Source organism: Ambystoma mexicanum, chromosome 10 (assembly GCF_040938575.1).
Source record: "Ambystoma mexicanum isolate Mex_15411 chromosome 10, UKY_AmexF1_1, whole genome shotgun sequence".
Lineage (NCBI taxonomy): Eukaryota > Metazoa > Chordata > Amphibia > Caudata > Ambystomatidae > Ambystoma > Ambystoma mexicanum.
The window spans coordinates 1,585,255,467-1,585,327,555 of NC_090932.1; positions in this window are offsets into that span (position 1 = coordinate 1,585,255,467).

Sequence of the window (72,089 nt, forward strand, 5' to 3'; positions counted from 1 at the left end):
TGTAGCCTGAACTATTGGGCACACGGCCCCAGAGAGCATAGGGATGGACACTTTCAGTTAGGGGTAATCTCTGTGGACATGTTTGTGCATAATACTATTCTAACCTTTCCTTTGCAGGAGTTTTGGATGTGTATTACCAAGTGAATGTATATATGTATTTAGTTTGATAGTGTTGTGTGATTTGTCTACCTGCTTGTAGTCAATTTTCTATTGTGTGTTTTGGCCATAAATAAATAACTGTACTTTTATACATCCTGTCTAAGCGTAATCTGTGATTCTAATTGTGTGACCTCATTGTGGTACCCTTTACAAGCTCAGCCAGTCTGAAGAACCTAGCCTAGACGGCCAGTCGCTGTACCTAAACTGGTTTGGCTACAGCTTCCCAGAGTTGTTCCTGTCAGAATATAGGTTGTCCTTCTATGCATCTGACAACCAGGCCAGAGTATAGAATATCAGTCCTAACGATATTCATTATAAAAATCATGGAAATATGAATGGACCGGATTATGCAGTGGGTCGATGAGGCCCAGCCCAAAGGGATCCACAGAATGACGTCTTCACTAGAGTGGGGCAAGTGCCTGTTTCTCCACTGACCTCTCTGGAAGTTCACCTACTGCATTGTTGCCAACATGATTAATTCCAGTCTGTAGAACCATATTCAGTTCTGTTATGTTCTTTGCATTCTGAGAATTGTAGTTCCGCTTTTCCCATTAGAAAAGTCAACCTACAATCCCCCATGCAAGTAAAGTAAATAGGACTAGATAAGTAGCTGCAGAAGGGAATGGATCAGGTTGGCCACTGTTCAGATGGGTTTCTAGAATCTGGCCTGGTGGGCAGATTTTAGGTGGCCACCCTAGTTATAGTGAACAGGGGAACTCTGAGAGGTTAGCCAAACCCAATCAAGGTAAGCGTGGAGAGTGGTCAAGGCTTAGTCTCATGAGAAAGTGAGTGGGGTCAGGGGTCCACAATGAGCACATAATAGTTCAATTTAGACCAGTAACTACACAAAAACTAAATTATAGGCCCAAAACTACAAACTAAGAAATTAAATAAGCAGGTAGTAATATCACACAAAACTCAATTATCAAATATATATCCAGTCACCTTTAGGTTTGTAGGAATGTATATGGTAACTTAGACAACTAAAAGAAGGTAAGTAGTGATGCAGTAGAAAGAAATCAATTCACAAAAATGATGCCCTAACTCTAAGTCCAATCACAATGATGTAGGGTGCCTTGTGCCTAAAAGTTACAAAGCTTCCTCTCAGGAGAGGGGACTGATGTAAGAAGAGTTCTTGTGGTGGTGCAATTTTTGAGATAATATTCAAAAACATTAGAGGTCAATACCATTATATCCCCATCTTTTAGATATAAGCTTTTAGATCTGATGATCAAAAAGTGATGGAATGGAATAACCACAGTTTATTCTAAGGTTTATTCTAAGAAGAATACGGGGAGGTAAATGCCTTGCAATTAATTATCCCCCAGACTCCCCATTTCCCAGATGATTAAGTGGGTCGCTGAAGGTAGATTTTCCTGCCGTTGGTTCCAGTGTGTGGCCCCCAGGAGCTGCGGGTGCAAGGAGTCTAGGAGAAGAGTGCTCTTTGCAAAGAAGACATGCTTAAGGCACTGATGCAGACCTCTTCGGGACACTTCACCAGATGGGGGAAGGTGAGTAACAGCAATGATTACCACACACGGGTGACAGCAGGTGTCTGTCCAGTTGCGGTTGAAGAAGACCTTCCAGAGTAGGATCCTTTAATGCTAGGATGCTGAACTTTGGTAGGAAGGTGACTTACCCCACAAGCTGGTGACCACCGGAGGTCTGGCGATGAACATGGAATGGCGATGATTCTATCAAGGTAGCTCACTGGATAGCTGGTCAGGGACACTTCTGACGGCTCAGGGTGGCTGGATCCTTGGGATTTACTTGAGCCAGGTTGGTCCAACCAGTCAATGGGTTGAAGCACTGCTCAGGGGCTTTCCAATTCATGTAGTCCAACAAGGCTTCACTGGGCCAATCACAGGAAAGGATGCTGGGGCTCTTTGGGATTCGTCCACTGAACATCAGACATCTGTTCTTCTACACAGGATACTTGAATCCAATGCTGATCTGAAGAAATGGCTGCAGAAGTCATCCTCTTCTTATCCTAAATCCCGACTGGAAGCAAGTCCACACCCACCAATGATTAGGATCTGCACCATTCAAACAGCCAACAGTGGTCCAATCAGGGACCACTTTGGGTTTCAATCATTCCACACACCCAGACTCTCTGTCATAAGAGATTTTGAGTGGGACCAGACAGTCCCACCCACTTCCTGAGCAACACACACACAAAGGCATCACTAGTCTGCAAATAAAATAGCTTTCCCGTGCATAACCCTATATGGGATTTCTTAACCTGAGAAGGAAGGAAGAAGGCCAATCAACAATTTGGCCAAAGAACAAGCGAAAACCTTGTGGCACAGTAATTTCCGGGCACTAGCCATGCTTGTTAGCCAAACGCAGCAAACATGAATGTGCACATTAAAAATACAGCACAACTGGTATAAAGGTAATTGCTGCCACCAGCTTGTCTTTAGGCACATATAAAAATGAAGAAAAAATCCCAAGTGTAAAAGACTAGGGTGAGATAAAAATATCTGCAATGCACTGTAAGATGCTGTGTGCACTGTTACAAAGTTACCAAAAAGGTAAAAAGGTTAATAGATGAAAGGAAAACGTAGTTTCCCAGTACTGATAGTCAGAAGGGCTGATCAGTTTCCCCATAAGAAAATGAGCGAAAGGCCAGAGGAGTGAAGCTAAAAACTCCACCTTCCTGTGAAAAGTGTCAGAACAGATTCAAAAGCAAAACGTTTGGGGTCCAAAGAATGTGGGAGGAAAGTTGCATAAAGAGAAATGTTTCCTAAAAGCAACTATATCACTGTAGCATCTCCAGATTATAAAATATACGCCATGAGCTTTAAATAATGCTTGTTATTAAAAGCACTCTACAGAGTAACCTGTATAGAAACGTATAGAGAAAAGTCTATTGATACGCCAAAGATAGCGATACAGGAATACAACAGGGGCATACAGGCAGGTAGGAGCTCAAGCCTAATGTAATGATAACGTTTCTTCTGGAGGGCTTCAGAAGACTGCCAGTAGTGATTTTGTTTGTTGTGATTTCTCTAATAACCGGCAGGGGGAGCTGTGGGCTCACTTAAATTGTATGAAAACATTAAGGAGAAAAGTCTTAAAGGAGAAGTCAAAAATTATAAAAGAGATATCCATGCATCACTTTCTCTTTTAAAACAATAAAGTATTCACCAGTGCCCACTGATAGGACACTAGATAAGAAATATGTTTTTTGACCCTGAATTGCTGCAAATGGACTAGCGGAGAAAGTAATGGTGTTCAATGGGCTTTTGAAGGAATTACCATGAATTAACCGAATTAGAAATTTTCAAGGGATAAATAAACAAAAGTCATTTGAATGAAAATGACGTTCAGTTGTCAATCTCCTGAACATTTCTGATTTCCCACACCCCCCGAAGACCCTTACTTACCTTTTGGCGGCACACTTCACCGTGTGCCGCCGACTCCTGCATCCCTCTGCAACGCTGGTTCCCTTCACTTACGTGCATTCGACTGGCACTGCAGGGTCCACCGTTTTTAATTTGTCTGTTTTTAAATTAAACTTCAGTTAATTGGGAGTGGTGGACACCCCTGCAACCCCCTGATGTCATTACAGTGAACAATGTTGTAGGGGACACCCCTGCACCACCCCCTCCCCTTGTTCACTATAATGACACAGAATGGTGTCGGGGTGAAATTCTCCCGGGGCCGGCTGGGCCGTCCGCGGACCTCCGGGCAGGGAGGCCCCAACTCCTCCCGTATATCCCAAAGAGATAGAGTATGAGACACACGCAAGAAGCAAGGTGATTCTGCTGTTTATTAAAAAAAAAATGGCAGGGATGGCCAAGGATCGTACGCGTCCGTCCTGACACTCTCTCAGCAGCATGGGGCTCGCAGGCCCTTTTTACCTTAGCGTGACGCGCTACTTGCGTCACCTTAGCAAAATTAGCAAAAAACCTATCGCCACTCTGGATTGGTTCCCCGAGTGGTAGGGTTAGTATAGCATACATATAGAGGACTTGGTTATTGGTTAAGGGTCAGTCAGGTGGTATACTTGGGTTGTCCCTTCAGTTTGATACATAAGAATTGTTACATGAAGACCCCTGAGGATTGGTCAATGTTAATGGCGTCAGTAATAAGGGTCCCATGTTCTGATTGGTTCACCCGTGAGCCCCCCAGTCTGGGACCGTCGCTGTTCCCAGCTCGCGGTGCACCTGTCATTTGCAACAATGTTTCACTATGGGTATGTGCAGACAATGTGAGGATTTATTCATAAGCAGGGAGGCCGACTACTCCCACCGTCGCAGATGTCCGTTGAGTCGCTTAATTGTATCTGCCTGTGTCTTGAGACGGGGTGATCCAGACGCCTTCTTCCTCCTGGGCTTGGCACCCTATCAAGTTCGGCTTGGTCACGTGAGGTGGGGACCGTGGTTGAGGCAGAATTCTGCACAATTAATATTGCATTTCTCACTGTGTGCCTGGCTTATCTTGCAGGTGCGACCTTGGCGTCGACTTGCGGGATGAGAGTTTGCAACGTTGTGCCCTTGACTGTCTGCTTTCGCTTGGCTCATTCTGCAGGGTCAGCAACCGAACCCTTGCTCATTTAATGTTCATGGAGGCTTTTGCTTGCGGCCTACTTGGGCCTGGTGCATAGGTGGAACCATTTGATGCAGAGCGCTTTAGGTTATGGTATCATATTGCTCTATCCCCCTTATCGTGTCTTTGTTATATTTCTCATTATGGTACATGGTTTTAGAAGAAGCGTGAGCAAGCCTTTTTAGATAAGTTCATTATGCGTCTTGCGTTTCTGCATTTGAGAAGCCTATGTTAAAAATAATAAAGATGCACGTCCGTGGGTGTGTCCGTCGCCTACGTCATAGCACTGAGTATGTTCTTCGTGTGGATTGATGTGGGAGTGTCCGGTGTGTATGTTGCACGAGTGTGCTGACCGTTAGCTAGGTCGTCATGGCATCTCTAACGATGTGTTGATTTGGTGCTAGATGGTTTAGTCGAGTTCATCCATGCCGCAGGTGTCGGCATGTGCAGGGCAGGCTGGTGGGCATGCGGGTGGGCATGCGAGTGGGCACATCCGTATGTTCTTGTACCAGGGTATTTGGTCGTCTGGGAGATGGGAAAACTCCTCTCGTGGCGGGTGTTTGGGCCGTGATCCTCTAGGCCATGGTTGAGAGGGGATTGGAGGGAGCCTTTTATTCGCTTTTCCCACTTCAGTCCCCCCTCTGGTCGACTTGTCGACCACAAACATATCCTTTTCCTTATCTCCTCTCACTCTCCATATTTTAGTTACTCCTCCCAAATGTCCATAGGGGTTGACATGGTCTTCAAATGACCAGTACATATATACACAGGTTCCTCCAGGAGTGCAGTATACCCATTTCCCTATGTAGCTCCGTGGGTTTCTTGGGTTTTCGAGCTTCACAGATGGTGGGTCCAGGTGATTAGTGATGATCTGGTTGCGCAACCTCTCTCTCTCTTTTATTATGGTGCCTGCGTGTTGGCCGTCATCTGCTGGCATCAAGGGGTGCATACCGACCATTTCGATCATCTCATCTGTGGTGCGTGCCTTCCTGGCCTTCCAAAACCTTATTATGATAAGTGCAGCTCCAGCCAAAATAATGCATCCAACTATGATCTTCAGCCCATCTGACAGCCAAGATGGCATCCATGACCATAGCGTCGAAAACCAGCTCTCGTCCTTTTTTACACCTTTACTTTCATCCATCATTTTGGAGTGCATCTGGGCCAATTGTGATACTGCTTCTGTCAGTGTACCATTGTCAGCATCGTTAGCAGGAATGAATGTGCAGCATGATTGTCCTATCTTTGCGCAAACTCCTCCTTCCATTGCTGTGAGGAGGTCCAGTACATATCTGTTCTGTAGTGCAACCATTCTCACTGCTCGCAATTCCTCTTTTATTGCGTTGAATCCATTTACTGTAGAGTTAATTGTCATCATTAGTTCCCACCTAGTTATCTGGAGCCATTTTGCGTTTGCGTAGGCCTGCAGCCCAGGATGTATTATTGAAGAGAAGAACATAGCTGCTCTGCTGAATAGTCTGTGTTCTGGCGGGATTGAGGTGAGTGCTGTTTCCGACTTTCCCCACAGGTAATTTCCTGTCAGAGGTTCACCTTGTCTTTTCCTTCTGTTCAGGACAGTGTTGTTGCTGTTGTGTCGGCTCTCTGGCCCTTTCTGAAGCTGTGCAGATCTCTTCTTCCTTTTGTTTCCTTCATCCATTTTGGGGAAGTTCGCCACATTCACATGTTTCTGGGGCACCACTAGTGATGGTACATTAACGTGTACTATTGTGCATACACCATTCCACAGAGGGGGCAGTGTGTGGTATGCCTTGTCTCCACAGGCCCAGTAATGGTCCATTACTACTGCTGTTCCTGCTCCCCCCTCAGGTAGCTCTGTCACACTTGCACAGTTGGTGTTGTATCCTACGTCCACTTCTCCTTTGTGTTGGTAGCATATCTTAGGTGCAGTCATCGGCAGTATCGTTATTGGGTCCTCATCCTTCTCTATCCATGTTAGCATGGGTACGTACTTGACCCAAGTCATCCAACATCTGTTGTTGTGCTCTGCAATAGTTGTAGTATCTTCTCTAGTTATCATGTTGCTGCCAACCACTCCCATGTCCCATTTTTCACCCAGGTACACCTTTCCTGTTATTATTATCAGTGGTCTTTCCCAACATCCTTGTTTACCAGCAGCTTCAGTGGCGTACCAACCACATGGTAGGTACTGTAGTGTAACTTTCTTCGTTTCTCCTTTTTCAGGGCCGCTTGTTATGTATCTGAATGCTTCGGCATGTAAACTGGTCTTGTGGTAGCTCAAATAACTCTTAAGGAAGTTATTTTCGTACGGGTATGTGTCTCGTGATTTCCATACCAGGTGTACCGTGTTCCCTTGAAATCTCCCTTTTGTTTGGAATAGTGCCAGGCATATTATACATCGTGCTGTTTTCTCATCTATTTCCGTGGCAACAAAAGTTCGGGAAGCACTCATGGCGTATGGGATCAATGAGCAGACGTAGCAGCCGTCTTCTGTTGTTTGTTTATCTATTTTGGTCATGTGTTGGTACCACATGTTGTTAGAGACGTGTGCTGAATTTAGTATGTAGTTGTCAATATCTTTATTCTCTGAGTATGTGCTGCGTTTAACTCTATTACCCTTGTGTGGAATTTCGCTAGTACCACCTGACGTAACACCTGTTGCAGCTGGGGGTGGGGGTACATTAGGTTTGGGAACGGCAAATATATTGATAGCATAATTGTACCGCCATAGAGAGGCAGCCACAAACCCGGTGATCATCAAAATCCCTATCATCTTTATTACAGAGGCTAGTTTCACCGGCATTTTGCTCTTACCTTGCTGCAGTCCGGCAGATAATTCTTGCGACGTTAAAGTTGCCCGCCTGAAAATTCTCAATATGCTTGTTATTAGTGTTAGTTGTTGTTTTCAAGCTCTCCCTATCAAGTAGTCGTTCAGTGCCCAGGCGAAGAGCTGTTCCCACGCCAATCTAAGCGATCTATCTCTTAGGACAGGCAAGTATGGTTGGATGTGGGGCATTGATTGCTCTATGGCCAAGAGAAGTGCTGTGTAGTAGACACGTACCCTCCTCCTTTTCAGGTGCTTTGGCCTTTTTATGTAATAGACAAATTGGTGCGATAATTCTTCAGGGTAGTTATTGTCTGAGGGTATCATCTACTCCTCCTGGGCAGTGAACTTTGTTAGTTATCTGCTTTCTTAACAGTACAATAATATGCCGTACCTGCATGTGCGAGAGAAAAAAAAGAACATTCACGTGTTTACATGTGTATGTGCAAAACAATGTCCTTCAGTTGGGTTATTATTGCAGTGGGTAGGGGGTCAATGGGCAGAGGGTTTGGGGTTCAACTGGTAGAGGTTTCTTTACTCTTTGAACGTGTGACCATGGGGTGGGCGGTATGGTAGTTACCCCTCTTTATTTCGGTAGTTGTCTCTGGGCAATCAGGGGGGTGGCAGGGTATGGGGACACTTTGGCCGGTAGTTGCGGTAGAAGTCCCTTCCTCCGTTGGCGATTCTGTTGCTGCTCTTCCAATGGCCCTGTCGGTGACGCTAGGGCGGGTCTGGAGTTTGCAGATCTTTACGTCGTGTAGGTGATTCCAAGCACGTTTGTCCTGTAGCTTTACTGCTCTCGTTGATACCTCCTCTACCAGGTGGGGGCCAGTGAAGTGTGGGCTGTTCCACTTTCTATTGAAATTGCGGAGTAGTACGTGGTCGCCTTTGGCAATTTTGCACAGTTTTCCCTTTTCCGATTCTTCATCCGCGTCTTCTTGTTGTTCACTCTTAGACCCGCCCCGCGTGCGCTCGAGCTGTTGAGACACAAACACCACACTAGTAATCAAAGAAGACACATATTGGTACATTTCATCACCAAGGACATCTGCAGTACTCTCGTGGTCGGTAAATGCTCTTGATGATAGCGTCAGAGGAAGGCGCATTTGGCGTCCGGTCACCACCTCGTGAGGGGTGAGGTGGTGGTCGGAGCCGGGTCTATTCCTTAACTCAAATTGGGCTAGCGGAAGGCAATACAGCCAACTCTTCTTTGTTGTTTGTTGTATTTTTGCAATTGTCTCTTTTAATAGGCCATTCAGGCGTTCGCATACACCGTTGGCCTGCGGGTGATACGCACATGCAAATTTATGCTTGATGTTCAGTAAGGACGTGATATGCTGGAACATTTCATTGGCGAAATGCGGCCCATTGTCTGACCGCAATATTTCGCACACTCCCCACCTGGGAAAGACCTCCCTCACTAAGAATTTAGCTGCTCGGAATGCATCTGGGTGTGAGCAGGGCCCTGCCTCGATCCACCTCGAGAATGGGCACACAACTACAATCATATACCTATTTTCTTGACATACATTGATCATATCAACATAGTCAATATGGATGTGTCGGAAGGGTCCCTCTGGCCGGGGTATAGTACCTTTTATCACCTTCAGCGTGTGACCGGCCGTGAACTGTTGACATGTGAGACAATTGCTGACAAAATTTGACACATGGGAATTTAACTCGGGGCAGAACCAATCTTCCCTAATTCGTGCTGCGATTACTTCCTTGCCTGTGTGGGCTGGGTGGTGTAGTTGGCTCAGGGCGATGTTCAATAGTGCCAGTGGCATTACCATCTTTCCAGTGCTACCCTGGTGCCATAGTGCGTCAGTTGGTGACATTGTACATCCTCTTTTTACCCATATTTCTTTTTCTGCCATTGGTGCAGCCGCTTGTAGCTCCATTATCTGTGTGGCTGGGAGATGGGTGTACCCTTCTCTTATTAACAGCTCCTTAGCTATTCCCCTCCCTCTCCCTCTCTCTGACTCTGGGGGGTTCCATACCTCGCCAAAATATGCAGCATACTTCGCGTGTGCGTCTGCTGCTGCATTCCCTTTTGAAATATGATCTTCTCCATTAGTGTGTGCGGTGCATTTTACCAAGGCTAATTCTTGGGGATCATTTATTACTTCAATTAGTTCAGCTAATAAGAGGGCATGTTGCACTGGGGTGCCGTCAGCTCTCCTAAACCCTCTTCTCCTCCACTTGGACAACCCGGAATGGACAGTAGATGTGACATATGCACTGTCGGAATATATGGTCACTCGCTTGTCAAAACTTTCCTTCAACGCCAAGATCAGTGCGACCCATTCCACTGCTTGGGCAGAGTAATGCTGTGGTAATTGTACGCACTTCATCGCCACACACACCGGCGCCTCTGTCATTTTCACCACTGCTGCCCCAGTTCTCCTAATCCCGTCACTTTGGTCAATTGTTGATGACCCATCAATGAACAAGAGATCACCTCCCTCTAGTGCATTCTCTTCAACCCTTCTAGTGCATGAATACATTTCAGTAATCTTTGTACAATCGTGTGCATAGTCTCCTTCCTCAATTGCCTCTGCTATAAACCTTGCAGGGTTGACTGTGCTGCATCTAACAATTGATAATTCAGCTCTAGATAATATAATCTCATAACCTGACGCCCTCTGCGTTGTTAGTGTGGACTTAGGCTTGTTCAATATTGCAAATAGTGCATGTTCCACAAATAGTGTGGTTGAGCACCCCATGGTGATTGCTGATGCTTTCTCTACCGCAAAGGCAGCTGCGGCGAGACCTTGTTCGCAAGGGAAATGACCTAGCATCACAGGATCTAAGTGACCACTGTAAAACGCTACTGGTTTGTAGCCCATGCTTGTTTTTTGAGCCAACACTGCTTTCATCACTGTTGAGTCGCAATGTGAAAATATGAAAAATTGTCGTTCATAATCTGGGGTGGCCAGTACTGGAGCGGTTGATATTGCATCTTTCAGTTCATCAAAAGCCTCTTTCATTTCCATTGTCCACCCCAACTTTTTCTCCCCTTTGTTAGCTTCTTTTAACCCTTCAAGTAGAGGTCCTATGTATGAGCTGTAATCAAACACCCATGCTCTGCAGTAGTTGCACAGGCCAAGGAACTGCTGTAGTTCTCTCGCTGTTTGTGGCAATGGTGTTTTTAAAATTGCCTGTGCTCTTTGTGGTGCAATCTGTCTTCCATATTGGGATATGAGCTGTCCAATGTAAAGTACTTGTTCCTGACAGTATTGTAGCTTTTCCTTGTCTACCTTGTAACCTTTTTCAGCTACTATTGTCAGCATCTTTAATGAGTCCTCTCTGCATCTTTTTTCGTTTATGCTGCAAACTATTATGTCGTCAACATATTGTAACACTGTGCTTTCTACCTCAATGCTACCCAAATCCATCTGTATTACTCTGTTGAATATAGAGGGTGACTCGCAGTACCCTTGTGGCAATCTGGTGTGTTTCCACTTTGCGTTTCTGTAAGTGAAGCTTGTCAGATCTTGTGAGTCTGGGTGCAGTGGTATTGAGAAAAAGGCATTTTTAAGGTCGATCACTGTAAACCTAATGCCTCTGCCGGAATGCCGCACAATATTGTGGCCGGGTTTGCTGCTATGGGGTATTCTGCTTCCACTATGTTGTTCAAAGGCCTGAGGTCCTGTATGAAGCTCCAAGATCCACCTTTAGCCTTGTGCACTGGGTATACAGCTGTGTTGCATGGGGATTCTGATGGGACCAATATGCCATTATTTATAAGGGACGTTATTGTTTCACATATGCCCTCATCTGCCTCTTTCGATAGTGGGTACTGTTTTACTCTGGGGAGTATTGCACCTTTTTTCAGTTTTATTCTTACCCCCCCTATGCTTTTATGCACCCCACGTCATAGGGGCTAGTAGTCCATAGTGATGTGGGTACTTTTGCCATGTCTTCCTCAAAAAAGGGAACCGGGGTGGACGTGGGTGCCTCAAGTGCCATTGCAATTTTCTGTGCCACTTGTTTGTATGTCACCCTTAGCCATATTTCCACACACATCATAAATACCATTTCACCTTCTTCCTTTTCACCTGGGAAGAGCTCCTCATCTGACACCTGGGTAAGTCTACATCCCTCTGCTAGTGCTATCACTGCCCTCCACGCTCTTCCTTCTCTGTCTTGGGCATGCACTGCAATGTAATCAGCAGTTTCTATGATGCTCTCTATGTCCACCGAAATCACCTTTCCTTCTGGTTCGTTAGCTGGCGTTTCTGGTCTAAACAAGTAGGCTGCTGGCCTCCTCCAGATCTTTCCCTCTATCCCTGGCATCCATGCAAATGCCATGTCTGTCCCGTACTGGAACAGTTCACCATCTACTGGCTCAGCCCTAATCACTGTCTGTCCACAGTATGCCTGCATGATCTGTCGCGCCGTGAGCATGTTAATTCCTGGAGTGGAGCAAATTATGCCGTCCTCCGTAAAGGAGATCGTCATATTCAACCTGCTCATTATGTCCCTCCCCATTATATTTACTGGTGAGGCCCTGGAATATAGAAGTGGGACTGACATGTCATAATCCCCTATTGATAAGGGAATGTTATCAGTAAAGGGAACCAACCCCCTAGCCCCAGAGAATCCTTGGATGTTCATGGCTTCACCTGACATCTTAAATTTACCTTCCCTTATGCAAGACCGGGTCGCCCCGGTGTCGACAAGGAATGATAACTTTTTGTCACCTATCGTTACCTCTATGCGTGGTTCCTGCGCACTATTAGGTGTTACCAACAGGATGGGACACACCAAGGTTGTCTGTGGGCTGTCCTATTGGGGGTATAATGATTGACCACTTCCCGTGTAAGGGTTGTGTCCCAGCACTGTCACCCTACCCAGTTGTGTTTGCTGTAGTTGGGTATTGGTTGAGGTTATGCTATGGTCTTGGACTTGTGTAGGTGGCTGTACTTGCTGTGTTAGGGGTTGTTGTGTAATCGCTAACTGTTGTTGAGGCGGTAGGTATGTCCGTGGCTGTTGTTGTGTTACTAGTTGTTGCTGTCCATTTGCCTGTTGCAATGTCTGCTGTTGCTGGGTGCCCTGCTGTTCCTGTGGGAGCTCTTGTTGTCCCTGTTCATTCCACAACGGTCTGCCTGGTCTCACTCTACACGTACGCGACATGTGGCCCACCAATCCACAAATCCAACACACCGGTGGTTCCCTGTTCTGCCATGGAAAGCTTCCTGTGTTGTCCTGGTATGTCGGGTACCCGGTGGGGTAGGAATTCCTAAGGCCCCCCACCTGTTGTTGTGTGTTAAATCCGTATCCTCTCCCTCTCATTACTCCTCCCCTTCCCCGGTTGTAATTATAATACCCAGCTCCTGGCGTTGAGTATCCTCCCATGTTAGTCGTGTATGGTTGGGGTGGCGGCATCTGTTGTGTTACAGCCTGCGATGATTGTATTTGGGAGGGGTCTTGTGCAGCCACTACCTGTGTGGGGCTTTGAGTTATTGTGGCAGGTGTAGTTATTAGTGCGCCTTCCATCGTATATTTAGTGAGTTTCTTCTGTACTAGTTTAGCCTCTTCCGTTTTCCTATCCTCTTCCTTTTTTTTCATTTTTTCTTGCCATGTCCTGCAATGATGCACTATAGTCAGTTGTATTTCTGGCCATGCTTTTGCTTCCATCCACACTACTTTCTTCAGTTGTTTCTGGACTGCTTCTGGGAGCCCCTGTACTAGTATATGATAGAATATTGCTGGTGTTTTGTCCCATTGTTCTCTAGTTTCCATACGCCACTTCTCTTGAATTTCCTGGATATAATCAACAGGATCTTCGTTCTCACGCATCTTGCGCGAGGTAATAGCTCCTATGTCTGATGTGTCCGGATACTGTACCCTCAGTGCCTGCCATAATGCATGTCTGCAGTTTGCGAATGGTGCCCCATCGTGAGATGTGTTTGTTATTGTTACCCCGGGGAAGCCTGCTCTCTTCCAGATGTCATCCGCAGCATCACCTAATATTGATATGAGAAGGCCCTTTACATCCCCCACTGCCAACTTCTGTCCTGCGGTGTGTTTTTCCATTTCATATATCCATTTACCCGCACCTCCACTTAATGATGGGAGTCTGCATTTTATATTTTCCTTGTCTGCATGCTTCCAACGGACGTATTGTGGTCTAACCCCTCCCCTCTCTAGAAGAGGCATTAAGTTGTGTCCCGTTTTACCCCCTGGGGTCCACAAAATCGAGTCCTCACACCCCTCCTCTTCTTCCGTCTCTTCTACATCGTCAGCTTCGTCCATATTTCTCCTGGTCTCCACTCTTTCTCCCCCCCACTTCCCCTTCTTTCATCATTTCCTTTACTTATTGTGGGCGTGTGTATTCGTTCTCCCTGCCTGCGTCCAGGGAGGTCTCTAAGCCTTCCTGCATAGGGTGTCAGTTCTCTTGTGAAGGGCGCTAGTTTAGATGGGCATGTTGCACGTAATGAGCGTGAGGTGGTGGAGCATGCATGACGGGACGGTGACGGCGTGGCTTCACGTGTCTGCCTTTACGCCATTCCATGCTCCTCCTCTCCACTTCTCTGCAGATCTTCCTTTCTCCTGCAGATCCATGGTGAGTCTTTATGTGTCCAGGTGGTGTATAGTTTATCTAGGCTTTCCCTTTCACTGTTTCTTCCTTCCTTCCCCATTTCTTCCTCTTCCTCACTACAAAAGTCATTCATAAATGGCAACCCCCAAACTGTCTTTTTCCCCCAAATCGTTACTGTTCTTAAGTCTATTAGGTCCGTTCCTCCCTTTTCTTCTTTACTACTCGCTCCTCTTTGTGCCGATGTTGTTGCTACTTCTGTGCCTCTATATACATGCCCCCTTACTTCACTCTCCCCCCTCCTATCTTCTCTTTCCCCTTCTTGTCTCTCCGCTATTCCCCTACCAATTTCCTCTCTTTTCTTTTTTAATTCTTCCATTACTTCACAACTCATTTTTTCCAATATATTTTCATCTTCTTTCTTCCTTTCCCATCTCTCCCTCTCCCTTTCTATTACACTCTCTATCATCCTCCCTTCTTCGTATTTCCTTGTCGTTTCTGACAGTAATCTCTTCTTCCATATTGCCATTTCTTTTTCTTTCTCCTCTTCCTCATTTTCCCTTCGCGCAGTACTGCTCTTGATACCCTTTCTGCCGCTGCCTTTAGCCTTTCGGCTTCTCTCCTTTGCTCCTCAGTTCGTTCTCTCATTTTACCCAACTCATCCTTGCCTTCTTTCCTTTCCCGTGCTCTCTCTCTTTCCCCCCTCTCGAGCTGCTTGATCAGTGCATTCTGTTCATCCCTAAATTCTGCTAATCGTTCCTCCAAGGTCTCTTCCTTTTTTCTTAACTGCTCTCCCCCCTTTCTTTTCCCCTCTTCCCCTTCCATTTCACTCTCCCTGGCATTATCCTCGTCCATTTTCCTCACCACCTCCTTCTCTTCTCCTGTTAATGAACCTCGTAATTTTAATAGTATCTGCGCAGCTACCCACTCGTCATTTCCCATGTCGGTAGTCTGCTCTTCTTCGGTCCTCCCCTCCCCTGCTATCATCTTCCCATGAGCTGATCCCGTTGTACTAGTCCGCTCCCCTCCCGTGTGGCCACCTGTAGCTGTATATGGAGGTGGGCTGTATGCCGGGTTCGAGTACCCCTCAGCCGCCCTTAATGGTTCTCTTGCTATTTCTCCTAGTTCTCTTAAAGGGTGCAACCCCCCTCCCTCTGTTTTCACTACCTTCGCTAGAGGTATATCGTCGTTCTGTTCCTTTTTTATTTCATTTTCGGTTGAGTCATCACTCTTTTCTCCTCCCTCTTGTCCTCTCCTCGTGTTCTGTGTTCCTTCACTTCCCTTTTCCCCATTCTCTCTCTCCTCCTTAATGTCCTTATCTCCCATTGTTTCCCCTACAATGAACATTCCGTTTGGTCCTGGTCGGGACCCTTGGAACATCCTCCACAAGTTGAACACCTCCACGTGGTGCGTTAACTTCTTCCCCTTGTATGTATTGTGCAGATAGTTTAATAGTGAGTGTTGGGTATATGGATCGAAGCTACCATTAGGCGGCCATGGTGTCGTCATTTTGTTGTCCGTCCCCTGTGTCCATTCTATGCTGTACTTGATCAATTTCTCTCTATGGGGTGATAGTGTTTTACATATGTGTTGCAGAGGGGTTGTGAGGGTGTTCCCCCACCCCCCCGATCCTGTCCCGTATGAAATAGTAGCGCTCCACTTGTTACCCTTCCCCTATTTGGTAGTGGTTATCTCACTAGCAGTTTACAATATACAGCCTTGTACCTTTACCTGGCCCCGTAAGTTTGGGGACTTGCGATAGTCCGCTAAGGAAAAATGAGTAAAATATAATATTTACATTTGTATATTCTTTTCTTTAGTTTCTTCCTTTATACAACACCCTTACGGCCCCCTGCGGCCAGGGCGCACGCAGCCCCCTGCGGCTGCGTGCCCCTTGTGACGTTCTTATACCGCCGTCCTATTTTCACTTGCTCCTCCTCCCTCCTCTGCACTTTCCGTGGCCGGCATTCTCCGTGCGCAGCCACGTACCTCCTTTCGCCTTCCCCCGATCAACTCATTTCCGTGTACCTCCTTTTCCACGCCCTTAACACAGCTCTCCTCCCCGCCACTCAAAAATAAAAGATGCCTGGTTCTCGAGATGTCCTATCTAAGCCCTGCTCGTGACGTTACCGATCTCTTCAAACTACTGATAAGTTCTTCATATATTCTTTAAGTCCAAAATACACTCGCAATCTACCCCCGTTAACCCCACAGCTGTCTTCCTGTCACTCCTGGAACAAGGTAATCAATAATATAATCGGACTGCGCACGCTGCGTCGCCTCGCGTGTGATACGCACATCGACAGGAGGGCTTAACCAGCCAATTATCTTCCGTATTAGGCAACCAGCTAGCTACCGCCTACAGGGAAACGTCATCTATCTATCGAGTTTCCTGCTCGAACAATAGGATCCTCATCTACTCATTGATCAATAATTGCCAAATCGTAGGAAACCACACACACACACCCTTACACGTGGTCGCGACCTAGCCCAATCAGTGTCTACGAGAGGCCGCACGTGATGTTTTCGTGCTCCGCCCCCTTTTCTCCCGTAACGTAGCGGACTGCTCTCGCACTCGTCGGGCTACCATTCACTTCATTGCCAACACTAAATTATCAAACCTTCGCCGCGCACCTGTGCAACACCTCCCACCTCCCGTATTCAATTCCTCCCTCCTCCCTCACAATTTCACATTTCTTGTTGGGCGTGGCATACTCACCAAGTTCTCTTGATGCGGGGCCGCTCGACTGCGTGCACCCCTCCAAGCGGCTCGCCACCTCCCCTCGTCTCGACTACGTCTGGACACTCGCCAACCGCGGGCGGGATACTTCTCAACCGGCTCCCGAGGGCCACTATCCGGATTGCGCTGTCCGGTCTTCTCGCAGTTCCGCGATGGTCCTGTAGTCCTCAAAAGGGGGCAGCGGCAGAGGGGGCCGCGCCGCCGGGCCTCCTCGCAACGGGAGTACTTGGAAAAATAAAAAAAAACGGACCTTAAACAGATCTCAGCAGTGCCTCAAACTTGTCGGGGGGAAATTCTCCCGGGGCCAGCTGGGCCGTCCGTGGACCTCCGGGCAGGGAGGCCCCAACTCCTCCCGTATATCCCAAAGAGATAGAGTATGAGACACACGCAAGAAGCAAGGTGATTCTGCTGTTTATTAAACAAAACGGCAGGGTGGCCAAGGATCGTACGCGTCCGTCCTGACACTCTCTCAGCAGCGTGGGGCTCGCAGGCCCTTTTTACCTTAGCGTGACGCGCTACTTGCGTCACCTTAGCAAAATTAGCAAAAAACCTATCGCCACTCTGGATTGGTTCCCCGAGTGGTAGGGTTAGTATAGCATACATATAGAGGACTTGGTTATTGGTTAAGGGTCAGTCAGGTGGTATACTTGGGTTGTCCCTTCAGTTTGATACATAAAAATTGTTACATGAAGACCCCTGAGTATTGGTCAATGTTAATGGCGTCAGTGATAAGGGTCCCATGTTCTGATTGGTTCACCCGCGAGCCCCCCAGTCTGGGACCATCGCTGTTCCCAGCTCGCGGTGCACCTGTCATTTGCAACAATGTTTCACTATGGGTATGTGCAGACAATGTGAGGATTTATTCATAAGCAGGAAGGCCGACTACTCCCACCGTCGCAGATGTCCGTTGAGTCGCTTAATTGTATCTGCCTGTGTCTTGAGACGGGGTGATCCAGACGCCTTCTTCCTCCTGGGCTTGGCACCCTATCAAGTTCGGCTTGGTCACGTGAGGTGGGGACCGTGGTTGAGGCAGAATTCTGCACAATTAATATTTCATTTCTCACTGTGTGCCTGGCTTATCTTGCAGGTGCGACCTTGGCGTCGGCTTGCGGAATGAGAGTTTGCAACGTTGTGCCCTTGACTGTCTGCTTTCGCTGGGCTCATTCTGCAGGGTCAGCAACCGAACCCTTGCTCATTTAATGTTCATGGAGGCTTTTGCTTGCGGCCTACTTGGGCCTGGTGCATAGGTGGAACCATTTGATGCAGAGCGCTTTAGGTTATGGTATCATATTGCTCTATCCCCAGTATCGTGTCTTCGTTATATTTCTCATTATGGTACATGGTTTTAGAAGAAGCGTGAGCAAGCCTTTTTAGATAAGTTCATTATGCGTCTTGCGTTTCTGCATTTGAGAAGCCTATGTTAAAAATAATATAGATGCACGTCCGTGGGTGTGTCCGTCGCCTACGTCATAGCACTGAGTATGTTCTTCGTGTGGATTGATGTGGGAGTGTCCGGTGTGTATGTTGCACGAGTGTGCTGACCGTTAGCTAGGTCGTCATGGCATCTCTAGCGATGTGTTGATTTGGTGCTAGATGGTTTAGTCGAGTTCATCCATGCCGCAGGTGTCGGCATGTGCAGGGCAGGCTGGTGGGCATGCGGGTGGGCATGCGAGTGGGCACATCCGTATGTTCTTGTACCAGGGTATTTGGTCGTCTGGGAGATGGGCAAACTCCTCTCGTGGCGGGTGTTTGGGCCGTGATCCTCTAGGCCATGGTTGAGAGGGGATTGGTGGGAGCCTTTTATTCGCTTTTCCCACTTCAATGGGGTATTCATTTGAAATTTTCAGCTGCACGTAATTTTTGTACAGCCGATTTTCTAACAAATCTCCCATTCATTTCTTGTTTTTACATTTTTATACGGATTCCCTTTTGAATAGATATGCATAGGGAAGGAAGGAAGGAAGGAAGGAAGGAAGGAAGGAAGGAAGGAAGGAAGGAAGGAAGGAAGGAAGGAAGGAAGGAAGGAAGGAAGGAAGGAAGGAAGGAAGGAAGGAAGGAAGGAAGGAAGGGGGGAGGGAGGGAGGGAAGCAGAGAGGGAGGGAGGGAGGAAGGAAGGGAGGAAGGAAGGAAGGAAGGGAGGGAGGGAGGGAGGGAGGGAAGGAGGGAAGAAGGGAGGGAGGAAGGGAGGGAGGGAGCGAGGGAGGGACGGAGGGAGGGAGGGAGGGAGGGAAGGAGGGAGGGAGGGAGGGAAGGAAGGAAGGAACGAACGAACGAAGGAAGGAACGAAGGAAGGGGGAGGGAGGGAAGGAAGGAAGGAAGGAAGGAAGGAAGGAAGGAAGGAAGGAAGGAAGGGAGGGAGGGAGGGAGGGAGGGAGGGAGGGAAGGAGGGAAGAAGGGAGGGAGGAAGGGAGGGAGGGAGGGACGGGACTTTATTTCTTGACAGCACCATGATTATGATTCTCAGTCACTTTATTTCCTCTCAATGGAACTAGGTTCTCTTCTACCATATCCAGGAGTTATTGGAGACAGATATGTGTGATCATGTTTGTATTCTGCTTATAGATATTTCTTTGGCGTCTTTAATGTATCACTGCACCCATGGCCAGTGTCCAAGGCGATGCACTCAAACGAAGCACATCGGCCCTAATGATGTTCTCCTCATTGTCCAGTTGCAAGGCTTTTATCCATGAACATACATATCAGTGCAATATACATAAATCTGTGCGTTCCTTGCCTTGAGGCTAGTTTTCTTTCTAGATATATACATTGATAAATGCACATGTTTCACATTCTAAACAATGAGTTTTATTTTGCTTCCTAGAGTTTCTATGCTTACACACTACCAATGGGCCGTGGTTCACTTCATATAGAAAACCCATTCAATAATTGTATTCAGGGCTGACGTCCAGTGTACTCCTCGCAATGGATGGAGTCTCCTACTACTGTCAGAGGGGAGTTCACCCCCTCCCTCCCCCCGCCCCCCATTTGAGCCAGCCAAGGCAGGAAACGACAGGTGTCCCTTTGAAATATGAGCTCGTGCTGCCGAGCACCTCAACAGAGCCTCATGCTGGGCTGCATATCTTGTCCGATCTGTTGTTTTTTTAGGGCGTGGGAGGGTACCGTATTTGTTTTCCGCACATCTGCATCTCACAGTCAAACCCACCCACTGTAGACAAGTGGATGTTCAGCATTTACCTGCTTTCGAGAAAGAAAAGAAAAAACAAAGTATTTTAATGAACTGTTCAAAGCTGCCTCCTCCATGTACATGATGACTGCTTGCTTGACACGTACGTCACACACTTGCACTGTTAATGTGATGAACTGCGGGCTTTATTGCATCAGGGCAAGTCTGGAGCAATGGCTAGAATCGGGGGCTATTGCACACGCTCCTGTGGACTGAGTCTTAGGATCATTGTCAGAGATCTTAACATGCCCCTCCCCCTTCATGTGTGCTTGGTTCTCTGGTGATAACTGTAAAGTTCGCATCACATTCTAATGCGGTTCCTCCAGCTCTGCATTCGTAAACATTATATACATTGGAAGACTTTAAAATGACATGCACCAAACGTCTGCTTATCAGATGCGGGCTCTGAATACCTTATTTAAACACTGACACATGAGGACAGTGGGCAGGAGTTAGTAAACAGGATTGGGGTGATTGAAGGTCAGCATTTTATCCTCAGCCGTTACTTTCCATGCACATTACTAATGGCTGGCAGAAGAGAAAGCATGCACTCAGTGCAGGCCCCAGGTCGCCTGCACCCTGTGCAAGCTGTGTGCGCCCCCACCAACCACAAATGCAGGACATCAGGGTACAACATACTCATGTTCAAATACATCTTAGTCTTGCTTTGAAACAGATGCCCCATCCTCTATTCCCACTCCTCTCTTCCTCCCCCCTTCGCTCCCATGCTTTCCTTTCCCTCTTTTCTTACTCATGTGACATCTCTTTGGTCCTGCCCCTTGCCTCAGCCGTGCGAGTCCCATTTTCCCCTCTATCTATTGATACTTCCTTATGGCTCCCCTGTTGTAATACATTCCCATCTCCCATACTCCCAGGGTAACATTTCCAAGCTCTGCCATTTTGCCACAAGATCCCTTTTTGCCACCATCACTGCTGTGCATATCAATGTCTCCTCTCCTCTATTTCCTTCAAACTCCCCGTTTACATTCAGTAGAAGCATTTTGGGGTTCCGTGGAATTGTGTAACCGATCAACCTCGAGAGCTTGGCCATGACATTTCCTCAATATTCCCTGACCTTTGAGCACTCCCATAGAAGTTCAAAGAAAGTGCTCACTTCCCTCCCACATTTGAGACACAGGTCATCCGTTGTTCTGCACAATCTGTGTAGTCTGTACCAGGAATAATATATCTGGTGCATGATTCTGTACTGTATCAGTACTCATCCCTAACAGGACTGTGAGACTTGTCCTTGGCCTCAAGCCCAGGGATCGTATCTCTCCAGGACTGAAATCTCTGCACCCGCTCCCAGTGGCTGTGAGGATCAAATTCAAAACCCTCTGCATTGTCCAAAAGGCCTTCAGCTCTCTCTTCCTAAATATCTTCCCTCTCAAGCTCTTCCCTCATCCCCCTCCAACTCCCTTAGGGTCAGTCGCTTCTCCAAGCAAGGAATTGGTGGTAGATCTATTTCTTCTGCTGGGGCCTCCCTCTGAACAGCCTCCCTGTGTTCCAGAAGCACCTCAAAACCTTTCTCTTTGCTACTGCCTTAAACCCCCCCCCCGCTGACCTCCTGGCTGATACTGAATCTGCACTGGTTTACCTGTCCACCCTTTGTTCTCGGGCCCAGGTCCCTCTGCCTCCAGTCACACTCACCTGCACTGCCTGCCTGGCACCCCCCGCCTCTTGGGGACTGATTCTGTATCCCTACAGTCCCACGACCAGCACCTGACACCTGATGTCTGCACTTACCTTTGCATTTGCCAGCTGCTGGCTGTTACCTTTATGTATTGTTATTATTCTGTGCACATGTACAGCACTGTCCGTCCCCCTTTTCCCCTGAACTTTCCCCGTTCCCCCATCCCTTGCACTTGCGCTATCTGAATGGCCTAGAAGGATCGTTGTCTGTCCTCCCTTTGTTCCCCCTACCTTGCCTCGTCGCGCCTTGAAATACTTGTGTGTATGCAGGTTATAAATGCCATATCATATCAATTCAGCTTCATAATTGATGATATATTGAAATCTCTTTTAGCTATCAGCGCTGCTATCCATTCTTCCTTCTCTAATCTTCCTATGCTGAAGGGATTAAATCAACCTCTGTGAAACGTGTATGCTGTGTGCATATTCAAGCTGCTTTTCCTTCGGGAGACTAATCACATTCTCTAATAGATCCCTACAATTCTCTGCCTCTGATAGCTCAGCTTCCATTTGTCTCACAAGCCCTACTAGCACATTTGTTTCTTCTTTAACTCTGGTCAGTTTCTGAGAACCTGACTCTTCCTTTTCTGCATCCACTTTCAACCTGAATGCATCTTGGTCTTTGACCAGTTGTAAATTCACTTCCTTCAAAATGTTTACATTCTGACAGATTGCAACAAACTCGTTTTGTGAGTCCATCTCTTTGATGATGAACTATTTTCCCTTTCCAATGTCTTGATTTATTGATTGAGGGCCACAATGTTACCTAACAACCCTCTATTATGACCAGTCTGGTCATTCAATTGGGAATGCAGGCGACTTTCAATGTTTGCACCCTCGGTACATGTATTATGCCGTGCAGCAAACTCTATCTCTCTCTGTGAACTGGCCTGTTGTTGTGTTTTCAGCTCATCATGTGCTTGCTCAATGAGCCTTTCTTGTTGTAACCCAAAACATTCACTCTGTTGCATCTTTCCTCCAGGCTGGGTGAGTTATTTCTGCACCTGTTTCGTAGCCTCAGTCTGCTTCATCACATCAGCCTCATTATTCCGCAATCTTTCCTCGAGTATTTGCACATGAAAATTTAAGTGAGCTGCGAGTTGAGCCATTTGGATCAGTTCTTCACAAGCATTCTGGGTCATGTAAAATGCCTCTAATGCTTTGTCCAAAATGCCACCTTCAAACCAAGTGTCAGTGCTTAGGATGCAACCTGTTGCACCATTCTGGTTTGGCAGCTCCCGGCTTCACTTTCACTCAATTCACCTCGAATGAACAGCTTAGCCAGCAGATGCTTCCTGGCGTCACACACCTCCATGGTAGTCATTTTAAAATGGCTTTCTGCACCTTTTTTAAAACCTACGCTGTGCAGGGGCAAACACCACCCTATTCCACACACAATGCCAAATCAAAGATCAATTCGTACTATATCTCCTTTTTGCCTTAGCAGCCTACACAGTCTGTGATTTTTCTACACCAATACACCTCCCTGTAACTCAGGGGATAAGCATTACAGTGGTTCTTTAACAATGCACAGCGACCTCATATCTTCCTCAATGTAGTTACTTTTGTGATGTCATTGTTGATGTCCTGGGTGTGAGTCTTAGCAGTTCACGGTGGTGACATGGGTTATGGTTGCTTAGCTTACCATAACCGGTGTATTTCTGAGGTTTTTTGTTCTACTTGTAACTATAACGTCCCTTTAAAAAAGTTTTCTCATTGACTTTTATAGGTTTTTATTAATGCAACTTAACCATAACGTCCCTTTAACAAAGTTTTTTCAGTGAAAATATATATATATATATAAACAAAAAAGGAAGACTGGAGACCAATCAGGGGCTCAACGGCACTCCGGCTGGGCTCTTGATGAAAAACTGGATATCACAAACAAATCCACAGGCAGTCAATGATTACCGTGCAGCCAAAGTGTCCTATATTAATTAAAAAATGCATGGACAAAGAAGGCAGCAACAGTTTAATGCATTAAGGAACGACGCGTTTTACCCTACTCGGGCTTCGTCTGGCATATATAGTACGTTTGCTTGATATAACAATTCATGTTTGATTCAAACTGCTGCATGTACAGGTGAATTATTTGGATACGGAATAGGAAGTGCTTGAAATAGTGACCACTTTAAGAAGTGCTTTATAGAAACTAAACTATCATTGGCAACGACAATACTTTTGTCTTTTGGTATACACATTGCAAACACAGTTTTATGAGGGATAAGGCAATGAGGTGTGGCGAAGAGTGAGGGTGTGGGTGAAATGGAGGGGTGAGATAAAAAGTGTGAAGATGAGTAAGGGAGGCAGGGGTATTGATTAGCAAATAGTGGATCTTCTGTGAAGCTATCTGAAGATGGATAGTAAGGCAGAGGAAGGGGGTGCAGTGCACTGGTATGGACATATGCCCCTCTAATACCTCCTTCAAAGCAGTTCAGGAGATGTGCATGGTCCCGTACATCAGCAACTGGATCCAGTAACAGCCATCTGACATCAGAAAAGGGGAATCACTTTCAACAGGACACTCTGCCTTAAGGTGAAACACATGTGGCAGCAGGGGCTGGCTGTGGCAGCGGTGGAATGGCACAAGTGCTTCCATGCCAGCTCCGAGTAGCACATGCTAGCACATTTCCAGCTACTAGATCAAGTTGAAGCATATGGGTTTTAATCATAGAATTCACCTGACACATAAACAAACCCTGAATCGTTCTTGATAGCAATCCAGGAGATGTACGGACACCCATCTTTGAGCAAATGGATCCAAGGAAAAGCCTTTGGAAATAGGTGCTCTCTATTGGCAATGAGAGCATCTGTGATCTGCTTGCAACCTGAGAGTGACTACTAAAGGGTCCCAAGTGAACATTTGATGCAGGTCCTTATTTTACCTTTGGAGGAATCCCGGCCAGCCAGCTAGAAATATGTGACTGGCTCCATGTGGTGCTGTGTGGTTTTTAGGTCATCTGCACTGCCATGGAGACAGAGTTGATTCCAAGTCCACCTAATGCCTATTGGACGTGTCTATGTAACTAGCAGCCTTCCCCTTGATTACTGGGTTGAACGTGGCTGTGTTGTCTTTTATTGGTTCTATGCTGTTTTTCACCCACATGTCAATTTCACAAAGCCCAGTTGCCGGGCCCGTTTTCTGCGCTGCGGGGAAACATCATTGTCGTTCAGCCCCCCCTACCTTGATCTCCCGTAATGCGGTGGACATCCCCGCAACCCCTGGTTCCCTCCCCCACACCACCCCCACCCCTTGGCCTGGCGAGTGTTAAGGAGTGAAAACAGACCGCCCCTCACCCCCTATCCCAACCCCGGACTCCTGACTAGCCCCACCCATCTTTCCCAATGCTACAAACATTCATATACACACACACACCCACACTCAGACATACATACACACACACATTCCCCCCTCCCAAATGCCCAACCTTACATCTCCCGCCACCACTTCCTATTCCGTCACTGCATGTACAGTATGTGTATGCAGTGTTCTCCCACACGCCACAGTTCGGTGAAGGCGGCCTGTCGGGGAAATGATGTGATGAAAGTAGGCAGTTTATCACTGGCGTAACAGGGCAGGAGCTGGGAGGGGCACTGCGGGGGGCCCTGTGACCACATGCCCTGGGAGAGGGCCCCACTTGAAGTAAAAGAAATAAAAGTGTTTCTATTTTTTCTTTTTTTTTTACATTTCTTTTTTAATTCACTCTGCATTTATAAAGAAATACTTTCTGAAACAGATATTTCTTTACGAAGGCAGAGTGAAAATAAAAAGAAATTTTCTTTTTGATGTCCCGGGGCTACTCCCACCACATGAGATTAAGACCCTAGGCTGGAGGCCTCCATGTCATGGCGTGGGGACAGCCCTATGACTTCAAAAATAAATAGTTTATTTTTGAAATCACTCTGCCTTCATAAAGAAATTATTTCCATTATGGTTTGGTCCTTAACGGAAATAATTTGCATTGTGGCCCCTCCTCCAAGCCCCAGAAGCCTTATCAAGCAACTTACATGTGCCTTGCACGCACGCGCATACTGGAAGTGCGCTTACTGAAGTGGGCTGATACGGCTGATGGAGTGTGGGGCGTGCGGTGAGCGACAAAAGTTTTGATGTTGTCAAATTGCTTATTGAGCACGAATTTGTTAAGAATATTTATAGTATTTACATCCTAATGGCCGCTTTTTATACGCTGAGTACAGCGATGCCTTCAGCCGACAACATAGCTTGCTCAATAGCAAAAGCTAATACTACACCCAAAGTCTCCTCATGCTCTGTCAATCTGGTGAGAAGTGCGAACATGGCGGTGTGTGGGATGTATTTACCCATGCATCCTAGCCCTACCTCAAAACTGTGCAGTACTGACATGAAAACATCATGATGGCCAGAGCTTCCCAGAAAATGCACAGGGAAATGCAGGAAGAATAGGCTGCCACCCATTTCTGCCGATGTTATGGGCACAGAAGGACGCTGCCTAAAACCACCATTGGACTACCCGCACAGTAGTCTGAAACCATTGGGAATGGCAATGCTGATTGCCAAATGCAAACCCATAACTGTGGGGAATTCATTTGTTAAATCCCAAAAATGGGTGCAGTACCAGTACTCACCACTATCCAAAAGCCGGCAGTTTAAAACCACCCTGTGTTTCTCTGAAGGCAAGTCAAAATGCCTATTTTCAAACATTGCAATATGTGCAAAATATTTACTGAACACCAGCAGACATTTGGCAGAATGGAGTTTTGTGTGCCTACAAAATCTGGGAAATGAAGATCATAAGACAAGGTTTATAACAAGACTGGCTGCGCTGTGGATTTCAGCAGTTTAAGTTGCACTGGATTGAAAGACACTAAAAAAAAATCTAAATGTTTAAATTGACTGAGTGACCTACTTTTGAGTGTCACATAGGTTGCAATTGTTTAAATGTCATAGTTTTGCACTTAGAATCAGCATTCTAGCTGCATGTGTAAAATTGCAAGTTAATTTAAAAAGCAACAAATAACATGACAGTAGCTGAAAGTCTGGCTTAAGGAACTTGATTCTGCCTGGCAACTACCCCCATCAGCAGTGAAACTTGAGTCACAGCTGTGTTCCCAGGCCATCTGCCCTTTTGCTGCTCACACAAAGGATATGCCATCTATCTGATAATTGAATTACCTGTGCTCTACAGGAGAGTGAACAAAGCCCTCTTCACTCAGGCAAAGGTTTTTATTACCGCAGTCGTAAAATGTAGCTTCCTCTTGGCAGGAGCTGGGAGGGGCACTGCCTGTGAGAGCAAGCTGGCTTGGCAGAAACTGGAAAGACTGGTTTCTATACCATGTGACCTGGGAAACCACACCCCTTTGGAGCCAGAACATAACTTTATAAAGATGAATAACTCATAGAGCGGACATGTGAAAATTTTATAAATGATACCATAATTCTTGTGATTTTTCTGCCCACATTTTAAGAGGTTTTTCGACCCGGTGGCATGTTCAGGGGGGTGTCAGCGGAAAAGTGGATATAACTCTAAATGTATGCATGTTAAAAATCTGAAACTTCATCAGTTAATGTCCCTACTCCCTGCGCACATGTATGTAAAGTTGGGTCAATGTCAGAAATTGAAAAATCAGTTAAAAAGTGAAATATGTGCCATTTCTGAATGCAAGCTCCCAGGAAGAGCAGAGTTTGAACAGGGGATACCTCCTGTAATGCATGATGGGTGCATATGATTTTAAAACAATATGTACCTCTGCAAATATGTATTTGTTTCAAATCTAGATTTGTGTGTAAGTTGACAGGAGGAGTGGACTTTCTGCAGGCTGTAAAATGACATCACGCTGACTCACAGTTCATTCCCCAATCAAATGATAAATGGAAGTTTGACCAATTAGAAGCTGAGAGAGAGGTAGGGTCAGTGATGCTAGAACACACCCACATTCTAAACACATAAAAGCAGACAGACAGGACAGAGAGGGACTTTCCAAATCCATCTGCAGCGGGACGCTCTGCCGGAAAAATCCATACTTACCTCCATCAAACCTCCAGAGAGCCAAACTAGAGACTTCAATCTATCCAGAACTAAGAGACCAGACCAGAGAGAAAGCAGTGCTGTACCCAGAGAGACCCAGACCAGCAGAGAGAGTGACCAGAGCCCAGTCTAAAACCCTGACCAGATCCGTGATGAGGCCCATTTAATTCAAGAATATAGTGTGAGTACCCAGCAGAACTGTGTAGAACCAATCTCTTAGTTTAAATTCATCTAATTCAATCTATTTAACCTAAGTAGAACTGCCTCCTAGCTGTCACCTGTCATTTCTAGTTGCAAGCTGCACCTGTCATTTTGAGCTTTTGAAATTTGCAAACCCAAAAACGACCTTTATTAAATCACTCATATCTCCGCGACCGTTTGGGCTAGAGACTTGCAGTAACTTTCCTCTGATAGCTTAGAATCGTAGCTTTGAATCGCACCAAGGACCGCATTCCTACCCCTTATAGTTTTACCGCAATCGCGGAACACGCATCCGCGAATTTTACCGCGATTTGCAATTTCTTCACATGTAAAAACTGCTGCTGTTTGCTTTCCATTTGCCAGAAATTCGTTTAACCTGCTAACTATCCCTGCATCATTGCTAGTGTGAGCCTGGACTAGTATTAACTAGATACCACTCACCCTGAACCTCTGAAAGGGAATTAAAAGCGTTTCCAGCATATTTCTCATTCATTGCCAGCACATATCAAAGCAATTTGGGCCTGTGATTTCAAAACTCCTATCTGTTTTCTGTTGTCTAAGCTTGTTGGATTGAACTGATTACATTGATTGCATTTCTGAGAACTGTGTGCTTTCCTCCCATTTCCTTGCATTGCATAAAGAGGGGGGGAGTGAATAGCCAGAGAAAAGTGATTACATTGTTTGGTTGAAATCATATTGAGTATTTTCTGTACTGCATTCATTGAATATTGCATCCACCTGAGCTTACATAAAGCATCCTCTACCACATTATACTTTTGTTCCTATTTACCAGTGTGCTATCTTATCCATTTCCTGTCAACTCATTAGTGATTATCAAGAAGTGTGCTAGTGCCAGATTCTCCATTGTTAATCTTTATCATATCAGATTAAGGGTGATATTCAAGTATTAATTTATTATAAAGTGTGATATATCTATTTTAAATTATCAAATAAACCTTTTAAACTTGCAAAACAGAACTACTTCTTGGCTCAGTGGGGTCAGGGGGATTCCAAGAGAGGGGTGTTATATAGGGGTAGTCATCCAGAACGCATGAACTGGACCTAAAGATATATCAATAAGGGTTTTCATTCAGTATTATAGACTAGGCGTTGACTTAGCTGTAGTGTTGAATTGAATCCTCTTACAAATTGGGGGCTCGAGCCGAGACGTTGGGTTAGATTTACCACTTGTGCAGCTTAATACAGTGTGCTAACTGACGGGATACATACATCCGGTCGGATCACCACGCTGCATTACGCTGTGAAGCATTCCTCAAAAGGGACACCCCAAGAAAAGTTCTGTTCTGCAAAAATAAAATACAAACTTCTGTAAGTCAGGACAGAGACCAATCTCTAGAATGACGACCTTGGTAGACATGAAAATGGCCAGAGAGCACCTCGTGCATAAGCTATTTGTGAGAGGTGAATGGACCGAACAGGGCCAGGATGCGTGGTTGCAGGCAATCACACAACAGGTCACTGAAACAGGGTCAGATATATATAGAGATCAGGGTCCATTACATGTGGCCCTGAGTGAACTATATATGGCTCCTAAAGCCAAAGAGGAACACAATAAGATTGCCAGGATAGCAGCATACCTGTACCTATATATGGGAGACATGCAGGATAGATGTGCTGAAAGCCAAAATCTGGCAAATAGGCAACAGATGGTGTTAGAGAAGGTCCAATCTGACCTGGTCTCTTCTGAGCAGAGGCTGCAGAGGAGCCAGGAGTCAGAAAATGACAGCAGACAGTACATCACTAAAATAAAGGAGGATATGGATGTGCTGCAAAAGGAAAAGTCAGAACAGGATACCAGATTTCTGGCCTTGCAGAAGGAACACCAAGAAGGTTTGGACTCCCTACTGCAAAGCCAGAAAAAGCTGGAGCAACAGCTAGACTTCAATAGGGCATGTGCTGAGCAGGTAGTCACCCTGCAAGGCCACCTAGATAGAGTGAAGGAGGAGAGCAATAAACTAATTCTGAAAGACCTGGATACCCAGGCAGAGTTTGATCAGGAGCGCCAGAATGCTGGTGCCTTCCAAAGGCAAAGGGACGACCTGGCAGCACAGATGCAGGCTCTTAGTCAGGAAAGAGACGCCTTAGGCCAGGAAGTCTGCCATTTAAAAAAGGAAATGGAAGAAAATCACCTGGCCCACCAGGGACTGGGTGACCTCCAAAAAGAAAACCAGAACTTGGTAGAGCACACCAGAAGGGTGGAAGATGCTCTAGCAAGAAAGGAGCAGGCCAATAGGGACATTGCCCAGGAGGTAAACCTCCTGCAGCAAAGACTGGCCCAGTTCTCCAGGACCAACCAGGAAGCACAGAGGGAGAATGAGGCCCTCTGTCAACACAATGATAGGCTCCAGCAACAGGTAGCGATGCAGGAGAAACTGATAGAGTCGAGTAAGGCCTTAACAGAGGAACTGAAGGCACAAATGCAGGCTCTTGCATTGCAACAGGGAGCAGGGGCGGATAGAGATGAGGTTCGCTGGGAAATGGAAACTCCGGAGCATAACCTCAGGAGCCCTAGTACCAGAGGCCCTCATGCCTCTCAGTCCCTGGACTCTGCCACCCCCATGTCCCCTGGTGCACATGAGCACAGGGCCAAAGGGATGGCAGATTACTATCCAGCTAAAAGTATGGGGCTCATAGGCCAGTACCACTCAGGAATGGAGGGGTGGGCATCCGGGTATGGGCACCCAAGTACAGTACAGTTCAGTGGGGAACCCCAGGAGAGTAGGCCCATTAAGGGCATCCTGAAAACCTCTGCCCAGTTAGGTCAGTGGAGGGGGTACCCATCAAATCCTGGCAGCAAGGAGGAATCTGAAGACTCCTCTGAACTGCGCAGGACACAGGAGACCAGGTCCCCACATTCTGCCAGCCATTCCCAGGCTCGCAGAATCCGGGAAAACCTGGAAGATCAGACGGGAACCTCTGGGAGCAGTGCCTCTGAGTCCGAGGAAGAATGGACAAGGGTTACCCGAACCAAAAAGGCCAATAAGGCAAAAAGGGCCTTGCTTAAGGACCCCTTAAAGCAGATTAAGGCGATCAGGAGCGTCATCACGCCTTACCATAAGAACGCTAAGTATTCTGTTTGGGAGCACTTAGAGTTGTTTGAGCAAATGATGGAGACTTTCCATATGAAGGACAGCCAAAGCTGTATTCAATATGTAAAGTGGACCTTCTCCCCGGAATACTCCAGTTTCTTTGCGGGGCTGGAGGACCAAAATCATTTAAGATGGTCCACCTATAAGGCGGCCATCCTGAAACATTTTTCCATTCACAGAAATCCTCAAGAGGCTCGCAAGGCAGCCTACAATTTGCAATGTGGGGAGGATCAGGCCCCACAAGAATTTGTGCAGGAGTTAAAGCGTGCTTTTGCACAGACCACAAGAAGGGTGCGCACAGATAGTAGAGAGTTCATAAATACGTTTTTCCATGCCTTGCCCAAATACATCATGACCCAGCTCGTGAGGGATTTTCACGAGAAAAGATCCTTAGATTGGGTCATTGAACAGGCTACCCGGATCTATGAGGTGCAGAAACCGGTAGATAGCAAAAGTAATGCCCAGAAAAACCCCAAAGCCAACACCACCCCTGCTGCTGCCAAGGTGGCAGAGGTAAAGGTCACCCCCGTTTTAGATTTGGAGATGGGGGGGCCTAAAAACCTACCTGCACCTAATAATGCTAGGCCCAGAAGGTCCTCGGGCCAGTCACAGACAGGGAGCCAGGGAGGCAGCCCCACAAATGGGGTCCCTCGCTCTCCTGATTATGTAAGTCCCCGTTACAAGGGAAACAGACCCATCCTGGGTTATGTGTGGACTCCTCCAGCCCAAGGGGGGGGATCCAGCCAAGCACCTAACCCAGGGAACTTCCCTCCTAACTTCCCACCGGAGGGCAGAAACTCTCCAAATCCTGGGCAGAACTTTTTCCCCAGGTATCCACCCAACTTTCAGCCCCAAAACCATCCATCCTTCTTTCCCCAATTCCCTGAGCCCAGACCACTGAATCCGGGAGAGGGGAGGCCAAGGGTGGAGGGGTACCCAAATCTTCCCAACCAGGGGTACTACCAGAGGAGGGACAGCTACCCTTCCCGGGATCAGCCCAGGGGAGAAAACAGGGCCCCGTATCAGCCTGAGCGGGTTTCCCAGTTAGAGCGCCAGGTTCAAAACATGGCGCGGGATCTGGGTCACATACTGAGGGCTCAGCAGAACCCTCAGATGGGCGTGCCGGCGCAGAACGCACCCAATTCTGGACCTGGTGCCCCAGAACAATGACGGGGGCAGCACCCCGATAACTCACCGGTTCCCAGGGAGGAGGCACAAGGGGAAGGGGGGTGTAAAGCCTTGGAGGAAGCCTCCTTCCTCACTTGTAAACAGCCCCTGGAAACCCAGGAACCGGAAACAAAATCTCTTGCCCCTGAAAGTCTGCCTCCTAAGGAGCAGAGGGGGGGTAGGAGAAACAAAAGACCCAAACAGACTCAGTTTGAGGAGGAGGTACAGATCTTCCAATTTGAGGGAGAGGGATCCTCAGAGGATCCTGGGAAAAGGATCTTCTCCTTCAGAGAGGGGGGAACTCCTCCCAAAGAAAAATGGGTCCCTAGGGATGCAAATCCAGACTGGGGAGATGTGGAGACTGAGCTACCGCCGCCCACCATCTCATCCCAGAACCAACAGCAAGAAAATCCCCGGGTTCAAACCCATACTGGGGACTGCCTCCAAAAAGGGGGGGGCGGCCCAGAACCGGAACCAGGGGAACCCACAATGGCTCTGATCTCCAGTTGCCAACTTTTTCTTTCAGATTCCCAAGGCTCTCCACAGAATTCTGCCCAAAATTCTTCTCTCGCGATGTCCAAAACCGGAAAGTTAGCCCACCAGTTGTCCAAAAATGTACATTATCTGTGCCCCCTTGAGGAGAAGGAGGGAAGATATTATGCCCCGGTACAAGTACAGGGGCAGGGTACAATCTCGGCACTGGTGGACACTGGATCTCAAGCTACCCCTCTGTCCAGAAGGGCCTTTGATGAACTGAATGCAGGAAGGGGAGAGAATTACCAAATTCCTCTCACTTCACTTCCTGGACAACTCCAGAACTTTGACGGGAAGGAAATTCCCGTTGAGGGGACTGCAGATTTGGACATTAAAATTGGGCGACATAAGTTGAAACACCCGGTCATAGTTGTGACCCCAGAGGGCACCCCTTGTTTACTAGGGAATGACCTCCTGAGAAGGTTGTCACCCCTGATAGATTGTGTAAACAAGGTCCTCTGGACCCAGACTAGCCGACCAATAAAATTAAAACAGAGTGTCAACCATGTTAGTTTAAACGGCACATGCCACATGGTTGAACAAAAATCTGACCAAGTAGAATTTCACTTCCAGAATAGCCAAATTCCAGACGTGACAGTAATAGCAGTAGGACAACAGACTGGTGATGGGGGGTCCTCTCTATTTCTGAAAATCAACCTTCCTTCCAGTTTAAGGTGGTATTCCACGCTGGAAGGAAACACTCTGAAATTCTATACCAATCCACAATCTGAAACTCCCACTCCTATAGTCCAGAAAGATGTGAAATCAGCTCAAAGCCTGGCTGATATTCAGCAAATTGGAGAGCAGTTGTTCATCCCTGTTCAGTTAAATGATGGGAAGGACTCTGTTCTCGCTCGAGTGTGTGTGAACAACGGTAAGAGCTTCATCAGCGAAGCCATGTTTCGCCAACTTCCAAAAGATCCAGCCATTCCCACCTTCAAACTGATAGACAAATGGGAAATGGACCTGGAAGCACCCAATTCAAAACATCTCCTGCCAAGCAGGTGTATGCTCAAAATCTCCATTGGCAACAAGAGCATAGTCCATAATTGTTGGGTCGTGCGAGACGTCACTGCCGCCTTTTACTTAGGCAGTGACATTCTCAATCGCTTTGCCATTAGTTTGGACCTAATAAACTTCAAAGCTTGGTCCCGATTAGCGGATAATCCCATGGGCTTTGATGATCCAGAAAAAGCATTTAGGTCAGCTCAATTGCTACCTTATGCAGTTGAAATTCAGGTAAAAGAGGAAGTCACCATCCCAGAAAGGACCCGACAATTCTCCCTGGAAGTGAAAGTTAAAAGGGGACAAGAGTTGAAAAACCCTGATGCTTACATACATCTAAATGCTTCTCTCCAACAGCAAGGGTTGGGGGTAAACCCAACACCATTAGTCAACATAGAACATGACACCATTCCAATAGAGGTGGATAACAGCGACTTAAAGAGTATTACTCTAGCCGCAGGCACCATTATTGGAATGGCGGTTGATGACCGACATTTCTCCATTGATCTTGTAAATGATCTGTTAGGACCAATCCCCAAGGACTGTGTTGACAGTGACAGTGAGGACAATACAACACCAGACAGGATTTTCACCCGGCATGGGGGGAACTTCCTGGTGTACACTTCCTGCCCCTATGGTAAGGAAGATGTGACGTGTGACTTCAGGAGGGATGAGGTGATCTTCCAGGTACATGAGGGCTGCCTTTCCCACCTGAAGCCTCCGGTCCAAATCAGCACTCTGACCAGGGACTTCTCCACCCAGCTGGAGGAGGCCGCGGAAATAGCCAAACCAGAAGTCTTTCCAGGCTTCAGGCAGATGGTGGAGGAGAGAGTCAACCTAGCTGATGCCTGTGTGACTCTGGAACAAAAGCAAAAGTTGAAACAAGTTTTCTTGGATTTCCAAGATCTCTTTGCGATAGACTCATATGACTGTGGTCGCACTGACATCCACACAACAACAATCCCCACGGACCCTGGCATGACTCCTGTGTTTGTGAAGCAATATCGCTTGCCTCTCGCATCAATGGAGTCCCTTACTGAAATAATTAAGAACCTTGAGTCCCGGGGAATAATCCGTCCAGTCCACAGCACCTTCAATAATCCGGTGCTGGGAATATTGAAGCCAAACGGCCAGTGGAGACTCTGCGCCGACCTCAGGGAGCTCAACAAACGGGTCCATACTTCCCGATGGCCTCTGCCCTACATTGACCAAGGGCTGGCCCAGATCCAGGGGTCACAGGTATTCACTGCAATAGACCTGACCAATGGATACTGGACTGTGCCTGTCAGTAGGGAGGACCAATACAAGCTGGCTTTTACCTTTGGGGGCCAGCAGTACACCTGGACCCGGACTCCCTTCGGATACCTCAACTCCGGCAATGAATTCAACATTTTCCTACATAAGGCCATGCCCGACCTGGGTGCGAGGGGTAACCTGGCTTATGTAGATGATGTCCTCATCAAAAGTTCATCTGTGGAGGAACACATAGCGGAGATCCGTTATGTTCTGACACAGTTGAGGGCCGCCGGAGCAAAACTTTCCTTTCAGAAAGCACAGTGGTGTAGAACCCGTGTTAATTTCTTGGGGCATGAGATTACTCCTCAGGGCCTCTGTCCCCAGGAAAAGAAAGTGGAAGCACTTCAGAAACTGAAAGACCCCACAACTCTGCGGGAACTAAGGAGCCTCCTTGGACTGACTAATTACAGCAGAAAGTTCATTGAGGGCTACGCAGAGATCACCAGACCCCTGATTCATCTCCTGAAGGGGGGGGTCAAGTGGGAATGGGGTCCAGAACAATCCGAGGCAGTAAGACAACTCAAAAGAAGCCTCTCACAAGCGCCTTGCCTAGCTTACCCTGTCAGAAACAAGGAGTTCTTCCTGGAGACGGGGTTCTCTGATACGTGCTTGACGGCAGTATTATACCAAAAGCATGACAAGGTCAATAAAGTAATCTCCTATGCGAGCAAAACTTTATCCTCTGTGGAGGGAAAATTCAACGATTGTGAGAAGGCACTCCTGGCAACGGTGTGGGCATTGAAGAATTACCGCCCGTTTATCCAGGGGGAACACATCATAGTGGAGACTCCACACCAGCCTCTGCAATATCTCCAAAGTGACAGAATCCGGGCCGGAAATGTGAGTAATTCCCGAATTACTTCCTGGATTCTGTCAATGCAAGGCTTTCCGGTGGAGGTCCGATATGGCCAAAACAAGAAGAGTCCCCTCGCGCAAGGTCTGGCTGACTTGCATGATTGTGCCAGAGAAAACTGTCTCGAGGACGAAAGTCTAAAAATCAAGGACAACATGGAGGCATACCTTAATTCCCCACACAAGGTCTTTGAAGAAGACAAGTGTGAGGGAATGCCCACTGTCTATGTGGATGGATGCTCTTACCATGTTGACAACAACGGGGAGAAAGAACTGGTGGCCGGCGTAGGGAATGCATGGGTGAATGAGTCCCCAGAACCCTCCGCTGGATACAAAATTGGTCCCCGAAGTAGTCAGGTGACAGAATTGATGGCTGTGCATCAGGCCATCCTCACTGCTGTCCAACATCAACTCCACGAACTGGTCATAATCACAGATTCGGATTATGTACGGAACGGGTTCGTGGAGCACCTGGTTAATTGGAAAACCAGAGGCATGTTATGTGCTAACAACAAACCCTTGAAACATGGGAAGTTGATCCAAAACATTGATGATCTGGTCACCTCGAATGGGATGACCATCTATTGGAAAAAGATCAAGGGTCATTCCAAAGTAGAGGGACCGGACAAAACTGGAAATGACTTAGCTGATCAGCTGGCCAAAACCGGGGCCATCCAAGGGGATCTAATTGAGATTGAGTCCCTGTTGGGGGAAATCCAGGTCAGTGCCATCACTAGGTCCCAGACAAATGCTCACAACGACCTTTCAATTGCACAATGGAGTAAGGAGACCCCTGATGATGATTTGATTACTGCTCAGAAGGGGGATCCAATTATTGGTAAATTTTACCAGCACCTTGAGGACCCTGAGAACTTTCCCCTGACGGATACCGATTACACTGGGAAAGAGGACCTAAGAGTGTTGATGAAATGTCCAAAAATGTTCAGAATCCAAGACGGTTTGCTGGTAAGGAAATCCAAAGCTGGCCACGATCAGTGGGTGGTTCCTACCTCATTCCGAAGCCTGATGTTAAGTCACGCCCATGATGCGGCCACGGCCGGTCATAGGGGGTTTCACACAACATTGGAAATCTTAAGAGAGGTTGCATACTGGCCACACATGGGGCAGGACCTCGACCAATACTTGAAGGGGTGTCTTGTGTGTGCACAATTTCAGCCATCATCCCTCACGCACCGGGCGCCTTTACAAAAGAGGGGAATGACACTGCCATGGTCAGATTTACAAATCGACTTTGTGGGCCCTGTGATTCGCTCGGCTAGGGGGAATAAGTACATGTTGACTGTGACATGCTTGTTTACCAAGTGGGTGGAATGTCTCCCAGCCCCAAACTGCAAGGCAGAAACGGCAGCTGCCTTGATGATTAACCACATCTTTTCCCGTTTTGGTCTACCTCAAAGGATTGAGTCAGACAGAGGTAGCCACTTCACCAGTGAAGTAATGACAAAGATGTGGGAGATATTGGGGGTCAAAAGGAAGTTGCATATTGCTTATCGGCCAGCTTCTTCTGGGGCAGTAGAGAGATATAACCGGACAATTGTGAGCATATTAAAGAAGTTTGTGGCAGATTCTGGGCCAAGTTGGGATATGCGATTACCTCTGGTCCTAATGGCTATCAGATCTACCCCTTCATCTGCAACCAAAATGTCACCATTTGAGTTGATGACTGGGCGCAAGATGGTGCTTCCTCAGCATTTGCTCTATAGGACCCAAGAGCAGACACTAATAAATGCCTCCACTACTCATGAGTATGTGGAGAATTTAAGGAAACACCTCCAACATGCTTTTGCTTATGCTCAGCGGAATCTAGAAAGATCAGCTGATAGCATGAAGACCCACTATGACCTGAAAACTTCCAGGAAGGAATATCAGGTGGGAGACCGGGCCTATCTATACAACTTCCAAAGGAACCAGGCCAAGCAGCGCAAATTTTTGCCTACATGGAAAGGACCATTTGAGATCATCGACAAGATCTCCCCTGTGGCCTACAAAATCCACATCCCCAAAGGCGGTTCGGCAGAGGGGGAAGACAAGTGGGTCCACATAAACCAGTTGAAGTGTTGCCATCCCAGGCACACTCTGCAACAACTGGAGGAATCCTCTGGAATCCTAGCGGGTACTGTCTCAGACTAATTCAGTTCCAATCATAAAACATACCACATCTAGTCTCTAAAATATTGTGATTTGCATGAAACTGTCTCTTAGTTATACTGTTTTTTTTTCAAAATAAGAATGTAATGTTTCGTTATGATGAAATGCATATGCTGTCCCACCATCTCAACAGTGGTGGAAAAACGTCTATGAGTAGGTATTGCCGCTCTTCCTTTGTCGTCCTAGGAGAAAGAAGACCTTGAGACTGGCCAAGGAGGACGATCCGGAGACCGGGAACGAAGATCCAATGGGCCCAGTGGACCGCCCAATATTCCCATCAGGACCGGCGAGGAGAACTGATCGATCAGTACCGGATGGAGGAAAAGATGCTGAACTGTGCCATCTATTGGAAGAAGATGAGGAAACATCCCAGATCTTGCGAGTCCCATCAGTGAAACCGAATGGCCATCGCAAGAGGGGGGCTTGTGGGATGTATTTACCCATGCATCCTAGCCCTACCTCAAAACTGTGCAGTACTGACATGAAAACATCATGATGGCCAGAGCTTCCCAGAAAATGCACAGGGAAATGCAGGAAGAATAGGCTGCCACCCATTTCTGCCGATGTTATGGGCACAGAAGGACGCTGCCTAAAACCACCATTGGACTACCCGCACAGTAGTCTGAAACCATTGGGAATGGCAATGCTGATTGCCAAATGCAAACCCATAACTGTGGGGAATTCATTTGTTAAATCCCAAAAATGGGTGCAGTACCAGTACTCACCACTATCCAAAAGCCGGCAGTTTAAAACCACCCTGTGTTTCTCTGAAGGCAAGTCAAAATGCCTATTTTCAAACATTGCAATATGTGCAAAATATTTACTGAACACCAGCAGACATTTGGCAGAATGGAGTTTTGTGTGCCTACAAAATCTGGGAAATGAAGATCATAAGACAAGGTTTATAACAAGACTGGCTGCGCTGTGGATTTCAGCAGTTTAAGTTGCACTGGATTGAAAGACACTAAAAAAAAATCTAAATGTTTAAATTGACTGAGTGACCTACTTTTGAGTGTCACATAGGTTGCAATTGTTTAAATGTCATAGTTTTGCACTTAGAATCAGCATTCTAGCTGCATGTGTAAAATTGCAAGTTAATTTAAAAAGCAACAAATAACATGACAGTAGCTGAAAGTCTGGCTTAAGGAACTTGATTCTGCCTGGCAACTACCCCCATCAGCAGTGAAACTTGAGTCACAGCTGTGTTCCCAGGCCATCTGCCCTTTTGCTGCTCACACAAAGGATATGCCATCTATCTGATAATTGAATTACCTGTGCTCTACAGGAGAGTGAACAAAGCCCTCTTCACTCAGGCAAAGGTTTTTATTACCGCAGTCGTAAAATGTAGCTTCCTCTTGGCAGGAGCTGGGAGGGGCACTGCCTGTGAGAGCAAGCTGGCTTGGCAGAAACTGGAAAGACTGGTTTCTATACCATGTGACCTGGGAAACCACACCCCTTTGGAGCCAGAACATAACTTTATAAAGATGAATAACTCATAGAGCGGACATGTGAAAATTTTATAAATGATACCATAATTCTTGTGATTTTTCTGCCCACATTTTAAGAGGTTTTTCGACCCGGTGGCATGTTCAGGGGGGTGTCAGCGGAAAAGTGGATATAACTCTAAATGTATGCATGTTAAAAATCTGAAACTTCATCAGTTAATGTCCCTACTCCCTGCGCACATGTATGTAAAGTTGGGTCAATGTCAGAAATTGAAAAATCAGTTAAAAAGTGAAATATGTGCCATTTCTGAATGCAAGCTCCCAGGAAGAGCAGAGTTTGAACAGGGGATACCTCCTGTAATGCATGATGGGTGCATATGATTTTAAAACAATATGTACCTCTGCAAATATGTATTTGTTTCAAATCTAGATTTGTGTGTAAGTTGACAGGAGGAGTGGACTTTCTGCAGGCTGTAAAATGACATCACGCTGACTCACAGTTCATTCCCCAATCAAATGATAAATGGAAGTTTGACCAATTAGAAGCTGAGAGAGAGGTAGGGTCAGTGATGCTAGAACACACCCACATTCTAAACACATAAAAGCAGACAGACAGGACAGAGAGGGACTTTCCAAATCCATCTGCAGCGGGACGCTCTGCCGGAAAAATCCATACTTTCCTCCATCAAACCTCCAGAGAGCCAAACTAGAGACTTCAATCTATCCAGAACTAAGAGACCAGACCAGAGAGAAAGCAGTGCTGTACCCAGAGAGACCCAGACCAGCAGAGAGAGTGACCAGAGCCCAGTCTAAAACCCTGACCAGATCCGTGATGAGGCCCATTTAATTCAAGAATATAGTGTGAGTACCCAGCAGAACTGTGTAGAACCAATCTCTTAGTTTAAATTCATCTAATTCAATCTATTTAACCTAAGTAGAACTGCCTCCTAGCTGTCACCTGTCATTTCTAGTTGCAAGCTGCACCTGTCATTTTGAGCTTTTGAAATTTGCAAACCCAAAAACGACCTTTATTAAATCGCTCATATCTCCGCGACCGTTTGGGCTAGAGACTTGCAGTAACTTTCCTCTGATAGCTTAGAATCGTAGCTTTGAATCGCACCAAGAACCGCATTCCTACCCCTTATAGTTTTACCGCAATCGCGGAACACGCATCCGCGAATTTTACCGCGATTTGCAATTTCTTCACATGTAAAAACTGCTGCTGTTTGCTTTCCATTTGCCAGAAATTCGTTTAACCTGCTAACTATCCCTGCATCATTGCTAGTGTGAGCCTGGACTAGTATTAACTAGATACCACTCACCCTGAACCTCTGAAAGGGAATTAAAAGCGTTTCCAGCATATTTCTCATTCATTGCCAGCACATATCAAAGCAATTTGGGCCTGTGATTTCAAAACTCCTATCTGTTTTCTGTTGTCTAAGCTTGTTGGATTGAACTGATTACATTGATTGCATTTCTGAGAACTGTGTGCTTTCCTCCCATTTCCTTGCATTGCATAAAGAGGGGGGGAGTGAATAGCCAGAGAAAAGTGATTACATTGTTTGGTTGAAATCATATTGAGTATTTTCTGTACTGCATTCATTGAATATTGCATCCACCTGAGCTTACATAAAGCATCCTCTACCACATTATACTTTTGTTCCTATTTACCAGTGTGCTATCTTATCCATTTCCTGTCAACTCATTAGTGATTATCAAGAAGTGTGCTAGTGCCAGATTCTCCATTGTTAATCTTTATCATATCAGATTAAGGGTGATATTCAAGTATTAATTTATTATAAAGTGTGATATATCTATTTTAAATTATCAAATAAACCTTTTAAACTTGCAAAACAGAACTACTTCTTGGCTCAGTGGGGTCAGGGGGATTCCAAGAGAGGGGTGTTATATAGGGGTAGTCATCCAGAACGCATGAACTGGACCTAAAGATATATCAATAAGGGTTTTCATTCAGTATTATAGACTAGGCGTTGACTTAGCTGTAGTGTTGAATTGAATCCTCTTACAGGTGTGAGCAAAAGCTATGTCGCTCACGTCAGATATTCCTAAATTCTATCTATGCCCATCTCCATTTCCCACCTTTTCTGATGTGGATACAATGCCGGAAACGGTCATTTTATCAAAAAATGTTGACAAGGTCGATTTGCAAGCCCCAATTAATTTATGTACTCCCTCTGACTCCTTGTTGGCTGGTTTGCCTGAAAGTGATTTAATGATGTCTAGCGAGTTGCTTGAGGCTGCGGTTGATAAGAATGAAATAATGGTAACAGCTCATGTACATAAGTGGAATGATGATACAGAAGCTGTGAAACCTATGGGAAACACATGCAGTTTATCGAATGGTTCCGCTCATAGTCCTTTAGCTTTGGCCTCAACTTCTTTGGTGGCAAGATCTATAACTTCTTCTCCTAGGCATGACTGTGTGGCCCCGGCAAATTTAAATTTTAGATCAGCTCTACCTCAATCGCCAACAATGTTCTCTAATTCACCACAGGATTGCTCCGCTCACTCTTTATCCTATGCACAACCGACTCCAAGAAGACCAGCGCTAGGAAATGTACTGATTGGGGATGCAGCGGTTTCAGCTGCTCTGCCCTTTGCAGAGATATCGCTCCAAGCTATGAACACAGCGCTGTTCTCATTGGCTAAACTGTATGAAAACCTCGATAATAGGTTGGATGAGCAAACAATGATGCTAAAGTTATTGTTAGAGGGTCAAATGTTAGTTGGAATGAAAGATTCTGGCTTGATAGGTGTAAGTGAACAGCAGGAAAAGATCTAAGAACCTAGGTCTGCGGCTCTGGATAACCATAGAATGGACCCAAATGAGATTGATAATAAACGTGAGTCCCCCCTTTAAATAACCGCAGAAGTAATTATACCACCAATAATGAACAAAATACAATCAGCATTGGAGAAACCGAAAGGTGCATCAAAAGAGAGGAGTACAGTGTTAGACAAAATAACAGCAACGCAGGATTATTGCGAGATAATTGGAGTATTAGAGAGCAAGCCAATTTTTAATATCTTCTCTAAAATGTCGGATGACAAGAAAATAGAAAATCCGAGTGCCGAAGGCAAAAATAATTTGAACAAAAAACAAAAAGGAAAGAAAGTAGCTAAATTGATATCTAATTCACAATATTTTATTCACTCATTGAATCTGCCCGATAGAACTAATCCTAGAAATATGAGAAAGGCAGTGATGATGAAAATAAAAAGTAATGCGATAAAAAATAAAATTATTATTTCTATTGGGAACCAAATAAACACCTTGTTTTAGTGCTGCTATCATCCCCTAGCCCCCTCTACATGATTTAGTTGAGGAGGTACAAAAAGTTGTACAAAACCAGTTACTTGATCAAACATTGGCGTTTATATTACCCGCTATGCCAAATAGTAATAGGATGCGTGATACAGTAAGAATTACTGAAAAGCAAGTGCTACTGATTGCTGGTATAAATACAACTCTGGGAGAGAAAGTGTCAATGATTAGACATGACCCCTTAGAGGGCAGTCAATCACAGTTTCTAACTTTGGAAAACAGACGAGCGGAGGCCATGCCAGGGATACCTACAAGCATCTGGAGAAAGCTGGAAAGTTGCTTTTGGAGGGCGGTGTTAGGTCTTCCCTCTTTGACACCAGTAATATTGGTCAGGAGAGAACTAGGGCTAACCTCACTGGAAGCCACAGTAGACCTCAACACCCTAATGCTCTTCAGGAAGGTCCTCAGCGCAAAAGAAAGAATGTATAAGATCATCGACGAAGAACTAACAAAGGGTACAAACAAAATGTTAGTTATATGGTCGCTTAAAATCTTGACACGTTTAGAAGAAATCGGAAGCTTGCAAAACAAACTAATTAACAACCCTACGAAAACATTGTGAGGATTAAAAGAACATGATTGGTGCAACACTCAGGACCTGGCTATGAAATATAAATCTACAAGTCACTTATCAGTCAATATTGAAAAACTCAACGCACCAGTAAGCTACATGTTGAAATTTCCGAACGAAAATTGCGTTCAACCTATAGGCAGGCCCGATTGAACATCTTAAAAACAAATGAAATCATTTTGACTAGAGATAAAACCAGAGCAAGCGGATGCAGATTCTGCGACCAGACCAATGTATGTAAAACTGTGAAACATCTGCTCCTCGGAGGTAAGGGCTTATTGACAAAATGAAAGCTCTACCTTGGCCACCTATTCACAGATGACTTCAGCATGAACGAGGAACATTGGTGGACCCACCTAATGAACGGGGTCAACAGGAATGCCGTTATAGCAGTTAGGAACTTCATTCAGAGCCTCGACTTGGACCAACAAAAGAAAAACGAAAATGGGAAAAGGACTTAACAAATGAAATAAAGTGAAGGCTAAACTAGGGGAAACAAATAAATAAAGTCAAATCAATCTTGTGAAACAGTCAAATCAAGTAATAAAAATATTTAAAAAATCAGGAATATGTGGCTTCTTATATGACTAATTTAGGAAATCCTCCCATTATAACGCACATGTATTCTAAGTATCCTTTGAGGATTTGAGGATGCAAGTTGGTCCTCTACATATAATTCAAATGATGCCTCATTTACCATCTGCTCATGTCAGCTTCAATCTGAAAGATGTCCTTCAACAACCGGTAGATGCTGGTAGGACGGAGCAAGGTCAACAAGCAGAGGTTCGCTCCTTGACTGAGACTGAGCGAAATGATAATAGACCTAACTATAGTTACAAATCAAAGCCCCCAGCTGGCATTCATGAACTCACCACAGTTTGACATTGCAATGTAGAGGTGGGGATTTTCCGGTCTTTGATTTGAACAGAGCTTCTGTCCTGAATATCGTAGACGAGATTCCATCATTGTAGGACATACCAACAAACGATCTAGCACAGGTTGAATGTATTTATCATTATGATGCCTCAGTCGTTAGACTGTGGATGCCATCTGGAGCCATACGAAACATCATTTGGAATGCTTGTGATGATTTATATAGGTTAGGTTATTTGTTAATTCATCAACCTAATTCGAATGTGATCAGTAAAAAGCAGAATGAACAACTCTCGGCAAACATGAACAGCAATTGGGTTCCACCGCCACTATCGATTTCTTGTGTGCAAACTAACCATTCTGTCTCAAGGGGGGTGGCAGTGGCGAACTCTTCTGACAAAACTCATTAGCAACCCATTGTGGAGAGATTAGCCAGCTTCAAACAAGCTTTGTGGAATACTCGCGGCTACTTACATCTGACTAGATCTTCCATGTCACTGTTGGAGGCATATGATATAATTTTATTGCAAGAGGTTTGGCTTACCTCTCCACCTATTTGGGATAATCACACAATCCTTTTAGTTCCTGTCGTTAAAATAAATAGAGGCAGACCGTCAGCTGGGCTTATGGTTGTGAAAAAAAACATCTTCCAATGTTACGGTAGAGCCATGGAGTTCCCTGTGTCCGTGTATTCAAGTCGTCAAAATAAAAACTTATGGTGATGTTATTGCATGTGTTAAGGGAACAGGAGAGGTAGAGACCGCAACAGGATGGGCCAGTTCTTTGCAGATTTTAAAGAGTTTGGCCGTGTTGTTAGAGGCCACAGAGACGCAGGCTTGAATGTGTGCTCTCTTCTTGATGAGTGTTATTGCTTCGACTGGCATTTTGGTGCAACCAGTCTAGGTATGTCTAAATGTGGCCTGGCATGCTTTACTGTAATGTTATTATATGTCTGCACTGGTCTACATTGTGCAGCCAGTTGGACAGGTTTTCATTGTGGCATGCATTGTTAATAGCAAAGCATTAATGTTCCTGTGCACTGTTGGTTACTTGCATATAATGGATTGGGGTTACCCTACAAAACACTAGCAAACACTGTGGCTTTTTAGCCAATTTTTCTCAGAAAGTGTGCTGCATATTACATTAAACCACATATTTATATCTTTCTCCTAGTGCAGTGTGCGGCATACCCCTTCAGCAGCACGTTTGTGCGTATTGCGCAAGCGTGGTAATCTAGACCGGCCCAATGTGTGGCGCGACCCGTGATTTTTTTCCAAGTTAGGGGGGGGGGGCCCTCAGCATGGCTCTCAGGGGGGCCCCCAGTTCTTGTGTTACGCCACTGCAGTTTATAACAAACCAAATTCAAATACCTCCATCGATAAACTCAAAGGAGAGTTCTCGCTTTCCCTGTTGGTGATTCCGCACCGCTGCTGGTATAGTGCAAAGAAATTGTATTGCGGCATAGCCACATTTGTGTCCCAGTGTCTACCCAAGATATGTTACACGCCTACTTGTGGAAGTGTTATGCAGGAAACAGAAAAAGGAAAATTCATGGTTGATTCATGGTTGAGTCTTAGAAAACGTGGATTTCTTGAAGTCGCTCACCTTCCCTCAACATTTCCCAAAATGTTGAATACTGAGTTCCTACTGTAAACAAACTGCAACCGAACATGCAATCTACCTAAGGTCACGTGGGGTGCTCAGCCAAGCCTGTCAGGTGTAATCAATGATGTTTAAGTTGTTCAGCAGCTCATCTTGTCCTTATGTTCACTTCTAACCACAAATAGCTTCAGCATCTCTTGAAGCCTTCAGTTCTGACATGTCTGTGCCCGCCATATTGTGTAGCCATATCCACCCACTCATCCATCAAACCATCCACCAATATAACCCATTCAACCATGTATGCCCTCTTATCGAGACACCCATACCATCATCTACAGCAGCTCTAACATCCATATTCAAGGACACAGCCAGTCATCTACCCATACCAATGTAAGCACTCACTCATCCATCATCTACCCAATAAGCATGGTCAGCAACTCATCCACCCACCAAATTCACCACTCATCCACACACCCTTTCAACCAAATTCACCACTCATCCACCCACCTTTTCAACCAAATTCACCACTCATCCCTCCACTCATAACAAAATATTCACTCAGAGATTCATTCATCCATATTCAGTCATTTATCGATTGACCCATGCAGCCAGTCACCCAGTCAACCAACCTTCTCCTTCCTTCCTTCCTTCCTTCCTTCCTTCCTTCCTTCCTTCCTTCCTTCCTTCCTTCCTTCCTTCCTTCCTTCCTTCCTTCCTTCCTTCCTTTCTTCCTTCCTTCCTTCCTCCCTCCCTCCCTCCCTTCCTTCCTTCCTTCCTTCCCTTCCTTCCTTCCTCCCTCCCCCCTCCCTCTCCTTCCTTCCTTCCTTCCTTCCTTCCTTCCTTTCTTCCTTCCTTTCTTCCTTCCTTCCTTCCTTCCTTCCTTCCTCCCTCCCTCCCTCCCTCCCTTCCTTCCTTCCTTCCTTCCCTTCCTTCCTTCCTCCCTCCCCCCTCCCTCTCCTTCCTTCCTTCCTTCCTTCCTTCCCTCCTTCCCTCCCTCTCTCCCTCCCTCCCTCCCTCCCTCCCTCCCTCCCTTCCTTCCTTCCTTCTTTCTTTCCTTCCTTCCTTCCTTCCTTCCTTCCTTTCTTCCTTCCTTTCTTCCTTCCTTCCTTCCTTCCTTCCTCCCTCCCTCCCTCCCCCCTCCCTCCCTTCCTTCCTTCCTTCCTTCCTTCCTTCCTTCCTTCCTTCCTTCCTTCCCTTCCTTCCTCCCTCCCTCCCTCCCTCCCTCCCTCCCTTCCTTCCTTCCTTCCTTCCTTCCTTCCTCCCTCCCTTCCTTCCTTCCTTCTTTCCTTTTTCCATAAATCCATCCATGTACCTATATAATCATATTCACCCAATCATTCATCTATACAACCACATTAAACCTTTCACCTGCTCAATTCTACTTACAGATAAATCCAGACATATTGCCTTTGTCATTGCTTGTTTTGCCTGGGTGTGCTGATGTAGTTTAGTGACTGTATATGTTCCAGAGGAGGAAATGCTGGCTTTTAAGAAAGAAACCATACGTGTAATGTGTTAGCTAGCAATATACCTCGATTGCAGGCTTGATGGATGGCTTCCCGCTGTGCTATAAGCAAATGGTAGGCGGCTTTGGGGAAGTTCTATGGCCAGTGAGGTGCAGGCAGATTTGCATTAAAGGCCCTGCCCCAGCTCTGCACCTGTTTAAGTCAGAGCTGGAGGATCCCAGCCAGAGATCTGTTTCCACCTGAAAGCAGATACGATCCCACCCTGAGACCTGTCTGCATCAGAAAGCAGAGCTCTACTCGACCCTGCACCATGTCCTGGACCCTTCTCCTGCTCAGCGCCCTCTGTGTCTGTAAGGAGGCTGACTGCAGATTATTTTTTTTTTATCTGGTTACTTCACTAAGAAAGTTGTGCACCAACATTCTCGCTAAATGTTCTCCAATGTTGCTCTTTTTCAGATGCCAAAGGCCAGGTTTTGACTCAGCAGACATCATTGTCTGCCTCCCCAGGACAGACAGTCACAGTGCCCTGCGCTCTTAGCAGTGGTAATATGGGCACTTACTACATGGCATGGTACCAGAAGAGAGCCGGGGGAAACCCCAGGTACCTCCTGTGGTTCTACTCTGGCTCAAGCAAAGGTCAGGGAGACGGGGTGCCCAGTCGCTTCTCGGCCTCCAAAGACGCCTCCAGCAACAGCTGCATCTTAACCATCTCAGGGGTCCAGGAAGAGGATGATTCAGACTATTACTGTGGTGGCATCGCCGCAGGCACATCCACGTTTCACAGCGATGAAATCATTTGGGGAAGTGAGACAAAAACCTACGTCTTGGTCCGCCGCATGAAGCCACCCTGTTAAGATCAGCTCTGGTAGCACTGTGAGGTCCTTGGTCCAATGATCTGCTTTCTGTGAATCCTCTCCCAGTGACAGAGCCAAGAATGCACCTTGCGGCTGCATCGGTTGCCTGCTTGACAAAGCCAAAGACAGCCATGGAAATGGGACTAAGACTAGTTCACGTCCATTTCCTTGGCAACCATCTTACTTTATATTATTATTTTATTATTGCTTAAAGCAAGAACCCCTGAGCAGTGAGGGCTTTGCCGGCTGATAACAGCACAGGGACGGCATTCAGGCCCTTGTTTTACTTAGGGCTGTAACTAGTTCCCGGGGCCATTACTAATAGGAAAAGCCTCAGTCCGTTTTATTTGTTTACATTTTTTTGTAATTAACTCCAGGGACGTCATTTCATCAAAATGCCAGGGGTAGCGGAAGTGGCATCACACGACTCTTGACATCTAATGGCATCACAGGAAGCGATGGAACACCCCTTGACAAAGCAGGAAGTGGCATCACATAGCATTGTGCCTAAGTGCACTAAGAAATATATGTTTATGATATCACTGTAATGTGATATACATTTAATACAAGAATGGATCACCACATGTATCATTAATATCAGAGTGTATAGGTCTGAGAAACCTGAGGGTATTCTCCCAATAAGACCTCGAGAATCCCTTATTCAGGTGGCCAGGGATGGTCTGGTGCTCTCAGATCCCAACCCTGGGGGTGGACGAGCCAGGGAGGATCACCTGGGTAGGGGAACCCGGGGTCATGCTTGGGGGCGAATGGGATACCCCTGGTGAGACGCATTATTATACAGGAGAGAGGGACGAGGAAGTCAAGGTCTATGAAACCTTTATACGCTGTGCCAAATCGACCTCCTTTCAATCCAATAAACTTCCTCTTCTAAAAGCCAACAACCCCTCTGTATATAAACAATACCCTAAAATCCCAATGTCCATTGCTCCCAGAAACTACCTATCCCAGAATCCTTGATTTTCTAATTCCTAATTGAATGATTCCAACCATTCTTCTCCATGTCCCTCTGATCATTGTTTCCCACACTCCCAACACGCTCAGAAAGAGCACAACAAGATTATTTTACGATTCCAGCTATTCCCATTTATCCCGCAAACCCTACCAATCCCGTCCCTCTTGTTGTCACTTTCTGAACTCTCAGTCGGAAGTGAACAACAATTACAATTCCCTCCACCCACTATGTTCTGTTCTTCACCCGGGTCATTCTCATCCATTCCACAAACCTTACCCATTGTGTCCTTTTCGGTCTACAAACAGACTCCCTTCTGATAATTGCATTACTTCCCCATCATATCCCGGAGGACAATCTGACACTCCAACCCCTCCATTTCCCGACATGAATACTGGTTTACGGACTCGTAATAAAACTGATTACCTGACATGTCGTGACACGAAGGTCAGGCAAAATCAGGGAATTGACCTGAATCACACACACCTGACGGCCCTTACTTTTCCCCACAGGGATAAAAGGTGGAGCAAGAGAGAGCAGTACAAGCAAGGCAAGCACAACAGACAGCACAATGAGACGGCTAATAATGCGTGACAGTAGAAACGAAGGAGAAAGATGCCAGGAATCGAGAGGGTGGAGAAGAGAGAAGTGACCTTGCCCTTTACGTTCCAGACCCACAGAACCTTCCAGGAAGAAAGCCTAAGACTGCGAACAATAGCTTGTGTCTTGCAGCAGATGTCAATGGTACACAGGGCAAGCCTATGACAATAAGCAGGAGTGAGGGAAGCTCCTGGGACCGTTGTACTGGCCTTGACTCAATTAAGAGGAAAGCCAAGCGGTTCATCACAGCCAGTGAGGCGAGGAGAGAGCCGATAAGATCCGGGCTTTGTTAATTGATAATCGCAAATTAGCAAGTTTGAACTGAAGTTCGAGGAACTGTGATAGAACTGTAAAGTTTTAAGGGGAGACCAGCTGCAGAGGGAAACAGGCACTACTTGGTTGCTAACTCAAGATACTCTGGTCGATCCCCATCTGAGAGAAACTACAGATACCAGTAGGCCATAGGAATAGGTCAAAGTGGTCATACTGAGGGTCAAGCAAAATACCTCTACAATCGAAAGACTTTGATCTACAAACTAAGTGAAAGAAAGAGAAGCAAATCTCATCTCGCAGTGAGAGGAAACAAGGGAAGCGAATCCCAAGAGGGGAAAAGTCTAAAGTCCTAAGAAACTCTGTGTTGACAGACGAAAACCCGGTAGAGGGATGTCCACTATGAACTGTTTAAAAAGGCATTTAGAAAACAAGGGAAGTGAATCCGGCTTAAGAGAAGAGAAGGGTCCGAGCTCGGCCTAGGAAGATCCAGCTGAGATTCAAGAGGGGTGAAACCCTCACCCAAGTATTGGCAGTCAAGACGCGTCCGAGTCCGAAAAAGGGAGATCCAGGGGTGAAGCCTCACCCAAGTATTGGCAGTGAAGAGGGGTCTGAGCCCAAACGAGGGAGATCCAGCGGTAGAGCCATCACCCAAAACTTTAATTGAGAAAAAAAACTGAAAAACATAATTGTGAAAGACACCACCTGAGGGGTCAGTGTCCAGAAGAGGGGGACCCAGGGGTGAGGTCATCATCCCACATGATCTGTGGTAATCAATTGAGAGGGTCAGTGCCCAGAAAAGGGGGACCCAGGGTTGAACCCATCACCCGGCGAACACTGGCAACTGAACTTCATTTGTTTGTTAAAGGAACATTTGTTTTTGTTAGTTGAAGTCTTCAGGTCCTCGAAGGAAAGAGAATTTCAAGTAAAAGAAGATTGGTCATCGACGGCCTTGATAGCTGAAAGCTGAACTGTCATCTCGTGCTGGAGAATGCTCGCCGAGAGTGTGCTGTGCTCCACGATCCTACCCTACCCCCTGCTCAAAATATGGGGAAGGGAGACCCACGCTACCGCATCCTGACATATTATTTGAGATCACTTCTTTCTTGTCTTAAGAACTATCCCTCACCCATTTTTGGTATTCGTTGTAAGGTTTGGCAAAAGGTTTCTTAGTATAGGCCCTTTTTATTTGACACAACGCCACTAGGAATGACTTATTTTTCATTTGATGGTCGACGCTTGCTCCCATCTTAGATTTAGGTTTAGATTAGGTGTTTTTCCAACCGACATACATCATTAATTGTTCAATAAACACCCTTGAACTGTGATCACTTGTGTCTTACTTGTTGCCACCATGAGTTCCTTACATAGGCCATATTACCAAATGACTGTGAATGCAAGCAGATGTCCACGGCCAAATGATAATGATGTGTTATTATATAGTACCTACGCTTATGTACTTTACATACAACAAAAATACATACAATATCACTCAACCTGTCTTGGTACTCATTTATGAACTGCAGAAGGATGAAAAGCTGAGTTGGCCTTGTCGGGATTCGAAACTGTAACCTGTAGATCACACACACCTCACAACAGTTAGAGCTCAACTCACTGAGTTGCCTTACCAGCTATAGTTATGTGATATGTCAAATGTGATATGTCATTTATAACACACTTATACACAAGTGTTTCAAGGCGTGACAAGACAAGTTAGGGAACACAGAGGGAGGACAAGACAAGCAATCTTACTAGGCCTTGTGCCATTCAGTGCATGTGCGACAACACAAAGTGCCGGGAGGAAGGGTGAGGGGGAAGTGCTGGGGAGAGGGAGGTGGGAAGTGCAGACAGGGCACCAGTTGCTCTGAGTAGGTGCAGTCCGGGCAGCGTGGCTCTTGGTAAGTGTAAGGATGCAGGGGGCTGTGGAGGTTACAGATACAGTCCAAGTGAGTGGTAGGCCCGGAGGCAGTGCAGTGGAGACTGATCATGGAGGAGCCTTGTACCCAGTGAGGCTCTGATGGTAGCAAGGCAACCAGTCGGCACAGCAGACAGATAGGTCAGCAGGGGAAGGAGAGAATGAAAGCAGAGGAGAAAAGGAAGGTCTTGTGCTTATCGGCTATAGTAAAATGAGCAATTACATGCCTGAATGTTCTTAAAGTCAGAAAGCAAATTACACTCTCTAGTGGATACCATTAAACTGGTAACTGAGATCTAACAGCAGGCCAGTTCATCTGCAGGTCTGGTGCAAAGTTGGCTGCATGTCAAGGCTGTGTGGATCTACTTTTCAGGCTCCAGAGGTTGGCAAAATACATACCATTGGAAGGGTTCATAACTGTGTCTTAAAGAATTTAGAGTAGTGCAGCAGCGCACTCACATGGCATCCCGTACTCTGGTCACTCATTACCTCATACATGTAAGCAAACATCCTGAACAGCATAACATGGATATAGGAAAGACACATTACAACAAAACATTAATTGTGGCACAATGAAATCAAGGATTCTGTCAAGTGACCGAGGACGCTGAAATGGAATGTCTTGTGATGATCGTAACAGAGACAATGGCAGAAAAAAACATGGTATAACTGCAACTTGCAAAAAGCAAACTACAAAGTCCAAAATGGATCCTTATTCAATTCTAAATGCTTTTTGGAAGTTATCGTTGGCATTGCGAGTTTGAGGTGTTTAAGAACAGACTAAATCAACCCCTGAAGTGGGCCTGAAATAAACCTTTCATGAGTCTAGCAATTATTATACAGAATTCCATAACAAGGAAGCAAGGAAGCGAGCCTGTAACATCCCACGAGAGATCACACTGCATCGGACCTGAAATCCTGCGAAAGAACAGATCATTACTGCAGTTCTCAGTTACTCTGATAATGCAACCAGAATTAAAAAGGAGATTCTGAAGCTCTGGCCCTTTTGACTACTGGGGACACCATTTTACCACCCCCTAGATTTTCAATAAAGAAAAGGAAAATTCTCCGGGACATCCTGATACAATCATATCAACCGCCTGATGCCCTGGAACATCAAGGGCTACTTTGGGATACTGCGACCCCCGTAGGCCATTTGCAATGCGGTCAATGTAATGTCTGCAATCTGACAACCCGGTCTAAAGAATAGGACCTGGGTTTATACACACCATGGAAACCAAAGTACTACTCCAATTGTAAAACCTCCAATGTAGCATATCTGATCGAGTGCCCATGCAGACTTAAATGCATCAGCATGACTACTAGACCGGTAATAAAGCGGGTCCAAGAACATATGTCGTGCATCAGACAACAGAGGGAGAATTCCCCTATGGTTGTACATTTCTGTGATTTTAACCATTCCCCTTCAGACCTCAACTGGTCTGTAAATGAGAAGGGGTGTGCCCTTGGAGAGGGGGGATATGTGAGCTTTACTACTTGAACAAAATTGGATCTTCTGTCTCAAAACGGAAAAACAGGGCCTTAATGAGTCAATAGTTTGGCATACTTTGGTGACGCTAACATAACTATTACTATGCACCTTTATCCCAGTTTGCCTACGGGAATAACATAGGAGGCACGATAAACACTGATGGATCTCCAGCCATTACCCATTGGGAAGTGAAACTCGCCACTTCCAAGGTGCGTGCCAGGGACTTATTGTATTAAGGACATTACACAATGAGACCACGCTAGAACAGGTCCAATCATAAGGCCGGCCAATTTCTAACCTACCATGAGCACACTGTTAGGGTTGTGAAATGTCATCACACAAAACTCTGAGAGGCTCCTCTTTCCAAGAGACACATCCCACCTCCGACCCACAGTTCCCAGCTTATCACCATCAATAGTTGTAGGATTACAATGATCCACATAGCATCGAGGTTGGATGCTAACTGTAGTGACAAAAGACCCGTGAGTGTCACATCCTTGGAGCATGGGTCTGCTCTCATTATATACCATACACGCACATCATAGTGATTCTGAATGTATTAACCATTCGGTCCACCAGGGCTTGCAGTGCAATCATAACAGCGCTGCATGGCTTGCCTGATCCGGTGCACCCCTTTTTGCACCACCATTTTGGCACGACCCGGTATGGCGGAAACGCTTTGGCACGGTGGCCAATTCGGCACGCCCACTTTGGCGCAGAAGTCGATTTGGCGCGAGGAACATTTGAACGTGATTAACATTGCAGCCACGTCTAAACGCCCTCACGGCAAACTATGGGATGGGCAAACTGAGAAGCGCACGTGTGGTACAGGTCAGTGACCCTCAGCACTCTAGTGTCCTGCAGTAACATTTCAGGGGCACGCACTGGCACATGCGCCCCCTTCCCCGCCTATGCCCCGGACGGCAAGCACACGCACTCTCGCATTTTGGGCAGATATACACACAGTGCGGGGGACAGGCGTTTGTGCTTCAGCTCACAATACAGTCACAAAACCCACTCACACGGCCGGCAGCAGGCTGTATTATACAATAGGTACATAAGCATACATTGCAGGGACAAACGCTGTCTCACTACTGTCTCACTACATATGCCCGCATATTGTGTGTCCAATACCCACACTGCAGGGACACGCACACTCGCATTGTGGGACCGGCCTCAAAACACACTGCATAGATTCGAACATTACAGCATAGAGACAACCCATCGCGTTACAGAAAAAGGTACCTGCACACTATCCGAAATACACAATGGCAGACTATGGGAAACAGACATGCAATACAGGGAGCACGAACCGTAGGGAAAAACACTCACAGTGCAAGGACTCACACTCTCTCACTGCACTACCGGGGGAAAAAAAACACTCAGGAGCCGTGCTGCTGAAATTCCCACTGCAGCGACATGAACTTTCACAGGCACACTGCACACATATACACACTGCAGGGACATAAGCTTTTGCACGTGCAGCTGCACGCCGCAAGGCACGTACTCTCACCTAGGTCCGATGCACACACTGCCGGGGAAGCCTTCACACTGCTTCTGGTACACGCACTCTCACATTGTGGCCCGAGGCCCGCATTGCGCGGACATCGCACAGGACGTTGTACATACTCTCACTGTGGGGACGCAGTGTCTTACACCACAGGGACAGGTACTGTTACGTTGCGGGTCAGACACAAACAGGGGTCAAGCTCTCACACTGAGAAAACAGGCACAGAGCAGGGGCAGGTATTTCACACTGCAGACGGACGTGCGCGTACATTGCCCTTCACACTGCACTCCTCTGGCTTGTTCCCCTGATCTACCCTCACATGATATCACCCCCATCCACAACCACGCCCCGCCCTGGAGCCCCATCAATGACTGTATTTGGTATGCCTCGGGATATGCATCTGTTGAGTGCTTACGTATCTGTGCATCCAGCCAACATTACAGTCGGCATGGACAATGTAGTTGCTCTGCTTCGAATGTGTATCTGTTCATGCTTATGTGTCTGTTGGTTGCCCATTTTTTGCAGCACCCAGCCAGCATTCCAGCTGGCATCCCTCGCACCAAAAGATCCCGGCGGCGAAACGTTCCTGCGCCGAACTGGGCGCGCCAAACTGGATGCACCGAAATGTCTGCTGCGCCAAAGCGGTGGCGCCGAATCAGCCCGCGACAAACTGGCCGCGCCAATACGTCCTGCTCCGTGCCTGATCTTAAGTATCACACATCACGTGATATGCGCATGTGAGGTCACATGCCTGGCCATCAGGATCGTGTCCCCATTAACTTACAGGCGAATCTGTTCTGCGCCGTTCTGACAACCGGATCATTGCTGCAAGTCTCTGGCATGCGAGCGGGTCCTAGGCGCAATGAATTACAGGTACCTTTGGTTTCAAGGGATTGACTCTGATTTCCCCTCCACTTCCGTCCTAACAAGTGTCTTATGTCTTTCCCCCCTTTCAGGGTGATTGTTCCCATGCCTCTGAGCATTTTCCAGCCTCCTATCATATGAATGGCTGCTAAAAGAGTTGAACGATGAGCCGATGTACATCTCTGCCTCTATGTGCATTTGAGAACACGCTTACCTAACAATAACAGGTAAGCGGAATAACTAGCAGATGGTTGTGAACTACGCACGGATCCGCCCCATAGTCAATTCAATCGTTATAATATAACCCCTCTGGGGCTTTTGCTCTTTTACTGTATGAATTCAGCAGCACACCCTTGTTATAAGGTTTGGGTGGAAGAGTGTATGGTACACACGCATGCACTCTGCTAAGCAATTGCAGTGCACTGCTGTGTTACGGATGGAGGTAATTTCATAATACACACCATAGATGATGTGTATAACGACACTCATGTGCTCGCAGAACTTGGGCTTGTGTCAAATAGTCACTAAATTGATTAAAACTCGTACAATGCATTTCCAATTGATGTGAAAATTTGACAAATGATTCAGTTCAAAAACATGCTATATTTAGCATAGTTTTATTTCTAATTAAGTTAGGTTTGCAACATACAAATGACCCCAGTATTGTTTGATTTATATCAGGCTCACTCACCTGGTCACAGGCCTTATGGCAGTACTTTCAATGAGGATTGTAGTATCCCGCGATCCACCCCTAATATCGCTGAAGTAGATGTACCGATATGAAGACTGTCCTGAAGAAAGTGGGTAAATTGATTTAAATACAACTGAAACCGGTAGACCAAGAACTAGAAGGAATCATATGTGCTTGCTTCCACACTAAGCAGGCACCTTTCTTTGAGGCGCCCCCCTAAGTTTGAGAAAGCCTTCTTTGTCGTGTTCAACAGTTTCACGATAGAAACACCAGTGTGAACTATTTGAAGGTTCATACAAACACCTTGGGTTATCACAAAAACCCGTTTTACAAAATTGATAACCTTGATTATCTTTTACTAACACCAATACACATTAGATTAGAACTACAGGTTATTAAAGTTGTATTGCTACCATGAGTAGACAGACCTAGTGTGGGTCTTTTCTAACATTGTTTTTAACACTGCCTGTCACATTTCACATTGCATCTCTTACGCTGTGTGTCTGACGCTCTCTCCCAACAGGAGATAGCGCCAGGCTGAAAACATACATTTCCATTCCGTATGCTGTCCACTTTTAGATAAGCGGCACACCAGCGCAACCTAGCACGAGAGGGAATTTAGGTAGCTGTGGATAGAACTTCACCCTATCCTACTCTCTTCATTGTTTGCACTCTGAATATTGGGGCATCCCCTGCTGTATTTCGCACAGGTCCTTTCACACGCACCGCCATGGAATAAAATGACTAATGTTGCTATTGTTAATTTAATCAGGGATTGTGTCCCGTTATTGTCTCATAACAGAATTCCATAAAGACAAAAATAAGTGTTATTCCTATTCGCCCTTATTTAGGGTCACTGCTCAAAGCTTTACACTTGTGGAGCCCCCTGTTTTTTTAAGAGGCCTGAACAAGAAAGCCAGCCACTCCAGAAGCAAAGAGCCACATGGCGCTGGTCAGAGCCCAGGAGCTCCAATTTTTTTTGTTTGTTTAGGAGTAGCAAGGGAGGCCAGAGGGGTAGCAGTTGTGACCCCTGAGGACCCCAAATGATGTCCTCTGATTCGCTTAATGAATCTCTTCCGCAGGCTCCCGTGTCCCGTGGTGTCTCCCAAACACCTCCAATGTCCCTTTGGTTGCTTCCCATCTCTCTGAATGTGTCTCTGCAGATCCCTCTCCACTCACATGTGTGGCTACTGTGCTCCATTCTGTATGCTCCCATCTGCTGCAGCCGCTACCCTGCCGGTATAGATGCCAGTACATATGGGCCCTAAGCAAGGATGGATGGACCAGCTGCGATATGATTCAAGTCTATCTGCATATCGGGGCATTGAGTCTGTTTGAATGATTTGAACCATTTGCAGATGTAATTTATGTGAATATTTGAAACACGATTTAAGAGACGGGAATTGAAGAGTGGTCCTATTCTGCCTAACAGCCAACATGCTAGGAGCTATTCCCGTTTTTCATTCATTGCTTTTAATTTGTTTTGGATTTAATTTAACTTTATTCTGATATTAAAACATATTTAATGTTCAAGACTAAAGCTTTTTTCATACAAACGGCAGGTGCATATTCCTCAAAGTGGTTCAAGCCAATTCAAAACATAAGAAGCATAACAAGCATTGGCACAGCCTGAGAGGGCAGGAGCCCATCTCTAGCTCTTCTACCAACTGCCAGGAAGCAGCGCGATGATGACCACACCGATGCCCATCTGAATGTAGTTGCCCGCATTGTCGATCTTCGCTGCCGGAGCAGTTGCGCCCCAGATCTTCACCCACAAGGTTTCCTCCAGGTGAGCACGCATCTCGTGCACTGCCCCTGGCCACCTTTGGGCTCTCCTTCATGCAAACATCTTCATCGTACCAATTTCGAAGCCGCCGCCTCCGATAGAAAGATTTCCTTAATTTTAAATGGCCGTGCAACGTTTTGCATGCCTTGCTCATTGCCTAGCAATGCTATAATTTGATGCTACGGCCATCCGCCGGCCGGCCGCAGCCGCACAATGCAGGTAACACCCTACCCTCATCCTAACCATACTCTTTGCCTATGCTAGTACAACGTGTGTAACGGTGCAGGGCCTCCTTTCACATGTGCAGCACATTCTTAGATATGCCCTGGTATGCACTATTATGCCTACTTTATATCTGCACACCCGCTGCTACCCAATTCCCCCGTGCCGTTTGGCCTTCTAAATGTCCCAATCAATCATGAATAGACTTGGAACTCACTGCAGAGTTGCACTGAGCGACGCAAGCTGCAGCTCATCGAACCCTCACCTGAGTGTCATCACTTCTATTACATCTGCTCATTTTTGCCCAGGTACACGGCATTGAATACTTCCTTCAGGTACTCAACGTTTACATAACGATTGCCTTAGACCTATCCTATCTGCATATGTACTAGTATCAATTCGCCTCAGTTAGGGAGAATTTTCATTCTATGGCTAATTTCCCTTACCTATAGAGACCCCAGCAGCTTTGCTGGATTTGAAGGGTTTGTTTTTTTCTCCTGCTAAGAGTGTGACCCTTTTTCCCACTCTTAGGCATATTTGCTATATGTGTTCTAGGCTATCTTCTGTGTTTAATGTCTATGGGGTTTATCTCACCCTCATAGGAACCATCTTTATCCACATGTGTTACACAGCACCCTCCGTGCAGTGACACAGGGGTGTCATAGTGACCCGCAAACATAGACTCCATACCCAGGGACTGACTACTGTCTCCCAGGGCATGTAAAGTCCCCATTGACTTTACTAGTCAATTTTTATGAACTAAACCAGTACAACCCATCTTACTATGGAGGTACTGGGAAGGGTTAATAGTTGTTCCCTGGTGTTCATTTTCAAGGGGGTACCATACAGTCCTGTCGGGGGGAAATTCTGCCGGGGTCGGCCGGGCCATCCGCAGACCTCCAGGCAGGGAGGCCCCAACTCCTCCCGTATATCCCAAAAGAGATAGAGTATGAGACACACGCAAGAAGCAAGGTGACTCTGCTGTTTATTAGACAAAAACGGCAGGGATGGGTCAAGGAGCGTACGCGTCCGTCCTGACACACACACAATCGTGGGGCTCGCAGGCCCTTTTTACCTTAGTATGACGCGCTACTTGCGTCACTTTGGAAAGTTTAGCAAAAAACCTATCTCCACTCTGGATTGGTTACTCGAGTGGTAGGGTTAGTATAGCATACACATAGAGAACAGTGTTAGTGGTTGAGGGTTAGTCAGGTGGTATACCTGGGCTGTCCCTTCAATTTGATACATGAAAATTGTTACATGAAGACCTCTGAGGATTGGTCAATGTTAATGGCGTCAGTGATAAGAACCCCATGTTCTGATTGGTCCGCTCGCGAGCCTCCCAGTCTGGGACTATCGCTGTTCCCAGCTCGCGGTGCACCTGTCATTTGCAACAATGTTTTACTATGGGTAGGTGTAAACAATGTGAGGATTCATTCATATGTTGGGAGGTCGACTACTCCCACTGCTGCAGATGTCCAATGAGTCTTTTAATTGTATCTGCCTGTGTCTTAAAACGTGGGATTCAGGCGTCTCCTTCCTCCTGGGCTTGGCATCCCGTCAAGTTTGGCTTTGTCACGTGAGGTGGGACCGTGTGTGAGGCAAAATTCAACACAATTAGTATTGTTTTTCCTGCTGTGTGCCTGGTTTATCTTGCAGGTGCGACCTTGGCGTCGGCTTGCGGCGTGCGAGATTGCAACATCGTGCCCTCGGCGGTGTGCTTTCGCCGGGCTCATTTTGCAGGGTCAGCAACCCAGCTCTTGCTTATTCAATGTTCATGGAAGCTTTTGCTTGCGGCCTACTTGGGCCTGGTGCATAGGTGGAACCGTTTGATGCAGAGCGCTTTAGGTTACGGTATCATATTGCTCTATCCTCAGTATCGTGTCTCCGTTATATTCTTCATTATGGTACATGGTTCTTAGAAGAAGCGTGAGCAAGCCTTTTTAGATAAGTTCATTATGCGTCTTGCGTTTCTGCATTTTGAGAGCCTATGTGGAAAATAATAAAGATGCACGTTCGTGGATATGTCTGTCGCCTACGTCATAGCACTGAGTATGTTCTTCGTGTGGATTGGTGTGGGAGTGTCCGGTGTGCATGTTTGCACAGGTGTGCTGACCGTTGGCTAGGTCGTCATGGCATCTCTAACGACGTGTAGGTTTAGTCGAGTTGATCCGTGCTGCAGGTGTCGGCATGGACAGGGCGGGCTGCTGGGCAGGTAGATGGGCACATCCGTATGTTCCTGTACCAGGGTATTTGGTCGTCTGGTAGATAGGCAAACTCCTCTCGTGGCGGGTGTCTAGTCCGTGATCCTCTAGGCCAAGCGCGAGAGGGGAAGGGCGGGAGCCTGTTCTTCCATTCTCCCATTTCAGTCCCCCCTCTGGTCGACTTGTCGACCACAAACATATCCTTTTCTTTGTCTCCTCTTACTCTCCATATTTTAGTTATTCCTCCCAAATGTCCATAGTGGTTAACATGGTCTTCGAATGACCAATACATATATTCACAGGTTCCTCCAGGAGTGCAGTATACCCATTTCCCTATGTAGCCCCTTGGGTTTCTTGGGTTTTCGAGCTTCACAGATGGTGGGTCCAGGTGGTTGGTGATGATCTGGTTGCGAAACTTCTCTCTCTCTTTTATGATTGTGCCTGTGTGTTGGCCATCATCTGTTGGCATCAAGAGGTGTATACCAACCATTTCGATCATCTCGTCTGTGGTGCGTGCCTTCCGGGCTTTCCAAAATCTTATTATGATCAGTGTAGCTCCAGCCAAAATAGTACATCCAACTATAATCTTCAGTCCATCTGATACCCAAGATGGCATCCATAACCATAATATTGAAAACCAGCTCTCATCCTTTTTCACACCTTTACTTTCATCCATCATTTTTGAGTGCATCTGGGCCAATTGCGATACTGCTTCCGTGAGTGTACCATTGTCAGCATCGTTAGCAGGAATGAATGTGCAGCATGATTGTCCTATCTTTGCTCAAACTCCTCCTTCCATTGCTGTGAGGAGGTCCAGTACATATCTGTTCTGTAGTGCAACCATTCTTACTGCTCGCAATTCCTCTTTTATTGCGTTGAATCCATTTACTGTAGAGTTAATTGTCATCATTAGTTCCCACCTAGTTATCTGGAGCCATTTTGCGTTTGCGTAGGCCTGCAGTCCAGGATGTATTATTGAGGAGAAGAACATAGCTGCTCTGCTGAATAGTCTGTGTTCCGGCGGAATTGAGGTGAGTGCTGTTTCCGACCTTCCCCACAGGTAATTTCCTGTCAGAGGTTCTCCTTGTCTTTTCCTTCTGTTGAGGACAGTGTTGTTGCCGTTGCGTCGGTTCTCTGGCCCTTTCCGAGGCTGTGCAGATCTCTTCTTCCTTTTGTTCCCTTCATCCATCTTGGGGAAATTCGCCATATTCACATGCTTCTGGGGTACCACTAGTGATGGTACATTAACGTGTACTATAGTGCATACACCATTCCACAAAGGGGGCAGTGTGTGGTACGCCTTGTCTCCACAGGCCCAGTAATGGTCCATTACTACTGCTGTTCCTGCTCCCCCCTCAGGTAACTCCATCACGCTTTCACAGTTGGTGTTGTATCCTACATCCACCTCTCCTTTATGTTGGTAGCATACCTTAGGCGCAGTTAGCGGCAGTATTGTTATTGGGTCTTCATCCTTCTCCATCCACGTGAGCATGGGTACATACTTGATCCAAGTCATCCAACATCTATGGTTATGTCCATCAATAGTTGAAATATTTTCTCTTGTTACCATGTTGCTGCCAACCACTCCTATGTCCCATTTGTTGTTCATGTACACCTTCCCTGTTATTATCATCAGTGGTCTTTCCCAACATCCGTTTTTACCAGGGACTTCAGTGGCGTATCAATCACATGGTAGGTACTGTAGTGTTACTTTCTTTGTTTCTCCTTTTTCAGGACCATTTGTTATGTATCTGAATCCTTCAGCATATAAACTGCTCTTGTGGTAACTCAAATAAGTCTTGAGGAAGTTGTTTTCATATGGATATGTATCTCGTGTTTTCCACACCAGTTGCACCACTGTTCCTTGAAATCTTCCTTTCGTCTGGAACAGTGCCAGGTATATTATACATCGTGCTATTTTTCCATCTATCTCCGTGGCAACAAATGTTCGAGAAGCGCTCATGGCGTATGGGATCAATGAGCAAACGTAGCAGCTGTCTTCTGTTGTCTGCTTACCTATGTGTGTCATGTGTTGGTACCATATGTTGTTTGAGATGTGTGCTGAATCTTGTATGTAGTTGTCAATGCCTTTATTATCTGAGTATGTGCTGCGTTTAACTCTATTTTCCTTGTGTGGGATTTTACTAGTACCACCTGACGTAACACCTGTTGCGGCTGGGGGTGGGGGTGTATTAGGTTTGGGTACAGCAATAATATTGATAGCATAGCTGTACTGCCATACAGAGGCAGCCAAGAACCCGGTGATCATTAAAATCCCTATCAATTTTATTACAAATGCTAATTTCACCGGCATTTTGCTCTTACCTTGCTGCAGTTCGGCAGCTTATTCTTGCGACGTTACAGTTGCCCGCCTGAAAATTCTTAATATGCTTGTTATTAGTGTTAGTTGTCGTTTTTAAGCTCTCCCTATCAAATAGTCATTCAGTGCCCAGGCGAAGAGCTGTTCCCACGCCAATCTAAGCGATCTATCTCTTAGGGCAGGCAAGCATGGTTGGAGGTGGGGCATTGAATGTTCTATGGCCAAGAGGAATGCTGTGTAGTAGACACGTACCCTCCTTCTTTTCAGGTACGTTGGCCTTTTTATTTCATATACAAATTGGTGTGACAATTCTTCCAGGTAATTATCGTCTGAGGGTACCATCTACTCCTGGGCATTGAATTGGTTAGTTATCTACTTTCTTAGTAGTACAATAATACGCTGTACCTGCATGTTCGAGAGAAAAGAAAGAGAACATTCAGGTGTTTACATGTGTATATGTGCAAGACAATGTCCTTTAGTTCAGTTATTACTACAGTGGGTAGGGGGTCAAATGGGCAGAGGGTTTGGGGCTCAACTGGCGGAAGTCTCTTTACTCTTTAATCGTGTAACCATGGGGTGGGCGGTATGGGGATCACCCCTTTTTTTCTAGTAGTTGTCTCTGGGGAATCTGAGGGGTGGCAGGGTATGGGGACACTTAGGCCGTTAGTTGTGGTAGAAGTCTCTTCCTCCGTTGGTGACGCTGTTGTTGTTGTTCCAGTGGCCTTGTCGGTGGCGCTGGGGCGGGTCTGGAGTTTGTAGATCTTTACGTCGTGTAGGTGGTTCCAGGCACGTTTGTCCTGTAGCTTTACTGCTCTCGTTGATACCTCCTCTACCAGATGGGGGCCAGTGAAGCGTGGACTGTTCCACTTCCTGTTGAAATTGCGAAGTAGTACGTGGTCACCTTTAGCAACTTTGCACAGTCTTTCCTTTTCCAATTCTTTATCCACGTCTTCTTGTTGATCGCTGTTAGACCCGCCCCGCGTGCGCTCGAGCTGTTGAGACACAAACACTACACTAGTAATCAAAGAAGACACATATTGGTACATTTCATCACCAAGGACATTTGCAGTACTTTCGTGGTCGGTAAATGCTCTTGATGTTGGCGTTAGGGGAAGGCGCATTTGACGTCCGGTAACCACCTCGTGAGGGGTGAGGTGGTGGACGGAACCTGGTCTATTCCTTAGCTCAAATAGGGCTAGTGGAAGGCAATACAACCAACTCTTCTTTGTTGTTTGCTGTATTTTTGCAATTGCCTCCTTTAATAGGCCATTCAGGCATTCACATACACCGTTGGCCTGTGGGTGGTATGCACATGCAAATTTATGCTTGATGTTCAGCAAGGATGTGATGTGCTGGAACATTTCGTTTGCGAAATGTGGGCCATTGTCTGACCTCAGTACCTCGCACACTCCCCACCTGGGGAAGACCTCCCTCACTAGGAATTTAGCTGCTCTGAATGCATCTGGGTGTGAACAGGGCCCTGCTTCAATCCATCTCGAGAATGGGCATACTACTACAATCATATACCTATTTCCTTGACATACGTTGATCATATCAACATAGTCAATATGGAGATGTCGGAAAGGTCCCTCTGGCCGGGGTATAGTACCTCTTATCACCTTCAGAGTGTGACCGGCCGTAAACTGTTGACATGTGAGACAATTGCTGATAAAATTTGACACATGAGAATTTAACTCGGGGCAGAACCAGTCTTCCCTAATTCGTGCTGCAATTACTTCCTTGCCTGTGTGGGCTGGGTGATGTAGTTGGCTCAGGGCGGTGTTCAATAGTGCCAGTGGTATTACAATCTTTCCAGTGTCACCCTGGCGCCATAGTGCGTCAGTTGGTGACATTGTGCATCCTCTTTTTAGCCATATTTCTTTTTCTGCCATTGGTGCAGCCGCTTGTAGCTCCATTATCTGTGTGGCTGGGAGATGGGTGTAAGCTTCTCTTATCAACATCTCCTTAGCCATTCCCCTCCCTCTCCCTCTCTGTAACTCTGGGGGGTTCCATATCTCACCAAAGTATGCAGCATACTTCGCATGTGCGTCTGCTGCTGCATTCCCTTTTGAGATGTGGTCTTCACCATTGGTGTGTGCGGTGCATTTGACCAAAGCTAATTCTTGGGGGTCATTTATTGCTTCAATTAGTTCAGCCAATAGGAGGGCATGTTGCACTGGAGTGCCATCAGCTCTCCTAAACCCTCTTCTTCTCCATTTCGACAGCCTTGAGTGGACAGTGGACGTAACATATGCGCTGTCGGAAAATATGGTCACTCGTTTGTCAAAGCTTTCCTTCAACGCCAAGATCAGTGCAATTAATTCTGCTGCTTGAGCGGAATAATGCTGTGGTAGTTGTACACATCTCATTGCCACACACACCAGTACCTCCATCATTTTTACCACTGCTGCCCCAGTCCTCCTTATACCATCCCTTTGGTCGATAGTTGATGACCCATCAATGAACAGGAGCTCACCTCCCTCTAGTGCGTTCTCTTCAACCTTTCTAGTACATGAGTACATTTCAGTTATTTGCGTACAGTCGTGGGCATAATCTCCCTCCTCAATTACTTCTGCTAGGAACCTTGCAGGGTTGACCGTACTACATCTAACAATTGATAGTTCAGCTCTGGATAAGATGATCTCATAACCTGATGCCCTTTGCGTGGTTAGGGTGGACTTAGGTTTATTCAATATCGCAAATAGTGCATGTTCCACAAACAGTGTAGTTGGGCACCCCATGGTGATTGCTGATGCTTTCTCTACCGCAAAAGCAGCTGCGGCGAGACCTTGTTCGCAAGGGAAATGACCTAACATCACAGGGTCTAAGTGACCGCTGTAAAATGCTACTGCTTTGTAGCCCATGCTTGTTTTTTGAGCCAACACTGCTTTCATTACTGCTGAGTCGCAATGTGAAAATATAAAGAATTGTCGCTCATAGTCTGGGGATGCCAGTACCGGAGCAGTTGATATTGCATCTTTCAATTCGTCAAAAGCCTCTTTCATTTCCATTGTCCACCCCAACTTTTTCTCCCCTTTATTAGCTTCCTTTAACGCCTCAAGCAGGGGTCCTATGTATGAACTGTAATCAAATACCCATGCTCTACAGTAGTTGCACAGACCCAGGAACTGCTGAAGTTCCCTCACTGTTTGTGGCACTGGTGTGTTTGAAATGGCCTGTGCTCTTTGTGGTGCAATCTTTCTTCCATGTTGGGATATGAGCTGACCAATGTAAAGTACCTGTTCTTGACAGTACTGTAACTTTTCCATGTCTACCTTGTAACCTTTTTCAGCCAATATTGTCAGCATCTTTAATGAGTCCTCTCTGCATGTTCTTTCGTTTGTACTGCAAATTATTATGTCGTCGACATACTGCAACAAAGTGCTTTCCACTTCAATGTTACCCAAATCCATCTGTATTACCCTGTTGAAAATTGAGGGTGATTCGCAATACCCTTGTGGCAATCTGGTGTGTTTCCACTTTGTGTTTCTGTAAGTGAAGCTTGTCAGATCTTGTGAGTCTGGGTGCAATGGTATTGAGAAGAAAGCATTTTTAAGGTCGATAACTGTAAATCGTGATGCTTCTGCTGGAATGCCACACAATATTGTGGCCGGGTTTGCGGCTATGGGGTATTCTGCTTCTACTATGTTGTTCAAGGGCCTGAGATCCTGTATGAAGCGCCAAGACCCCCCTTTAGCCTTGCGCACTGGGTATACAGCCGTGTTACATCGTGATTCTGAGGGGACCAATATGCCATTATCTATAAGGGCCGTTATGGTTTCATATATGCCCTCATCTGCCTCCTTTGATAGTGGGTACTGTTTCACTCTGGGGAGTATTGCACCTTTTTTAAATTTTATCCTTACTCCCCCTATACTTTTTATGCACCCCATGTCATAGGGGCTAGTAGTCCACAATGATGTTGGTACCTTTGTCATATCCTCCTTAAAGAAGGGAACTGGGGTGGATGTGGGTGCCTCAAGTGCCATTGCAATTTTCTGTGCTACTTGTTTGTACGCCACTCTTAGCCATATTTACACACTCATCATAAACACCATTTCACCTTCCTCCTTTTCTTCTGAGAACAGCTCCTCATCTGACACCTGGGTGAGTCTACATTCTTCTGCTAGTGCTATCACTGCCCTCCATGCTCTTCCTTCTCTGTCTTGGGCATGTACAGCAATGTAATCAGCTGTTGCTATAGGGCTCTCAATGTCCACTGGAACCACCTTTCCTTCTTGTTCATTGACTGGTGTTTCTGGTCTGAACAAATAGGCTGCTCGCCTCCTCCAGATCTTTCTTCTATCCCTGGCATCCATGCAAATGCCATGTCTGTCCCGTACTGGAAGAGTTCGCCATCTACTGGCTCAGCCCTAATCGCTGTCTGTCCGCAGTATGCTTGCATAATCTGTCGTGCTGTGAGCATGTTAATTCCTGGAGTAGAGCAAATTATGCCGTCCTCAGTAAAGGAGATCGTCATATTCAACCTGTTCATTATGTCTCTCCCCAGTATATTTACTGGTGAGGCACTATAATATAAAAGTGGAACTGACATGTCATAATCTCCTATAGATAAGGGAATGTTATCAGTAAAAGGAACCAACCCTCTAGCCCCAGAGAATCCTTGGTTGTTCATGGCTTCGCCTGACATCTTAAATTTACCTTCCCTTATGCAAGACCGGGTCGCCCCGGTGTCAACAAGGGATGATAATTTTTTGTCACCTATCGTTACCTCTATGCGTGGTTCCTCCGCACTATTAGGTGTTACTGACAGGATGGGACACACCAAGGCCGTCTGTGGGCTGTCCTATTGAGGGTACAACGATTGACCATTTCCTGTGTTAGGGTTGTGTCCCAGGACCGTCACCCTAACCAGTTGTGTTTGTTGTGCTTGGGGTTGTTGTGTTATCGCTACCTGTTGTTGTGGCAGTGAATATGTCTGTGGCTGTTGTTGTGTTATTAGTTGTTGCTGTTCATTTCCCTGTTGCAACGTCTGTTGTTGCTGTGTGGGCCTTGGCTGTCCCTGTTCGCTCCATGATGGTGTTCCTGGTCTTACTCTACACGTGCGTGACATGTGCCCTAATAATCCACAACTCCAACACACCGGTGGTTCCCTACTCTGCCATGGAAAGCTCCCTGTGTTGTCCTGGTATACTGGTTGCCCTGTGGGGTAGGAATTTCTAAGTCTTCCCACCTGCTGTTGTGTGTTATATCCGTATCCTCTCCCTCTCATAATTCCTCCTCTTCTCCTGTTGTAATTATAATACCCAGCTCCTGGCATTGAGTATCCTCCTCCCATGTTGGTCGTGTATGGTTGGAGTTGCGGCACCTGTTGTGTTATAGTCTGTGAGGGTGGTATTTGGGAGGGATCTTGTGCAGCCACTACTTGTGTGGGGCTTTGGGTCATTGTTGAAGGTGTAGTTATTAGTGCCCCTTCCATTGTGTATTTAGTAAGTTTTTTCTGTACTAGTTTAGCCTCTTCCGTTTTCCTGTCCTCTTCCTTTTGTTTCATTTTTCCTTGCCATGTCCTGCAATGATGCACTATTGTCAGTTGTATTTCTGGCCATGCTTTTGCTTCCATTCCCACTACTTTCTTCAGTTGTTTCTGAACTCCTTCTGGGAGCCCTTGTACTAGTATATGATAAAATATTGCTGGTGTTTTGTCCCATTGTTCTCTAGTTTCCATGCGCCACTTCTCTTGGATTTCATGGATATAATCAACAGGATCTTCGTTCTCACGCATCTTGCGTGAGGTAATTGCTCCTATGTCTGATGTGTCTGGGTACTGTACCCTCAGTGCCTGCCATAGTGCATGTCTGCAGTTTGCGAATGGTGCCCCATCGTGCGATGTGTTTACTATTGTTACCCCAGGGAATCCCGCTCTCTTCCAAATGTCATCCGCTGCATCACCTAATATCGATATTAGAAGGCCCTTTACATCTCCCACTGCCAGTTTCTGTCCTGCGGTGTGTTTTTCCATTTCATATATCCATTTACCCACACCTCCACTTAATGATGGGAGCCTGCACTTTATATTTTCTTTGTCTGTATGCTTCCAAGGGACATACTGTGGTCTAACCCCTCCCCTCTCCAATAGTGGAATTAAGTTGTGTCTCGTTTTACCCTTTGGGTTCCATAAAATCGAGTCCTCACACCCCTCCTCTTCTTCCCTCTCTCCTACATCGTCAATTTCGTCCGTATTTCCCCTGCTCGTAACTCTTTCTTCTCCATCATTTCCTGTATTTAATGTGGGCATGTGTTTATTTGTCCCTTCTGCCTGCGTCTAGGGAGGTCTCTAAGCCGACCTACATAGGGTGTCAGTTCGTCTGTAAAGGGCTCAAGTTTGATTGTACGTAATGAGCGTGAGGTGGTTGAGCATGTAGGGTGGGATGGGAGAGGGTGTGATGGTGACGGTGTGGCTTCATGTGTCTGTCTTTCCGCTATTCCTTGCTCTTCCTCCTCACTTTTCTCCAATTCATCCTTTCTCCTACGGATCCATGGTGAGTCTGTGTTGGTTCGGGTGATGTATAGTTTATCTAGGCTTTCCCTTTCACTGTTTCTTTCTTCCTTCTCCACTCCTTCTTCTTCCTCACTACAAAAGTCATTCGTAAACGGCACCCCACACTCCGTCTTTTTTCCCTTTATTACTACTGTTTTTAAGTCTATTAGGTCCGGTTCTCCCTTTTCTCCTTTACCAACCACTCCCCTTTGCGCTGATGTTGTTGCTACTTCTGTGTCTCTATATACATACCCCCTTACTTCACTCTCCCTTCTCCTATCTTCTCTTTCTCCTTCATTTCTCTCCTCCATCTCCCTACCATTTTCCTCCCTTTTCCTTTTTAATTCCTCCATTACTTCACTACTCACCTTTTCCAATATCCTTTCATCCTCTTTCTTCCTTTCCCATCTCACCCTCTCCCTTTCTAATATATTCTCTATCACCCTCCCTTCTTCATATTTCTTAGTCATTTCTGATAGTAATCTCTTCTTCCACATTGCCATTTCTCTATCTTTCTCTTCTTCTTCCCTTTTCCTCTCTCGTAGCACTGCTCTTGATACCCTTTCTGCTGCTGCTTTTACCCTTTCAGCTTCTCTCCTTTGCTCCTCAGTTCGTTCCCTTATTTTTTCCAATTCATTCTTACCTTCTTTCCTTTCCCTCGCTCTCTCTCTTTCCTCCCTCTCGAGCTGTTTGATCAGTTCATTCTGCTCATCCCTTAACTCTGCTAGTCGTTCCTCCAAAATCTCTTCCTTTTTTCGTAACAGCTCTTCCCCTCTCATTCCACTCTCCCTGGTATTATCCTCGTCTGTTTTCCTTACTACTTCCTTCTCTTCTCCCGTTAATGAACCTCGTAATTTTAATAGTATCTGTGCAGCTACCCACTCATCATGTCCTATTTCCACAGTTTGTTCTTCTCCAGTCCTCCCCTCCCCTGCTGGCATCTTCCTATGAGCCACATATGGTGGCGGGCTGTATGCCGGGTTCGAATACCCCTCAGCCGCCCTTAACTGTCCTCTTTCTATTTCTCCTAATTCTCTTAAAAGGTACAACCCCCCTCCCTCTGTTTTCACCACCTTTGCTAGGGGTATATCATTGCTTGGGTCCTGTTTTATTTCATTTTATTTTGAGTTATTATTCTTTTCTCCTCCCTCTTGTCCGTTCCCCGTGTTCTTTGGGTTTTCACTCCCCTTTTTCCCATCCTCTCCTTCCTCCTTAATCTCTTTTTCTTCCGGTATTTCCCCCACAGTGAACATTCCATTTGGTCCTGGTCGGGACCCTTGGAACATCGTCCATAAGTTAAACACCTCCACGTGGTTTGCCAACTTCTTCCCTTTGTATGTATTATGCAGATGGTTTAATAGTGAATGTTGGGCATATGGATCGAAGCTACCATTAGGCGGCCATGGTGTTATCATTTTGTTGTCCGTCCCCTGTGTCCATTCTATGCTATACTTGATCAGTTTCTCCCTATGGGGTGACAGTGTTGTACATATGTGTTGTAGTGGGGTAGTGAGGGTGTTCCCCCACCCTCCCGATCCTGTCCCGTATGACATAGTAGCGCTTCACTTGTTAGCCTTCCCCTATTTGGTAGCTATTATCTTACTAACACTTACAATACACAGCCTTATACCTTTACCTGTCCCGTAAGTTTGGGGACTTGCGATAGTCCGCTAAGGAAAAGTATTAAACTATAGTATTTACATTTGTATATTTTCTTCTTTCTTTCTTCCTTTACACAGCACCCTTACATCCCCCTGCGGCCGAGGCGCACGTAGCCCCCTGTGGCTGCGTGCCCCTTGTGACGTTCTTATACAGTCGTCCTATTTTCATTTGCTCCTCCTCCTTCTTCTACACTTGCCGTGGCCGGCGTTCTCCGTGCGCAGCCACGTCCCCCGTTTCGCCTTTCCCCGATCAACTCATTACCATTTATCTCCGTTTCCACTCCCTTAACACAGTTCTCTTCCCCACCACTCTCAGAAAGAAAAATGCCTTGTGCTTGGGATATCCTATGAAAGGCCCTACTGGTGACGTCACTGATCGCTTCAAACTACTGGTAAGTTCTTTATATATTCTTTAAGTCCAAAATACACTTGCAATCTACCCCCGTTAACCTCACAGCTGTCCTCCTGTCACTCCTGGAACAAGGAAATCAATAATATAATCGGACTGCGTACGCTGCGTCGCCTCGCGTGTGATACGCCACTCGACAGGAGGGCTTAACCAGCCAATTATCTTCCGTATTGGGCAACTAACTAGCTACCGCCTACAGGGAAACGTCATCTACCTATCGAGTTTCTTGCTCGAACAATAGGGATCCTCATCTACTCATTGATCAATACATGCCAACTCGTAGGAAACCACACACACACACACCCTACACGTAGTCACGACCTAGGCTAATCAGTGTCTACGAGCGGCCGCACGTGATGTTTTCGTGCTCCGCCCCCCTCTCTTGCGTAACGTAGCCGACTGCTCTCGCACTCGTTCGGCTACCATTCATTTCATTGCCTACACTAAATTGTCAAACTTTTGCCGCGCACCTGTGCAACACCTCCCACCTCCCGTATTTAATTC